Source organism: Triticum aestivum, chromosome 6A, assembly GCF_018294505.1.
Source record: "Triticum aestivum cultivar Chinese Spring chromosome 6A, IWGSC CS RefSeq v2.1, whole genome shotgun sequence".
NCBI lineage: Eukaryota > Viridiplantae > Streptophyta > Magnoliopsida > Poales > Poaceae > Triticum > Triticum aestivum.
In genome coordinates, this window is record NC_057809.1 from 511,800,220 (window position 1) to 511,872,308 (window position 72,089).

At 44.5% G+C, this 72,089-nt stretch overlaps 1 protein-coding gene across 1 annotated transcript; it reads right to left on the reverse strand.

Moving 5' to 3' along the window:
• Positions 1-24,709: 24,709 nt before the first annotated feature.
• LOC123130862 (fatty acid desaturase DES2-like) lies at positions 24,710-26,947 on the reverse strand. Its single transcript, XM_044550657.1, has 3 exons — positions 26,738-26,947; positions 26,316-26,413; positions 24,710-25,880 (listed from the first exon to the last, which is right to left on the reverse strand). Exons 1-3 carry the CDS (start codon positions 26,945-26,947, stop codon positions 24,710-24,712), a joined length of 1,479 nt encoding a protein of 492 aa, XP_044406592.1.
• Positions 26,948-72,089: the final 45,142 nt, after the last annotated feature.

Genomic DNA, 72,089 nt, shown 5'->3' on the forward strand with positions numbered 1-72,089 from the left:
TCTCACTTAGCGATAGAATTCTATAATTTTAAATTTCGGCGAAGCCCCTGGTATTTGGGAGGCTGAATTCGGGGCGCGATACATGCCTTTAAGCCGGACAGGACCGGCTCCTCGCTCTAAGCAGCATAAGTCTTTAGGGACTCGAAACCTTGCCGAACAGCGACCAGTCTCTCGCCTTATCATGAAAGTCAGTTCTAGCTTTCTCTATTGAGGTGCTTAGCCCAGCAGAATCGGGGCACAATCGCAGTAGTTCTCCTAGTGCTACCTTAGCCGATAGAGCGGAACGTAAGGTATCAAAACATAGGAGCCGGGCAAACCCAACATTTGACCAAAGACATGATTCGGAGCTGATGCATATAATGCTATAAGTTCGGGGTGCTGCACTTGTGAAAGTGTTCGGACTTCTTACACCATAATGTGGGGTACTTAAGCCCCTGGTGTATTGGCCGTACCAAAGTGTACGGTTGCAAGGCGTCATTAATGAACACATATATATATAACAAGAATGCAATAATAGTCGTAATGTTATGCATTGTTTATGCAAAAAGGGTGTGTTAAAGTAGAATGATACAGATAGTGCGATAAGCAAAAAGTAGGACTATGTCCCTTCCAAGGGCAAGCTGAGGAATAGTATTAAAGCAAATATTTCACTCGTTATCGTAATCCACCTGGGACTTCCGTGGTGTGACATAGCTTTCTGCCTCCTTGGTTGCTGCATCATGTGTTCGGCAATCATTCTGCCGGACAGGGTTTCCAGAGATTAAAGTCCTGAAAGAGAAAAATAACAAAGCGGGAAGCCCCTAGTGCGGTTTAAGCTGCATATTGGGGCATGCCGTAGTTGTGCCCCTCTCCCCGCCTGTGCCCATGGTATTTTTAATGCGTAATTACGTACGCGTGGCATGAATTTCGCCATTTGGCTTGGTCTGTTGGTGGTGTCCGCATTGCTACGCGAGCTCATATCGTGCCAGGCGGTCTAGTTGCCGATTACTCCGAGCGCGCTTGAAGGTGTCCGGGTCTTGAAACGCCGAACTGGTGGATTGCCTTGAGAGGCTGCTTTGCACTTCTGTTGCGAGGGCCGCAGTGTGCTCCTCCGTGCGGAGAGAGCGCTCTGTGTTTCCATTAACTATGATGACCCCCCGAGGTCCTGGCATCTTGAGCTTGAGGTATGCATAATGCGGTACCGCATTGAATCTTGCAAATGTGGTTCGCCCGAGCAGTGCATGATAGCCACTGCGGAACGGGACTATATCGAAAATTAATTCTTCGCTTCAGAAGTTATCCGTGGATCCGAAGACCACTTCTAGTGTAATTGAGCCTGTGCAATGGGCCTCTACACCTGGAATGACGCCTTTAAAGGTTGTTTTTGTGGGTTTGATCCTTAAGGGGTCTATACCCATTTTGCGCACTGTGTCCTGATAAAACAGGTTCAGGCTGCTGCCGCCATCCATAAGGACTCGAGTGAGGTGAAATCCGTCAATGATTGGGTCTAGGACCAGTGCGGTGAATCCGCCATGACGGATACTAGTGGGGTGGTCCCTGCAATCGAAGGTGATCGGACAGGAGGACCATGGGTTGAACTTTGGGGCGACTGTCTCCAACGCATATACGTCCCTGAGCGCACGCTTCCGCTCCCTCTTGGGGATGTGGGTTGCGTATATTATGTTCACCGTCCGCACTTGTGGGGGGAACCTCTTCTGTCCTTTGGTGTTCGGCTGCCGGGGCTCCTCTTCGTCATCGCTGTGTGACCCCTTATCTTTGTCTTCGGCAATTAACTTGCCGGCCTGCTTGAACACCCAACAATCCCTGTTGGTGTGGTTGGCTGGCTTGTCGGGGGTACCGTGTATTTGACACGAGCGTTCGAGTATACGGTCCAAACTGGACGGGCCCGGAGTGCTTCTTTTGAATGGCTTTTTCCGTCGACCAGGTTTAGAGCCTTTGAATCCGACATTGACTGTCGTATCCTTGGTATTATCGCTGTTAATGCGGCGCTTATGTTTGTTGCGACGTGACCTGCTATTTCCGTCCTTGGTATCCGAAGTACCATGGTTCTTCGATAAGTTATTACTGCGAGCCAGCCTGCTGTCTTCTCCCGCACAAAAGCGGGTCATGAGTGTCGTGAGGGCTGCCATAGATTTCGGCTTTTCCTGACCAAGGTGCCGGGCTAGCCACTCGTCGCGGATGTTGTGTTTGAAAGCTGCTAGGGCCTCTGCATCCAGACAGTCGACGATTTGATTTTTCTTTGTTAGGAACCGAGTCCAGAATTGCCTGGCCGATTCTTCTAGCTGCTGAATTATGTGGCTCAAGTCATCAGCATCTGGTGGCCGCACATAAGTGCCCTGAAAGTTGTCGAGGAATGCGGCCTCCAGATCTTCCCAACAGCTAATGGACTCTGCTGGCAAGCTGTTAAGCCAATGCCGCATTGGTCCTTTGAGCTTTAGTGGGAGGTATTTGATGGCGTGTAAGTCATCACCGCGGGCCATGTGGATGTGGAGGAGGAAATCCTCGATCCATACCGCAGGATCTGTTGTGCCATCGTATGATTCGATATTTACGGGTTTGAAACCCTCTGGGATTTGATGATCCATGGCTTCGTCTGTGAAGCATAAGGGGTGTGCGGTGCCTCTGTATTGGGCTATATCACGACACAGCTCGAATGGGTCTTGCCCGCTGTGTTCGGCCCGGCCGGATTTACTTTTACTGTATCCGGCGTGACGTTTATCGTCTTGCATAGTGGCGCGCCCTCATGATCCGTAGATCGATCTTGCATGTTTTGCTTTGTCCTCCAATACATCTCGCAGGTCTGGCGTATTTCCCCATGCCTTTTTATTTGAATGGCGTCAGGGTGCAGGCTGAGCTTTTGGCTGGAATGCCTCTTTGTCGCGGCCACGGGGTGGCCGATCAACCGCATCATACGCTTCTTCCTCCAGTCGGGGTAGCAACCTGCATTTTGGGTAACTTTTGGAGGGGCATTCGAGTTTAAATTCCTCGGCCGCCAGGACTTCGGTCCATCTGTCAGCTAGCAGATCTTGATCAGCTTGAAGCTGTTGCTGCTTTTTCTTAAGGCTATTTGCCGTGGCTATAAGCCGGTGCTTGAAGCGCTCTTGGTCGATGGGATCCTCTAGCACGACGAATTCATCATCGTCGAGGCTTGCCTCGTCTTTGGAGGGGGTCATGTAATTATCATCCTCTGCCTCTCCATCTGCCGCTCTCTCTGGAGGGCTGGCTCCTCCATCCTCCTGCTCTAAATCTTGCTGGAGGGGATTGTTGCCATCTTCGGCACTATCCGGAGTGTTATTGTCTCATGTGTCGGTATCAACACTTTTGCTTTGGCGGGACTTAGAGCGGTGCCGCTGACGTCGGCGCTTGGGTTGCTTCTTGGAGGGGTCATCCTCCGCTATCTCGTCGCCATTACCTTCTTTGGGTGTATCCACCATGTATATATCGTATGATGAGGTGGTTGTCCAATGCCCTATGGGCAGTGGTTCCTCTTCGTCTCCCGCATCGTCGTCCATACCGTCGATGTCTTTGGAGTCGAAGTCGAGCATGTCGGTTAAGTCGTCGATAGTGGCTACTAAGTGGGTGGTGGGTGGGCAACGAATTTCTTCGTCATCCGCATCCCAATCCTGCCGGACATAGTTCGGCCAGGACCCTCCTGACAAGGGAAGAGACCTTAATGAGTTCAGTATGTCGCCAAAGGGCGAGTGCTGAAAAATATCCACGGAGGTAAACTCCATGATCGGCACCCAATTGGATTCGCTAGGAACGGGCGCAGGCGGCTCAGAGTCCGTGGCCGGAGAAGGATCCGGCAGTCTGACAACACGGCTCTTGTGCAGGGTAAGGTCGATGTTCGGCTCGATCGCCGCTGAGGGTAAGGCCTCCGTGGCAGGGTCCATCCACCCGTCCATGGACGGCGCAACTGGCTCCGAATTGAGGGTCGGAGCGGCTGCCGGTGCGATCTCCTGAACACTTTCTGATGGTAGAGCTAAATCGTACTCATCGTGACCGCGTGACGCACGAGGTAGAGGCTCGAATCCGTCGAAGATCAAGTCTCCACGGATATCGGCCGTGTAGTTTCAGCTTCCAAACCTGACCTGGTGGCCAGGGGCGTAACTTTCAATTTGCTCCAGATGGCCAAGCGAGTTGGCCCGCAGTGCGAAGCCACCGAACACAAAGATCTGTCTGGGGAGAAAAGTCTCACCCTGGAGTGCATCGCTATCGATGATCGTAGGAGCCATCAAGCCTAACGGCGACGACACAGAGGAACTCTCAATGAAAGCACCAATGTCAGTGTCAAAACCGGCGGATCTCGGGTAGGGGGTCCCGAACTGTGCGTCTAAGGCGGATGGTAACAGGAGGCAAGGGACACGATGTTTTACCCAGGTTCGGGCCCTCTTGATGGAGGTAAAACCCTACGTCCTGCTTGATTAATATTGATGATATGGGTAGTACAAGAGTAGATCTACCACGAGATCAGAGAGGCTAAACCCTAGAAGCTAGCCTATGGTATGATTGTATGTTATTGTGTCCTACGGACTAAAACCCTCCGGTTTATATAGACACCGGAGGGGGCTAGGGTTACACAAGGTCAGTTACAAAGGAGGAGATATCCATATCCGTACTGCGTAGCTTGCCTTCCATGCCAAGTAGAGTCCCATCCGGACACGAGACGAAGTCTTCAATCTTGTATCTTCATAGTCCAACAGTCCGGCCAAAGGTTATAGTCCGGCTGTCCGGAGACCCCCTAATCCAGGACTCCCTCACTCATCATCTTGCTCAGCTGCTTGCGCTGCAGCACCCCAGCTGGGCTAACCTTTCTTGAACTCTATTGAAGTGTTGTCGGTTTTGTATATTATTTCTTTGGCATGTTTATTTGCACTGGTGGCGATCTTTGATGCCCAGTGTATGTAATCTGCTGTCTGCTTGTGCTTTATTATCATAGTGGCGAACATTGATGCCAAGTGGATGTAATATGCCATAATTTCTTTATTGTATAGTCTAGGTTTTTTCTTATTCACGATGCTGCAGTTATTTTACTATATATATATCATGTCTTCGCAGTAAACCGACCAAACGGTAAAATTACGGTGCATAATCGGGTCGTCATGCAATCACGATGTAGGTTGGGCCTGAAACGTGCCGAACAGCTCACGGGCTGGCAGCTGCCCGAAATGAACCCCGGACGATGATTGTACGAATCAAATCACGGGCTTTTAACAGGCCAAAATTGTCTCGGTCCTGGTTTGGCCCAATCAGATATCGGCTGCGAGCAGGCCGGATGCAAACCGGGCCGTAGTTAGGCCTAACTATATGACGGGCTTTTAACAGGCCGAAATTAATATAGGGCCGAAATGTTAAACGGGCCCTTAACAGGCCAAAACTAATATCAGGCCGAATTACTAAGTGGGCCTTTGGCAAGTGGGCCCAAAAGCATAGTGTCCAGTTGACGGTCCGAATCTGATATGGGCCATAATTGAGCCCAAAGCCTCTTAAAGGGCCGGACCTAATCTGGGCCGTAATTTGGTCCAGATCGTGGTAGGCTTTTAACGGGTCGTATCTCATATGGGTCACTACTAGGCCCGGAGCATGGTAGGCCATTAATGGACCGGATCAAATATGGGCCAACATTTGGCCCAAAACATGGCAACTAGTTAATGGGCCGGCCTACTAGGGTCCTCAAAATCTTGTGGGCCTATAGCTGGGCCGGCCCATTAATGTCGGCGAAATCTCGTGGGCCTTTATCCGGGCCGGCCCATTATTGTCCGCAAGAATCTTGTGGGCCTTTACCTGGGCCGGCCCATTATGGCACAAAAAATCTTGTGGGACTTTATCTGGGCCGACCCATTATGGCCCACAAAATCTTGTGGGCCTTTAGCTGGGCCAGCCCATTATGGTCCACAAAATCTCGTGGGCCTTTAGCTGGGCCGGCCCATTATGGTCCACAAAATCTTGTGGGCCTTCAGTTGGGCCGGCCCATTTAAACTTGATGGGCAGGTCCATGTGTCAACATATCATAAGCATGTCACGCCCATTGGATGAGTGACACCTGTGCCAATGCGGACCTGACACATGTCTCCTCCAGCCAATGATGATTTTACACGTGGAAAATCCCCATTGGTCGGGGCTGTTAACGGGTTATCGGATCCAAAACCCGACCCGGTATCTTAACGGCGTTCCGTTATGGCGGATGCCATGTGTCGGTCACCCTTGCCGAAAGCACTTCTGTGACGCACGATTTATTGTCATGGAAGTGGACACTTCCGTGATGATAATTTTGGTAATGTCATGGAACACTTCTACGACAGCACAGGTATGACTATCTTGATTTTGTCATAAAATCGTCATGGATGTACATGCATGAAAAACAACGCGACCTACTGTGACAAACACGTATCATCACGGAAGTGTATTTTCTTTGTAGTGAAAGGGGTCAAAAGAAGAGCCCCTACTTTTGTACACCGATAGGAGCCCCCGGGCCCGGGCCACACATAAGCGCGCCGTGTTGTTGGGCTAGGCCCAGAACGGTGTGCGGGTAGGTGGGGCGGATTTTACCGCAGTAACTTCTCATCCGCTGTGCTTCCCCATGACCTGCATTGAACGCGCGACGTGGAGGGTTGTGCGTGATGTGCGGGTCATGTCTGGGGCAGTTTCCGCACGCATTCATCACATCATGGTAAAGAGGCGGCCCGCGTGTTCCCCGTAAAAAGGAACGACCGCGGGCGCGCTGCTCATTTACCCCTTGTGTCTTCTCCAATCTCGGAACCACCGTCCCTTCCTTCTTCCTCCTCAAGCCCCTGCTCTCGCTCGTCGTCGTTGCGTTTTTGCTGCCCTTTCCCTTCCACCTTTCGCAGCCGCCATGGCACCCAAGACTAGCAAGGGTAAGGGAGCGGCCAAGGACGCCAGAGGGGTGGAGCCGCCGGAGAATGAGTTGGTGGCGCGGCGGATGCAGCTCACCAACTTTCCCTCGACGGTCGATGCAGCCCACCTCCGGGACAACTTCAAACCGCTGTGGGTGGTCAAGACGGGGAGAGAAACGACGGGGCATCCTTCCACGCGTGTCATCCTCGCCAAGTTGCGAAGTAGTAGATGAGTTCCAGCAGCACAACAGCGTGATGACGGTGATGGTGAACTTGTTCCCGCTGGGCTTCGTCGTGCACTGCAAAGAAACTAGACGGAGGAATAACTTTGGAGAGGGGCACCGCACATGGCTAAGAGATTGTCGTGGTCTTGTGTCACACCCCCTCCCTCATATATATAGTGGGGGAGGGGAGGCAGCCAGGAGGTGCCCCAAGGGTAGCCGGCCACCCCCCTTAGGCTCCTGCCCTCTAGTGCCCCCCTTCCTTGTGTGGCGCCAGGGAGAAGGTAGGAGGGATGGCACCCCCTTTCCTTTCTCCCATGAGGAGGGGAAGGCACTAGGGGCTAGCCCTCCCCCTTTCATTCTCTAGGACTGGCGGCTAGGGAGAGGGCGCGCCAGCCCCCTTGTGGGATGGTCTGTGCCTCCCCTTGGCCCAATAGGCCCATAGATCTCATGTGACCTTCCGGAACCCCTTCCGGTGATCCGATGAATACCCGGTTCACTCTGAAACCTTTCCGGTGTCCAAATATCATCGTCCTATATATCAATATTTACCTCCGGACCATTTCGAAGCTCCTCGTCATGTCTGTGATCTCATCTGGGACTTTGAACAACATTCGATCACCAAATCACATAACTCATATAACACTAGATCATCAATGAACGGTAAGCATGCGGACTGATACGTCTCCAACGTATCTATAATTTTTTATTGTTCCAAGTTGTTATATTATCATTCTTGGATGTTCTATAATTATTTTATAGTCGTTTTATATCATTTTTTGGTACTAACCTATTGACATAGTGCCAAGTGCCAGTTTTTGTTTTTTCCATGTTTTTTACACCGTAGGTAATCAATATCAAACGGAGTCCAAACATAGTGAAACTTTTTGTGGATTTTTTTGGACCAGAAGACAACCAATGGGCCGAAGAAGCACCTAGGGGCTGCTCCGAGGGGAGCACAACCCACCAAGGCACGCCTAGAGGCCCAGGCGCGCCCTGGTGGGTTGTGCCCACCTCGGGTGCCCTCCGGAACGCCTCTTTGTTCTATAAATGCCCCAATATTCCCAAAACCCTAGGGGAGTCGACAAAAATCAATTCCAGCAGCCGCAGAGTCCAGAAAACCACAATATCCAATCTAGAAACCATCACGGAGGGGTTCGCCACTTTATTTGGCGCCTCTCCGATGATGCGTGAGTAGTTCTTTGTAGACCTTCGGGTCCGTAGTTAGTAGCTAGATGGCTTCCTCTCTCTCGTTTGATTCTCAATACAATGGTCTCTTGGAGATCCATATGATGTAACTCTTTTGCAGTGTGTTTGTTGGGATCCGATGAACTTTGAGTTTATGATCAGATCTATCTCTTTTTATCCATGAAAGTTATTTGAGTTTCGTTGATCTCTTATATGCATGATTTCTTATAGCCTCATATTTCTTCTCCTATATTTGGGTTTTTTGGCCAACTTGATCTATTTATCTTGCAATGAGAAGAGGTGCTTTGTAGTGGGTTCGATCTAACGGTGCTTGATCCCAGTGACAGAAGGGGAACCGACACGTATGTATCGTTGCTACTAAGAATAAAATGATGGGCTCTATTTCCACATAAATATATCTTGTCTACATCATGTCATCATTCTTATTGCATTACTCCGTTTCTCCATGAACTTAATACACTAGATGCATGTTGGATAGCGGTCGATGTGTGGAGTAATAGTAGTAGATGCAGGCAGGAGTCGGTCTACAAATCTTGGACATGATGCCTATATAATGATCATTGCCTGGATATCGTCATGATTATTTGAAGTTCTATCAATTTCCCAACAGTAATTCGTTTACCAACCGTTTGCTATTTTTCTCGAGAGAAGCCACTAGTGAAACCTACGGCCCTCGGGTCACTTTCTCATACTATTTGCCTTTGCAATCTATTGTATTTGCCATTTATTTTAAGATCTATTAAACCAAAAATACAAAAAATACCTTGCTGGAATTTATTCTTATTTGGCGTTCGATCTATCAATCTAGTACAATTTATTCACGTCCGTTTGCCAATTTCTGGTGCCGTTACCCGAAAGGGATTGACAACCCCTTTCATACGTTGGGTTGCGAGTATTTGTTATTTGTGTGCAGGTGCCGTTTACGTAGTGTTTCTTGGTTCTCCTACTGGTTCGATAACCTTGGTTTCATCACTAAGGGAAATACCTACTGTCGATGTGCTGCATCATCCCTTCCTCTTTGAGAAATACCGACATTTCTTCAAGCCGCATCAAAAGGAATTTCTAGCGCCGTTGGTGGGGAGGATCAACATCTACCTGGTTCCTTATCACAAATCTCATCTCCTCCCAATTTACATTATTTGCCATTTGCCTCTCGTTTTCCTCTCACCCACTTCACAAAAATTTGTCGTTTTATTCGCCCTCTTTTTCGTTCGTCGTTTTCTTGCTGGATCTGTTTTTGAATGCAATCTTGTTTCGTAGTCATCATGGCTCAAGAGAACACCAGGTTGTGTGATTTCTCAAATACCAACAACAATGATTTATTTGGCACTCCGATTGCTCCCGCCACTAGTGCGGAATCTTCTGATATTAATACTGCTTTCCTGAATCTTGTTATGAAAGACCAATTTTCCGGCACTCATAATGAGGATGCCGCGTCCCATCTTAATACCTTCGTGGAATTATGCGATATGCAAAATAAAAAAAGATGTGGACAATGATATTGTGAAGATGAAATTATTTCCGTTTTCTTTGTGTGGTTCTGCAAAAAATTGGTTTTCTTCTTTGCCTCGCAATAGTATCGATTCTTGGAATAAGTGCAAAGATGCTTTTATCACTAAGTATTTTCCGTTAGCAAAAATTATTTCCCTTAGAACCCAGATCATAAATTTCAAGCAACTTGAACATGAGCATGTTGCACAATCTTGGGAAAGGATGAAAATGATTCTAAGGAATTGCCCAACTCATTGGTTTAATTTTTGGATGATCATACAAAAAATTTATGCGGAGTTGAAATTTGTTTCTCGTAATCTTTTAGATTCCGTCGCGGGTGATACTTTTATGGAAATTACTTTGGGTGAATCCACCAAATTTCTTGATAATATTATGGCAAATTATTCACAATGGCATAGCAAAAGAGCTCCTACTAGTAAAAAAGTTAATTCGGTTGAAGAAATTTCTTCGTTCAGTGAAAAAGTTGATGCTCTTATGAAATTGGTTGCTAGTAAAAGTAATCCTATTGATTTCAATGATATGCCTTTGTCTACTTTGATTGAGCAAAATAGTGATGACGTAGATGTGATTTTTATCTAGCGAAATAATTTCAATAACAATGCTTATAGAGGTAATTTTAATCCTAAGCCTTTTCCTAGTAATTCTTGTAATAATTATGGTAATTACTATGGAAATCCTTCTTATAATAATAATAGTAACACCTCTGATCTTTAGCATAATATTAAAGAATTTATCAACACGTAAAAAGTTTTCAACACTACCATAGAAGAAAAGTTGAATATGATTGATGATTTGTCTAGAAGTGTTGATAGAACTTCTCATGATGTAGGAAATCTCAAGATGAAATTTTTTGTGCCTAATGTTGAGGAATCAATTAAATCCCTTTACGTTTCTATGGATGAAAGTAACAAAAGAACCAATATGCTTAGAGCTAGAAGAGAATTTTTTAGAAAAAGCATTTTCTAGTGATTACTTTTGCAAAAGCGATGAAGATCTTAAAATTATTGGTGTTTTTTCTACTGATTCCTTGTTTAGTAAAGTTAAGATTGATGAAAAAGGGACTGAAGAAGAGCCAACTTTAGCTAGAAGGCGTCCCAATATTTCGGAGGGTGAAAATCTTGTTATGAAAATTGATAAAAGTGGGCTTGAAGAGGTCAAAACTTTAACTAGTGATGTACCCACTCTTTTGGATTACAAAGACTTTAATTATGATAGTTGCTCTTTGATTGATTGTATTTCTTTGTTGCAATCCATGATAAATTCACCCCATGCTTATGAACAAAATAAAGCTTTTACTAAACATATTGTTGATGCTATGATGAAAGCTTTAGAAGAAAAGTTGGAATTAGAAGTTCCAATTCCTAGAAAATTGCATGATGAATGGGAACCTACTATGAAAGTCAAGATTAAAAATTATGAGTGTTTTTCTTTGTGTGTCTTGGGTGCTAGTGTTTCCACAATTCCGAAATCTTTATGTGATGTGCTTGGTCTTACCGATATTGAAGAATGTTCTTTAAATTTGCACTTGGCGGATTCTAGTATTAAAAAGTCTATGGGAAGAATTAATGATGTTCTTATTCTTGCAAATAGGAATTATCTGCACATAGATTTTATTGTTCTTGATATTGATTGCAATCCGTCTTCCCCAATTATTCTTGGTAGACCGTTTTTGCGCACTATCGGTGTCGTGATTGATATGAAAGAAGGAAATATTAAGTTTTAATTTCCACTAAGGAAGGGTATGGAACACTTCCCTAGAACAATAATTAGGCCACCATATGAATCAATCATGAGGGCATCTTATGGATCTCGAACCAAAGATAACAAAACTTAGATCCTTGCTTTATGCCTAGCTAGGGGCGTAAAACAATAGCGCTTGTTGGGAGGCAACCCAATGAATAAAAGTTATTTTCGCTTTTTGATTTCTTTTCTTGAGTGTTAGAATAATTATGCTACTGTTATGATTGTGTTTTTATGTTTTAGTTAGTGTTTGTGCCAAGTAAAGCCTTTAGGATCTTCTTGGGTGATAGTTGTTTGATCTTGCTGAAAAACAGAAACTTCTGCGCTCATGAAAAAAATTCTCATTTCTAACCAGAGAGAAATAAAATACCAATTCTTTTTGCATAAGATATATATATATACAAATTGCATAGTTCTTCCTAATTTTTCAGAGTTTCTTAAGTTAGATAAGTATTCGAAATATCCAGATTGCTACAGACTATTCTGTTTTTGACAGATTATGTTTTCTTTGTGTTGTGTGCTTGCTTTGATGATTCTATGGTTTTCTTTGATGAGTTTTTTCCATAGAAAAGTTGGAATACAATATATATAATGCAAGAATAAAATATGAATTGGTTTTCTACAACACTTATAGTAGTGATTTGTTTTCTTATACTAAGGGATCTCACGAAGGTTTTGTTGAGTTTTGTGTGGTTGAAGTTTTCAATTTTTGGGTTATCTTATGATGGATGAAGGAATAAGGAGTAAGAAGAGCCTAAGATTGGGGATGCCCCGGAATCCCAAGCTATTATCCAAAGAGAAGCAAGCAACTAAGCTTGGGGATGCCCCGAGTGGCATCCACTCTTTCTTCTAACGACCATCGGTATTTTACTCAAAGCTATATTTTTATTCGTCGCATACTATGTGTTTTGCTTGGAGTGTCTTGTATGATATGAGTCTGTGCTTGTTTTGTTTTGTGTTTTTAGTCTTGATTCCTTGCTGGAAACACCTATTTGAGAGAGCCAAAATTATGCCATGACTTGTTAAAATGGCTCTTTATGCTTCACTTAAATTTTTATGAGCTATGGATTTGCTCTAGTGCTTCACTTATATCTTTTTGAGCACGGTGTGCTTTAGTATTTTTTTAAGAAATGCTCTCTTGCTTCACTTAGATTTATTTGAGAGTTAGTAAAATTTTCAAGAAATTCTCTCTTGCTTCACTTAAATTAAATTGAGAGAAAGAAATTTTATGCTCATGATCTTCACTTATATTTGTTTGAGCTTATCAAAAGCAACACACAAAAATTAGTTCCAAAGTGATAGATATCCAAGATGGATATAATAAAAACTTTCATGAAGATCATTGGACAAAAATAAACTTGATTCTTAGTAATAGTTTTGAGATATGATGATGTGATATGTGAGTCATGTTGATGAGTAATTATGCTTTAGTAAGAATATTGGTGTTAAGGTTTTTGATTCCCTATGTGAGCATGAAAGTCAATAGTCATGCAATGAAATTACATCCTACTTGTGGTGCATTATTCGGTGTTAATTACGCTCAATGCTTGCTTATGATATTATTCATTTCTTGGTTGGTCGCTTCTCAATCTTTTGCTAGCCTTCATTTTTCATTAAGTATGGTCACTACTTGTGCATCCAAAATCCTGTAAACCAGTTTTGCCACATGAATCCACTATACTACCTATATGCGGTATTCTTTTGCCGTTCTAAGCAAATTTGTATGTGCCATCTCTAATATTCAAAATAAATTTCTCTTTTGTGTGCTCGTACCGCTCGCGAGGCGGTGAGGGGTGGCTAATATTTTCCATGCTAGATGTGCTATTCTCATGATGAGTGTTTATTCACTTGTCATTGCACGAGAGTAAGTCAAAGGTATTAGGGATGCCTGGTCCCGAAATGAAAAATGAATTTACTTTATGTTGTCAAATAATAAATTCCTTAGAAAGTGTTGGTATGGAAGGCACCTGTGGATACGGTTAGCCATGGAAAGTGAAAGTATGGTGGAAAAAGGAATAAACTTTAATATATGTTTGGGAACCGCCTATGATATATCTAGCATGGAAATTGTTGGGAACTCTAAGTCATTTTCGTTGGTGGGAGAAGTATGCCTCTCAAAATGTTTTTATCTCTAAATTTTCGCTTTGAGCTCTGGCACCTCTACAAATCCCTAATTCCCTCCGCGAAGGGCCTTTCTTTTAATTTATGCAATTTTTATTTTGAATTTGAGTCTCCATCTTCTCTTATAAAGCACCAACTAGGGGGCACTATGATCGTACTTGAGCATTGGTTGTAGCTAATATGCGAGTGTGTTTCATGAATGGATCAATGATTGAGCATGATGGGCTAGGGATAACTTATTTTAGCGGTGATATTTCGAAAGACTTGGTTGCTTGTTGATATGCTTGAGTATCTAAATTATCATGTCAAAACTAGACTATTTCTTTGAACAATATAAAAGTCCAAATGTCCATGCTGTAAAGAAAAGAATATGATATGACATGTTAGGCAACATTCCACATCAAAAATTTTGTTTTTATCATTTACCTACTCGAGGATGAGAAGGAATTAAGCTTTGGGATGCTTATACGTCTCCAACATATCTATAATTTTTTATTGTTCCATGATGTTATATTATCATTCTGGGATGTTTTATAATCATTTAATAGTGATTCTATATCATTTTTTGGTACTAACCTATTGACATAGTGCCAAGTGCCAGTTGCTGTTTTTTGCATGTTTTTTACATCACAGGTAATCAATATCAAATGGGGTCCAAACACAACAAAACTTTTTGTGGATGTTTTTGGACCAGAAGACAACCAATGGGTCGAAGAAGCACCTGGGGGCTGCTCCGAGGGGAGCACAACCCACCAGGGTGCGTTTGGAGGCACAAGCGCACCCTGGTGGGTTGTGCCCACCTCAGGTGCCCCCCGAACCGCCTCTTTGCTCTACAAATACCCCAATATTCCAGAAACCCTAGGGGAGTCGATGAAAATCAATTCCAGCTGCCGCAGAGTCCAGAACCACCAGATCCAATCTAGACACCATCACAGAGAGGTTCACCACTTCCATTGGGGCCTCTCCGATGATGTGTGAGTAGTTCTTTGTAGACCTTCGGGTCCGTAGTTAGTATCTAGATGGCTTCCTCTATCTCGTTTGATTCTCAATACAATGGTCTCTTGCAGATCCATATGATGTAACTCTTTTGTCGTGTGTTTGTTGGGATCCGATGAACTTTGAGTTTATGATCAGATCTATCTCTTTTTATCCATGAAAGTTATTTGAGTTTCTTTGATCTCTTATATGCATGATTGCTTATAGCCTCGTATTTCTTCTCCGATATATGGGTTTTGTTTAGCCAACTTGATCTATTTATCTTGCAATAGGAAGAGGTGCTTTGTAGTGGGTTCGATCTAACGGTGCTTGATCCCAGTGACAGAAGGGGAACCGACACGTATGTATCGCTGCTACTAAGAATAAAATGATGGGCTATATTTCCACATAAATAGATCTTGTCTACATCATGTCATCGTTCTTATTGCATTACTCCGTTTCTCCATGAACTTAATACACTAGATGCATGTTGGATAGCGGTCGATGTGTGGAGCAATAGTAGTAGATGCAGGCAGGACTCGGTCTACAAATCTTGGACGTGATGCCTATATTATGATCATTGCCTGGATATCGTCATGATTATTTGAAGTTCTATCAATTTCCCGACAGTAATTCGTTTACCAACCGTTTTCTATTTTTCTCGAGAGAAGCCACTAGTGAAATCTACGGCCCTCAGGTCACTTTCTCATATTATTTGCCTTTGCAATCTATTGTATTTGCCATTTATTTTAAGATCTATTAAACCAAAAATACAAAAATACCTTGCTGGAATTTATTCTTATTTGGCGTTCGATCTATCAATCTACTACAATTTATTCACGTCCGTTTGCCAATTTCTGGTGCCGTTACCCGAAAGGGATTGACAACCCCTTTAATACGTTGGGTTGCGAGTATTTGTTATTTGTGTGGAGGTGCCGTTTACGTAGTGTTTCTTGGTTCTCCTACTGGTTCGATAACCTTGGTTTCATCACCGAGGGAAATACCTACCGTCGTTGTGCTGCATCATCCCTTCCTCTTTGGGGAAATACAGACGCAGCTTCAAGCTGCATCACGGACCCTATGGGTTCGAGAACTATGTAGACATGATGGAGACGCCTCTCCGGTCAATAACCAATAGAGGAACCTGGATGCCCATATTGGTTCCTACATATTCTACGGAGATCTTTATCGGTCGAACCTTATGACATCATACGTAATTCCCTTTGTCTATAGGTATTTACTTGCCCAAGATTCGATCGTCGGTATCTTCATACCTAGTTCAATCTCGTTACCGGCAAGTTTCTTTACTCGTTCCGTAATACATCATCTCATAACTAGCTCCTTAGTCACTTTGCTTGCAAGCTTCTTGTGATGTGTATTACCGAGAGGGCCAAGAGATACCTCTCCGATACACTGAGTGACAAATCCTAATCTCGATCGATGCCAACTCAACAAACACCTTCGGTGATACCTGTAGAGCATCTTTATGATCACCCAGTTACGTTGTGACATTTGATAGCACACAAGGTATTCTCTGGTATCCAGGAGTTGCATGATCTCATAGTCGAAGGAATATATATTTGACATCAAGAAAGCAATAGCAATAAACTGAACTATCATATGCTAAGCTAACGGATGGGTCTTGTCCATCACATCATTCTCCTAATGATGTGATCCTGTTATCAAGCGACGCGGTATTTGTTTATGTATCCACACATGTATTTAAGTTTCCGATGAATACAATTCTAGCATCAATAATAAACCTTTATCATGAATAAGGAAATATAATAATAACAAACTTATTTATTGCCTCTAGGGCATATATTTCCATCAGTGAATGCGAGCAGCTGGCGAAGGGCGGGATGCGCGCGCCAGAGGAGGAGGTTTTTTGGTGGGCCAGGGCGGTCAGAAGTGGGCTTGGGGTCGGTCCGGACTCCAGTAAAGCTCCCCCACTTTTGTGTCCTATTTACATGAGAAATCACGTCGATACTACATCACGGACCGATAGAAACCCGCGTTGGATGGCTTTCATGGACCGGGCGGATGTGGAAGGTTTGCAGGTCCGCCCTGCAAATGCCCCAAGAGCATCTATAGTCGGGCGCCTCAAACCCGCCTCATACGCCCAGGCGGGCCGCCCGGTCACTGGCCGGTCACATTTCTTTGACATAGAAGGGCGCCTCAAACGGCCTCAAATGCCCGGGCTGACCGACACTCCTCATATCTAGCAGAAATATGGGGCAGATATGGGGGCGCCCGGACGCGCCCGGGCACGCCCGCCACGTCGGACTGACGATGGGGTCCCAGCCGGAAACACCCTCAAACCTGGCGGTTTGAAGCTCCTCTCCTCCGCCGGACCGGTGGCACCGCTCCGGCGGGCCGGGTAGTGCCTTGCCCGCTATTTAAGTCGTCCGGCAGCACCGAAACCCTACCATCCATCAACATTTTCCTCCTCCTGTCCGCCGTTGCCGCCACTTTCCACTCCACCCGTCCGCCTAGTAGCCATGCCCCCACGCCGTCGGGTGAGGAGCAAGCCATTTCTAACACCAAAGTGACGGCTCGAGCTCGTTGAGTAGATCCGGGCTAGGCGCGAAGCCCGGATCGCCACGGGGCTACCTTCGAGATGCAGTGGATCTGGAGGGGGAGTTGGAGGAGGAGGAGGACTCTGAGGAAGGGGGATGAGCTGGAGGAGGAGGATGTGGGGGACGCTGGCGGTGAGGATCTGCAGGCGAAACAGCAAGCCATCCTCGATTCCCTCCGGTCGGAGTCGGCTGTGGAGGAAAGATGCCGTCGTCGGCAGGAGATGGAGGCGCAGCAGACCGCAGAGGAGGCGGAGATGCTCGCCTACATGGATGGGGTCAAGCAGGAGGAGGATGAGCCGGAGCCCTCCTATCCGCCCGTCCAGCCGGCGCCCGGCACCATCATCGTGGACATCTCCGACGATGAAGAGTAGCTAGGGTAGTACGTAGATGTAGTATGTAAGATTTCTTTCGCATGCTCTGTATGGATCTAGAGGATAAAATATGAGAGACGCGGATACAAAGTGACTAATTTAAGGCGTGATCGGTCAAATCCGGCTGTAGATGCTCTAAGAGCATCTCCAGCCGCACCCCCAACAGGCACCCCAGAACGTGTTTTTTTCGCCGACGCCAAAAAAACCCAGTCGCGCCTCAGGACGCCAATTTCCGCCGGTTTGTGTTGCGCCCCAGGACGCCGATTTCCGCCGGTTTGGCCCATTTTTGGCCCGGTGATCCCAGGCCGAACCCAGTGCATTGGGGGCGCTTGGGGGCTCTGGCGGAAGGGAAAACGGCGCATGGGCCACCGCTGTCAGGCAAAAAACATTTTTTCCACTTCCAGATTCGCCCCTCGTGTGCACTACCCCCTTTCGCCGGCGTGCTGATCCCGGCGCTGCCCACCGCCACTACAAAGGCCATTTCTTGGCCGAGAAAGAGAGGGTCCGCTGCGGGAGCGTCCATCCCGCTTCTGGGCAAGATTTTCTAGCGCTTCGGCCACACAAGTGGTGGTACGGGCGGCTGTGCGCCTACCACGCCCGCCAGGTGTTTGGTGATTTGTCTGCTCGGCGATGCACTCCGATGACGAGGAGGCGTTTGCGGCGCTGTTGGAGGAGAAAGCCGATGCCGACGCTCAGGACGAAGAGCACCTCATGGTCGTTGCTTTGGCCGGCCTGTTCGCAGGCAATGCAAAGCCCCGGCGAGGTGGCGAGGTGTCGGGCCGGCTGAAGGCAAGGCAGAGGCATCGACTGGAAGGCTATTGCTTGCTCTACACCGACTACTTCGCCGACGCTCCACTGCACGGCGACAAAGTATTTCGGCATCGTTATCGGATGAGCCGAAGCTCTTCCTCAGGATTGTGAATTCCATCCGTGAGTTTGACAGCTACTTCAAGTGCAAGAAGGATTGCACCGGCACACTTGGATTCACCTCACACCAGAAATGCACGACAACTATGAGGATGCTTGCATACGGAGCTCCCGGTGATTCACTGGAAGACTATGGACGCATGGCTGAGACCACGACCATTGAGTGTATGTGCAAGTTCTGCATGGCAATGGTGGCAGTGTTTGGACCTCAATACTTGCGATCACCCAATGCAGAAGACACTGCTCGGATCCTAGCACAGAATGCAGCAAGAGGATTTCCTGGGATGCTTGGAAGCATCGACTTCATGCATTGGAAATGGAAAAACTATCCATTTGCTTGGCAGGGGATGTACAAAGGCGTCAAAGGTCATTGCAGTGTGGTACATGAGGCAGTGACCACACAGGACCTTTGGATTTGGCACTCCTTCTTTGGTATGCCAGGAACTCACAATGACATCAACGTACTTCATGCTCGAATGTCTTTGCCAAGCTTGTTGAAGGTCATGCTCCTCCGGTGAACTTCGAGGTCAATGGGCGCCACTACAACAAGGGATACTACCTAGCAGATGGCATCTATCTGAGATGGTCCACATTTGTGAAGACTATCTCAAACCTTGTGCCAGGAGGCAAGAACTCTTACTTTGCCAAGTGTCAGGAGGCTTGCAGGAAGGATGTCGAGCGGGCATTTGGTGTGCTCCAATCTCGATTTGCTGTTGTCCGGTACCCCGCTCAGACCTGGTCGAAAGATCAAATGTGGGTAGTCATGACTTGTTGTGTCATCTTGCACAACATGATCATCGAGAGCGAGCAGGAAGAGCCAATGTTTGACACTGAACCATATTACAAGCAGGGTCCTCTTCCCAAGTTGATCACCAGCTGCCGGCAACCTGGACTGCCTTCCTCAACAAGCATCAGGAGATCTGAAACCCACAGATGCATCAACAACTGCAGCACGATCTGATGGAGCAACTATGGAGGCTCAAGAACAACGCCTAGCTCGACGTGTGATGAAATATGAGTTTTTATTTGTTGAACTATTTGATTTGTATTGATTTGTTGAACTATTTGATTTGTATTGATTTATTGAACTATTTGATTTGTATTGATTTCTGTGATAAACTATGTGATAAAAATTAGCTTCTATCGAATTTGTGCCGAAGCATGCCGAATATGGGCCAAAAATGAGCCAATTTAGCGCCAAAAGTGGGCCAATTTAGAGCGAAAATGGGCCAAAATCGATGACCGGGCAACCTTGGGAGGGAGAAGGGGTAGATGAGAACCCTAGCCCCTCACACCGATTTTTCCACCGGCGCGTCCTAGACGAAGCTATTTTAAGCCTCTGAGGACCGAACGAGTAAAGATGCTCTGAGGCCTCCATCTCCTCCTCCTCTATGCGTCACCGTGACGGCCACAACATCTCAACATCTGTAGAGGACGTTGTCATGTAGCGCAGTCGTCATCAGCCGCTAGCCACCACCGACGACGACGCTAGTGATTACTACTCCCTTCGTCACAAAATATAAAAACGTTTTTTACATTATACTAGTGTCGAAAACATTTTTATATTTTGAGACAAAAAGAGTATTTTGGAAGGCCTCAGTCCTCTCCTCTGCTCCCTTATCCGCCGCCGGCGACGACCGACGAAAACAACGTCTAAACAATTGAGCATCCCTTCCAGTTTCCGTGGAGTGGACGCTTTCAAGTACGGCCGCTGTCAGCTGCTAGCCGCCGGTGACGACGACGCTAGTGTTCCTTTCATCCTGATCCGTGTGATAACGACGAGACGTGGTCCTCGTTCTAGGCCATCATAGTCGTCTGCTTACGGAAAGGTATATCTATAAACATCAGTGCAGACTGACGTTGTTTTACTTATTTATTCATCACTCCCTCTGACTAATCAACACTATCACAAGAATTGGTACACGCATGCCCTCTCAGCAAAATGCAATGCGTGCTCAATTAGGGCATCTCTCACCTACAAATTTACTCCTGCATCCGTTCACATATATTTCGAACTAAGTTTTAACTAACCGGACGAAATTCATGCAAACACGACGGATTTTCATATAAACCATACAAAATTTATTACATTTTAAACATTTTTTATTAAAAAGGGTGACCGGACCTGAAGCTATCCTATGGCGGCGCCCGTCGTTCACTTCCTTTGTATTCGGCATTGGCGACCACGTCCTCCATCTACCGTGTTCATGACTGGCGGCGGGGTTCAAGACCCGTGAAGTGGAGGTGTAGTCTCCGGCGAGAAAAAGTAGAACATGGGAGATAGATCGGCCCACTAGGGACACAATGCCCTACCGCCTCACATGCCCTAGTCATCCTCGAAGGAGTCCGCGACCTATCCGTCGATGCCAGTAGATGTGAGGTTGATGATGGACGTGGACGGTCCATCACTGTCCACCTACCACATGCGCCCCAAAAGTTGGACGACGGCGTGTAAGACGCGTAGCTGGCAGCGTTTTCATCCTCGACCGCCTACGCTGCCAGCGCTTGTGCGGCTGCGTCCGCGTCCAACTGCGCCATCACTGAGTTGTGAGCGACGCGTTGAGCACGCGCGGCCTCGTAGAGCGTCTGCTACTCCACAATGAAGTTCGGGTTCGTCGCAGAGATGGTGATCACGACCTCCTCGCTTGCGCGCTCACCGTAGTTTTGACCCTTCACCAACCGGTGTTGTCGAAGAGCAGCAGGTTGTACCTTAGCTCCTTCTAAGCCTGTCGGAATGCCGACATAGGAGCCGCGCAGGCTGCTCCTCATCCGCCATGGCAGCATCGCAGTGCGCCTGCACCTGCTCCATGGTCAAGCCGGCATGCACCGGCGCAGTGTCATCATCGGACCCTGTCTCCATTGTGGGGTCGTCGTCGGAGACCTCGGGGGAGCTGGCCGGCATGCCGGCCTCAATCCGCCTGTCACGGCGGCACTGTCAGGTGACCACAAGGGCGGCAACCCCGTGCTTCATCTCCGTCGACAGGCTCTCCCACGGATCGTTCCCTCTCACGTTCATGGTGGATGTGGTGCAATGGAGGAGGATGTGGAGCGGATGTGTTGTGGTGTGGAGTTTAGCCGGGTGTGGCCGCGGTTAAATAGCGGATTCCGGTGAGGCCAAGCGTCTGGGTGCGTCAATGCGCAGCAGCTGGCGTCGGACGGGAACGCACATGGACGAAGGAGGAGGGTTTTTGATGGGCCAGGGTAGACATGAGCACGCGTGGCAGCGGTCCGGACGCCCGCAACCCCCCCCCCCCCCCACTTTGTATGGATTGCGGGAAAAAGCACGTCCGGACTGGCCTACAGACTGATACATGATCGGATTGGTTGGCAAAACACGTCTGGTCCGGACGTATGCGGACGGTTTGAGGGTCGCGTTGGAGATACCATTACTCGGTAACAAATAAACTCCTATAATAGACCTTTTCTGCGAAATGGCCAAAAGCACCTCTGGCTATATAAGGACTCAAAAAAAATTACTCCCTTTGTTTCATAATTTTTGTCGTGGTTTTAGTTTTAAAATTTGAACTAAAACCACGACAAGAGTTATATAGCGTCTCACAAAGAAACACATATACTCACTCACCAGAAAATGTCTATATACTGACTCACAGAAAATGTATATATACTCACCAGGAAAGAAAATACCCATTGTGAAAAAAGAAGGTATATACCCTTTTAGTTTCTAAGTACTCCTACTCTCCTAGTATATACCTCATCTCAAAGTAGTACAAATACAGCACAATTCGCTTTTTGTGGGCTAAGGCGCCTGACAGACAAAAATATAGTATAACATTGTACCCTCGTTGGTTGCAAGTAATCCCACTAAAAAGCATTAGTATATGTTCAAAGTTTCAGACCCAGTGGTACCTAAAAAAAAGCTACTTATACTTCTCTCGACGGAACATATACTGTATGGAAGGCGGAAAACGTGAACTGAGCAGTACAAAACGTGGATAACATTCAAGCGTTTCTGATTTCTAGGGAGTAGGTATGCACTCGTAGCAATTAGTTAGATTATTTATTAATTTGCATCATAGTTTTCACTCTATTGAATACTAGATGATACTTGGCATGTTGTTGTGAAAATGTGTTGCAATATATTCAAAGTGTTGCATTTAACATGAAATTTTTGAGTAATAATATAAGAACTAAAACTGACATTCATATGATTTATTGTGTTTGATTATTGTATAATATAAATATCATAATAGAATAAAATGGCATGCATGTTTCCATGTTGAGGTGTTCTTTATAGATAGTTGTACATGTTGAGGTGGGTTTTTTATAAGCAGTTGTACGTTGAGGTGGATCTTTTTCCATTCATGTTGAGATAAATATATTACTGGAGCTAGCTATTTAAATACAGAAGATAGTCATCCCGTCCAGCACATTCACTAATGACGGGAGTACACACTCCTAGGAGTATAAAAGAGAAGTCTTACAACCGGGTGCGTTTACACTTACAACTCATATATTGTCATGTGATATTATACATACTACTCCTTCCGTAAAGAAATATAAGAGTGTTTAATATGTTCATATACCATATATAGGATACTTTATTAAAGTGAGCTATATCATATATCTAAGATACTCCAAGTGAGCTATATGAAGAAAAAAAAAAGAGAGCCCATAATTTTTACTATATTGATAAAATACATACACATTTGTACTTACAAAGAATATGTATATACAAGCACCCATTAAGACCTTGTTCTACAATAAAGAAAAAGTTACTCTACTATCAATTCCGAACTACAAAAACCCAGCAAACCGAACACCAAAATAGATCAAAAAAATGCACAAACCGGTGCCATCTTCTCGATCTCCCCCCCCCCTTCTCCTCCATGACCGAACATCACCTTTCCGAGCTCCAACCGAGTCGTCGCCGCCACCCTGGACCAGTCAGTGTCCACCCCGCGACCTTCCTTCAGCGAAACCGCAGTGGTGGACCGCCTACCCCCGGGTCACCACGCGGCGCTGGGACACCCCGACCCCGGCGCTGTGACGCTTGAGAGCAACCAAGTGAAAGTCATTTATATTAAGTGGGTTGATGCCAAAACAACAGTTCACATCACTATTAATGTCCTCGCTAGAAACATAATAATAAGAATACATTAAGAATGGATTAACCGTGTGATGAGAAGAATTATAGACATGATTGATTGTTATTGTAATTTGTATCAACGTTGAAAAAACTAAAAATAACCTTATTTATTCATTAATGACACATGAAATATATTCAACAGTTGCCAGATTATCATCATATTCCACTGGAACATTTTCTCACTAAATCACTAATCAAAACTTACCGTTAGTTTAATTTTGATTAGAGAGACTTGCAAAATCACACAATGGCTAGCAAGAACATCGGCTAATTTAATAACCAACATTTACATAAAGCAACAACATAATGTAATTCAATATATTTTTCGAACCATGCAGGGGAACTGTGTGTGATATTATCATCGAGCAAACATTAAACTTCACATTCACATGAAGATGTCATTAACAATAATCGTCCAAAAAATAATAAAACTATCCAAGTAAAAAAAAGTTGAACATCAAAATCACATGAGGATTCACAAAATAGAAATATTTGGTGAATTTTAACTGCCAAATAAACAAAAACATTCCCAAATATCATGTAATGACCATGATCATGATAATACATATCGCATAAAATGTTTTAATCAAAATTCTTATAGTATTTAGAGAATCAACCATAATTTTATCAAAGATATGTTATGCCATTATACTTATTATACAACACATTAAGGAACATAAAAATGTATCAACATAAATCTTTAGTTTTGCTAATGAGGCATATATTGGCCAACATAAAATGTATCGATCATGTGCATATGTTGTGCCACATGGTGCGGTGTGCAAAAGCGAAAGTCATGGAAAAGAACTGGTGTGCTATGAAAAATCCGACATAAACACGAAATGGTTTATTGGTTTACAACAACACGGCATGCATGGACGGGCAGATGACAGACGCACACACAACATACGGCCATGTCAATGGCCACGGACACCAAGGACGACCGCCGGCCAAACCATGTCCGGCGATTAAATCACAGAGAAAAAAGTAAAGATGGAACTGAGCAAAGCCACGGTAATAGTCTTCCTTCCGCCCAAATGCCCTGGATCTCTTCCTGAGTTCTTCCTGCAGCACGGTTGATGGATCCTGGCGGCTAGAACTTGTTGCTGTACCAGAAGATCCCCTTGCTGTCCTCGCGCACGATGTACAGGCACTCCTTGGCCTCGCGCCATGTGGCCTTGGCGAGAGGGGTGCGGTCGATCTGATAGTACTCGCCGAGGATGGGCTTGATCGCCTTGGTGGCCTCCATGGCGTGGTAGTGCGGTATATTGGAGAATAGGTGGTGCAAGATGTGCGTGTCCGTGATGTTGTGGAACACGCGGTTGAGGATGCCGTAGTCGCGGTCCATGGTGGCGAGCGCCCCGCGCAGCCAGTCCCACTCCGTCGAGTCGTAGTGCGGCAGCGCCGGGTGGGTGTGGTGCAGGTAGGTGACCAGGACCAGCCACGCGTTCACGATCATCAGCGGCGCGCCGTAGACCCGCATCATCCACCAGAACCCGAACGTCGACACGAAATCCAACATGGCGAACGACACGGCCAGCACGCCGACGTCTGAGATGAAAATCTGGGGGCGCTCCCGGTCGTTGTAGATCGGGCTGTAGGGGTCGAAATGGCAGGCGAAGCGCGGGTACGGGCGGCCCCAGGTGTTGAGCGACAGGTACATGTACCACCCAAGGGTGAGCTGCACCATGATGAGCACCACACGGACGACGGGGTTGTCGTGGATATAGGGGGTGTACCACGGCAGCGCCTCCTTCGGCCTTGGGACGAACACCTCGTCGCGCTCCAGCGATCCGGTGTTGGAGTGGTGGCGGCGGTGGCTGTGCTTCCGCGAGAAGTAGGGGACGAGGAGCCATGAGTGGAGCACCAGGCCGACGATATCGTCGAGCAGCGGGTAGTCGGAGAAGGCGTGGTGGCCGCACTCATGCGCGATCACCCAGACGCCGAACATGACGCAGCCCTGGGCCACCCAGTAGAGCGGCCAGGCGCCCAGCTGAAGCATGCTCGGGAGGGCTGGGATCCAGACCAGCGCGGCGTACAGGAGTGCCGCGACGATGACGAGGTCATGGACCAAGTAGGAGGACGACTTGACCAGGGAGCGCTGGAAGCAGTGAGGCGGGATTGCCATCTTGATCTGGCCCAGCGTAAACGGCGGCTTGTCCGTCGGTGAGCGCTGGAAGGCCGCGCCGACGCCCGTGCGGCCGAGCAGTTCCTGCTTCTCCCGCTCCTTCTCCGTCATCCTGCCTCCGGCACCCATGATGCTACTGACAACAACAACAAGAACAACCACGGGTGATCAGACAGTGTCTATGAGGCTGCGCTATATCTGTCTTGCCACAAAAATAAGGAGTGTCTGTTTGACAGTCAACAGGAATTCAATTGAGCTTCAGTCAAAGTTGCACCACAGACATTGTCAAAATAAAGAGTGTGTGTTGACGGGACCGGCTATAGCCCATGCGACTGAATTTTATTTTAGGTTCAGTCACTTTTTTTCTGTACCACCCCACGTATTCATCTCAAAGTATGCATATATAAACAAGACTTAAAGTGGCTAAGCTAGCTCACATCAGATACGCTTCACATTGTAGCCGATGCCTCATCTCCAATTGACACATGTACGCAAATTACGTGGGGATGTCTTACAACTACAATGGTCAATTTCACTTCCAGAAATATCTCGCCCCGGGTCCCACGCTCACCGCCTCTCGGTTTCTTTCTCTTCCCGCCGCACCTTCCTCTCCCCTATCCCGTTTCGATTTTCATTCAAAATTTTCCCAGCCCTGCACCTTCCTCTTCCCTATCCCGTTTCGATTTTCACCCAAAAAATTTCCAGCATTGTCGCACCTCCTCCCCTCCACTTCATCCTCACCGTGTCGCCTCTCCTCCTCTACCTTCGTCTACAGTGCAGCCCTCGAGAGTACCTCCTTCCCCAACCCTAGCTATCTTGATCTCCAGCGTGGCGTCAGCCATTGAGGCGGGCCATGCACCGCAAGCAAACCACAACACTGCTACACATGTGCCCTCACAAGTGACCCCTGACCATCAGCCAACGCCATCGAGGTCATCAACGCTCCACCTGACGTGCTGCCACACGATAGCGAGGAAGGCGACGAGCACACACGTGGTCTGGTAGGGTGGCCTCCGCATCCCACGGCGTGAGGACGTCGAGCTCAAGGATGATGCAGCCTGGGTGGACGTGCTCCTCGCCCTGTTGGTGGTTCTCTTCCCGCGGTCCAAGGCAGCAACACCTATTTCTGACCAGCAGCCGGCAGTGGACAAGCTCACAACCATGTTGTGATCTGGCTTCACGCTGCCCTTCTCCACCTTTCATGGTGCCACTATTGGCATCGGCTTCGGTTGGGCCCTTACTTCGCCTAGCTGCCACTAACTTCTATCATGAATGTTTACTCCGACAGCGTGAAACGTCTTCATTACGAACTAGTAGGTGTTCTTTGGGCACCATGGTATCAGGCTATTCTCACGCCGAAGTAGTTCCAAGAAGGTGGTATAGGCACATTTTTTATTCATTTTTTTACGTAATAGCAATTCGTTGTGTTAATTCAGACTAAGTGGATATTAGTAATTAACTATGATAGTTCATGCGCTAGCCACAAGAATTTACTGGAATCTGACTTGTGTCTTCTCATTTTATTTTTGTGATTTATTTGTAGCAGATATAAGGAGGAACATTCAGCTGAACTGAAGTGACGAGTCACAAATAACATCCTGACAACCTTTGGTTTCAGGTGGCGACCCTTCTTTTTTCAGCCATTCACTGCTATCATTTTGGTTTTTTTTTTATTTCTGTATTAAACTTGAATAATTTTTTTAACATTTCCTTGACTACTTATACCATATTGGATATATGGAGAGAAAGTTCATATGCTCATCATCTATTCAGATCGTTTGCCACATTTTACTTTGCCCGTCATTTTATTTAGTTCGGATTACCATGGGCACATCTTGCTTCATCCACTAATACAAATTTTCATCTTTTGTAGGATAGGGTACTATGCGTACAATGTGAACTTTAAAATGTGTACTAGAGCAAAAAAAAGGTTCGAAGGAAGCTTCATTTTGTACAACTTTTGGTTGTACCAGAGAATTTTCAAACTGTGACTATTTTGTTAGAAACAGTTTTGACTGGAACGTTTAAGATATATAGCTAAGCGTTTGTAACCATGGGTGAATTGTTTTTTGGTACCTTTCCGTATTTATCTATGTTATAAATTAGCTTGCACATTATCAACTGCCAGCTCGCTTACCCACAATCATTTTTTTATATAAAAAGAACAACGCAGCCACATACACTTGCTTCACGACGGGTACAGTGTGCCGCCGCGCCTTCTGCCTGCTAGTGCAAATTAAAAAGTTGCTAGGCCGTGCCGCAAGAGCCGTACATGCAAACAACACACACACATAAACATGCAGAACATGCACCACAGACATGACGTTCTCATCATTAACTTTTTGGTTATGGGATGGAGCAAAGGTAACACTAAAAGTAATACAAAACTAAAATAATATTTTTAAGGAGAAACGAATTAAGAGAATTGATATTACCTCAAAGAAGAAAGACAATGAAAAAAGGGGCAACTGCGTGCTAGCAGTGGCCTGCCTAGCGGGTGTGCCCAGAATTTTGGAAAATAAAATTTTTCCTATGTAAAAATTAGCTGATTTTCAAGGGCACGCCCTCTATTCTATTTTTATGTCCGCCACCACGTGTGAGTTGTCTAAAAATTGTCGGTGTTCGATCAGATAGCTCTCCACCATTCGATCTGGATCCAAAGGCCTAGCTGGCTTGTTCTTCCACCCTTTTTCTCCCCTTATATGAAAAATAAATTAAATAACCAAAAAAGAAAAAGAAAAAGAATATTATGCAACTATGTGTAACATAATAGAACATAGAAATTTATACTTTCTATAGCCTTCTATATACTAAAAGAAAAGTAAAGAAAATCAATAAAATGGAACTATCCGCATATACTTATATACGGAAATAAAAATAAAGAAAAAAAATGGAATCTTTCTAAGAAAGACTAACTTATTCGCATTGGTATTACCCTTCAAAGATAAAAATCTGAAAAATAAATTAAAACAAATAATGAATAATATTTGCACACAATATACACAGAAATTGCACTTTTTAATATGCTAAAATAATTATACAATAGTGGATTTATGACACAAAAAAGAAAATGAAGAAAATTAAACAAATAATTGCAAATTTAGCACACAATATACATAAAAGTTGCTTTTTCTATAATATGTAAGAATAAGTATAAAATAGTGGAATTTATTAAAAATAAAAGTTTCTAAGAAGGAATTAATTAGTGACATTAGTATTACCACAAAAATAAAAATAAATAAAACAAAGTAAAAAATACTAAAGTTCTCTAAGAAAGAATGAATTAGTGACATTGGTAGTACCCTTAAAAATAAAAGAAAAATAAATGAAAACAATGAAGTTTTCTATGGAAGAACGAATAAGTGGTATTAAATATATTATCGTTAAATAAGAAATGAAATGAAACAAAAGCTAAAACAAAATCAAAATAATGAAGTTTTGAGAAAAAATAAATTAGTGGTATTGGTATTACCCTTTAAGAAGAAAGAAACTAATGAACACATGATTTACACAAAAATTACACTATTTTATAATTTGCAAGAATAAGCATGTAATAGAGGAATTTTGTAAAAAAGAAATTTCCTAAAAGGAATAAGGAATGAATGAGTGGCATTGGTACTACCCTTAAAAGGGAAAGAAAATAAAAGATGAACTAAAACAAAATCAGTGAATTTATAAGAAAGATTTAATTAGTGCCTTCGACCCTTTAAGAAGAAAGATGATGAAAAATTAAACAAATAAGGACAAAATATGCACAAATGTAGTGTTATTTGCACACCGATTACAAATAATTTGCATGTACAAATTCATGTTAATAGTCTCTTAACATATTAATAGTAAATTGCGTCTTATATCGTGGTGTCATCTCTCTCAACATGCTTATGCATGCACACACCCGCACACCAACACACACAAAAAATGTCACAAACATGAAGAAAAACTAAAAAAGAAAAGAAAATAGACACAAGGAAGAGACGTAGAAAACGCATTCGGACCTATACGTTGACACAATAGAGAAATCCATAGAAAGCATCTTTAAATTCAAACTGAAACGAGCTTTTAGGACCGACCTCGATTAATCTGCTAGACTAACACGCCCACTAATACTCTAGGCCGTACTAATCTAACACGCCAACTAATATGCTAGACTAACACGTCATGGTTTCCTCCCACATCTGTCTGCAGATAGGGAGGCCAGTCCACGGATACAGATGCGAGGGCCCACCATCCAACTGCAGTCACATACATTTTGACTACAACTCGAACTAACCGGACGAAATTCGATCAAAACAGGCTGATTTCATATAAACGCGTCAAGATTTCATAGAAACATGACGGATTTCATTACATTTGCATCAAAGCGGTGCTAGTACGACTCTGCAGGTATAGTTATTACCTAATCTAAATGGTCGCCGGCGCCAGTTATCCGTGTCTGGCCATGAGCCTCGAGAACTGAATCTTCACCGTCTCCGGTTCCGTTTCGGCGCTCTCCAGCCCCATCTCTGAAGGCCCGAAAAGTGAAGTTGTCCGCCTCCACATCGCCACCAAGCAACTAATCGGCCAACGATGTTGAGCCCACCAAGCTTGGCGTCGACGGGAGGGGAGGAGCGGTGGCCTTCCTGGGACACAAGCAGCGGCCACCTACAGTGCACTACTCTTCCTCGCTGTTGGCGGCGCCCTCGGACGTGATGGCTTCGTGGTCGTCGCGGCAGGGCGCGGACTCGGCGATGTCCTCCTCCTCGTCGGTCTCATCGAACACCGTCTCGCCCGCGCTGTCACTCTCCTTGTAGGCGTCCGCCACCTCCTCCACCCGCTGACTGTACCGCCAGCGGGCGAGGCGGATCTCGCGGGCGAAGCGGTAGGACTCGAGCAGCGCCTCCTGCTCCGCGGGGTCCGTTGTCTGGCGCGATAGCCCTGCCGGCGGCGAGCTGCTCCTCCGCCTGCATGTGCTCCTGCAGGAGGTGGTTGTTGTAGGCGGCATCGGCCTGCGCCTCCCGGAAGTGCTCCTCCCGCACCATGTCCATGTAATGGGCACGACCTCTCTGATGGCCATGGTGCCCTGCACTGGTGAGGGTGCGTGGAGGAGGAGGAGGGTGGTGTTGGTTCGTCGTCGGCAGCGTCCTCCATTTGGACGTCGTCGTCCTACGGCTGCCAGCCAGCAGCAATGGCGGCCATCTCCTTCTTCTGGTCCGACGTCAGCCCGTCCCAGAGAGCTTTGGCGGGGGAGGATTCCATGGTGGGAGTGGTGCGGAGAGGAATCGGAGGTGAATGACTGTGGCTATGCGCGGGATAACAGTTTATATAGCAATGGTGGACAACAGAGGGACGGACGGGTGGCACTGGAGGAGATGCGTCAGCAACCGCGTGCCATCAATATGGGCGGCATGCGGACAAATGGGAGGTCGTCGTGTTGTTTGAACGCGCGGCACCCGCCTGCACCGGAAAGCGGCGCGGGCGACGCTCTCTCGATCGGTGCACCGCTTCAATGTTGGCGCTAGTGAGCGATCGCGTCTGCTCTGGCCGGGCTTCAATGTCACCCGCTCCAGCGGGAGGGGGAGGGGTTTTTGGTGGGCCATGGAAGTCAGAAGAGGGCGTGGGATCGGTCCCCCCCACCCACACACGTTTGCCTCTCGTTTGCGAAAGAAATCACATCCAGAGCATGCCACGGACCGATACAAGTCCGCGTTGGATGGCTTCCGCTGTCCGGAGAGCACAGTCGAGACGTATGCGGAAGGTTTGCGGGTCGGCGTTGAAGATGCCCTAAAGCGATGTTTGACACTCAACTGAAAATCAATTCAAGTTCGGTCAAATTTTAGACCCAATAGAAAACCCATAGTTGTTGGTCACTGATTTCTCCTGTGTCTATGTATGCATGTTAAATGAGGATGCAGTAACTCTGCCTCGCCAAAAAATAATAACGGGTTGGACTGGACCTGCTTTGATTCATGAAAAGCACATGACATTCATTAGGTTGTACTTGGATATTGATTGACAAGCTAAGTAAAAAGAACTAAAACTGCAATTCAAATCTTTTGAGTTGAAATTTGACCAAAAGTACAATTGCTCAAAAACTATAGGTCATACTCCCTCCGTTCTGTTATATAAGATGTATTTGTTTTTTGATAAAATTCCACAATATACTACTTCCTATAGCTATTCCCTTCCAATCCTCAAGCCCAAATTGTTCCTAATGATTAGGCCAGTTTCTAAAAACATCTAAATCATGACCATTTCAAATATGTCCTTTTGTATAAACTTTAAGTCCCTGTGTATGTACTGTTTATTGATTGTGTTTCTCTTTTTGTGGTGAGTAGAGAACATTCCTTTTCAGAAGATACGAGGACCACAAAGGAGTGCCCCGAGGATATTTAAGAACTTGTTGCACCTAGAAAGCAACCTACTTTGATCATGTCAAATCCCATAATCGCATTACATAGTTAGTATTATTTTCATATTTATCTAATAGTTGTGAGAGAATGACTTTTGATTTCTTGCTCTTGTGCTTATTCACGGCCTTTGTCTTCTTTGGCTTTGCATGCATCAATCTTTGGGTTTTCTTGATGCCCCCAATGCCGAATTCATTGTAACTTTGATGGTACTCCTGCCTAGAAGAATATCATCATTGTAGTACACTTGAACATTTTCTTTACTTGAAAGCTCGACCCCATCATTTCCATTTCTACCCTCTCATATTTAATGAATCATCTTAAGGCACCCAATGCAATAATATTTGCCATCAACACATATCGTAATAGATTGGCCATCCATTTGTGTTTCAACAAATTTCAATCGTCCTTTATCAATGACCGATTTTACTATTTGAGAAACACGTTGCAATCCTCGAAATTATGCTCAGGCGAACCATGCAACTTCTAATACATCCGTCATTGGATTGATGGCTCAGCATGGTGATCAAGAATTCTGATATAATTATTTTTTGGTGATAAATCAAAGATATATCACACGTGCTCAATCCAAAGGTATACTTCTTATTATCTAGACGGTCTTCTTGTGAGAACAACTTTGGAATTAAACAATAAAATGGTTAAAATTTTACATCACACCATTTGGTCTCTGATGTTTTCGAATAAGATATTACGCTAGCGTTGGATTTCCCAAAAGATTTCAAATTTATTTTATGTTTCTAACAAGTAAATAGTTAGAACATACATGTCTCATTTGAAACCAAATGTAAGTCAAGTATGAAATAAGCAAAGCTACTCATTTTGATATAAAATTTAAGTAAAACAATGGGGAAAGTTTTGGCTGCAATAAAATGTCATCACCGACCATTTTGAATGGTACAATGTATTGACTGATATGCATTGTAGCCATTTTATTGCTAATAAATAATTTTTTCTTCTTCATTGGTCTCTCCAGATTGTTTATGATAACTTTTCTAATAGATGTATCAACAGTAAAGTAGCGACAAAATCAAAAAATATGTAAAATAATTGCTAGACATACCTCTTCTAATACGTTCGGAGAGCATGATGGTTGCATGACTTGAACAGTACATTGCTCTACTTTTGGATGACTCCCCAATGTCTTGTTGTTTCTTTTTTTTTCTTGATCTCGTAGCTCATCACTTTGATGGTCTTTGTCAACCAAACTTTATTTGGTTACATAGTCTTTCTCTTGATGCTCATCAAGTTCTCTAGCACGTAAACTTGTAGGGCGGAAAATAGGTTCCCTTAACTTCAGAAAATCAAGCGTGGTTGTTTTGCTATGCTTGCCATGCACTTTCTCAATGATGCTTGCCTTGTGGATTTGATGGATTCGGAACATATATTATTTGGTTTGGCTTTGTCAACCAAAGTACTTTAACTCTTCGAACCATCCTTCTTTTCAACAATTTTACTAATTGACAGGACTTTTTCTTTAATAGATTCGGCACATGTACTATTTGATTTGTCTTTTTCAATTACTAGATTACCTTTATTTTCTGAATCACCATTCATTTCTTTGATAATTCACAATATGTCTCTTTCTTGTCTAAATTTAGCAAATTATAGCTTGGCGAGCTTTTAACTTCTTTAGCCCAATTTCATACCACTCTGAATCGGATTGCCCCCCAATGCTTCAAGACTCTTTCGCCAATGAAAACAGTTTTTGAAACTTTGCAATTGTTTATGGGGGTGTGCTTGATGCTATATATTGGGTGAAGGTATCATTTACAAAACTCTAGCTTTTACAGCATCAAAATTGTGAGGTTCCCCGCCTTATATTAGTTCCTCGCGAATAGCATTGCACATGCCCCAAGAGAATGTAAGCTTATTTGCAATGACGTAGTATAGATAGGTCTTCCCCCCAGTGCTTTTAGACTTTTAAGGCAATGGGATGTTGCCAAAATTATATAATGGTGTAGTACCAATATTTTATGCTACAGTGCTGTATGAAGGTACGTGTGCTCCAGTAGAATTTCCACTTATTCAGCTATGAGCGTAAAGGTGCAGAGGCGAATTATGAATATCTACATTTGTGCATGGTACCAAAAAAATAGTTTCATGAGGTGTAGCATATGTTTGTTGAGGATAATTGACAGAATTGCTAGTAGTAGCATGGTCAATTCCTCTATCCACCGACATGTTTGGATTCATTGCAAGTTAGTTGTTGACAAATAAAAGGGTGAAACACTCTCTTTCATACTGCTAGAAATGAACATTGTGTATTCCAAATTGATTAATCGAACTCATCATGTTGTTCATCGACATATGGATTTGTGAGGTTGAGATGCATAAGGGTTCGAGTACACATGTTGCATGTTGTTAAAATTATAAGACGTTGAAGCATGTAAATAATTTTGCATCGACTCTTGCACATAATAGATGCATGATTGATAAAACTAAGGCTAGTTGTTACATTATGCTCATCGAAGGATCTAGCAACACCAACATATGAATTATTTACATCTACATAAGAGAATTGGGTATTCATATTACCTTTATAGATTGCAACCTCTTGATGAGGATCTCTTTGTACCCATAATGATCACGATAGACCATTAGAAACGTCGTCCCCAGCAGAGTCGTCAACAAGTGTGTTCACGCACAAATATGTCACCACGTACCCCGATGCCAAGCATGACACACATGACACATCGCAGAAGGAGTCCTGTTAGAAGCGTGATGCGCAAGACACGTGGGTGGGGTCTTTTGATGACCTGAAACCCTACACCCCCGGGAGGGACCCCGTCAGGGCGCATGGTGGCTATGGGCTTCCCTAGTTTGACCTGACCGGCCCTAGGTGAAGGAAATATGCCCTAGAGGAAATAATAAAGTTGTTATTTATATTTCCTTATATTATGATAAATGTTTATTATTCATGCTAGAATTGTATTAACCGGAAACTTAGTACATGTGTGAATACATAGACAAACAAAGTGTCACTAGTTTGCCTCTACTTGACTAGCTCATTGAATCAATGATGGTTATGTTTCCTAACCATAGACATGAGTTGTCATTTGATTAACGGGATCACATCATTAGAGAATAATGTGATTGACTTGACCCATCTGTTAGCTTAGCACGATGATCGTTTAGTTTGTTGCTATTGCTTTCTCCATAACTTATACATGTTCCTATGACTATGAGATCATGCAACTTCCGAATACCGGAGGAACACATTGTGTGCTACCAAATGTCACAACGTAACTGGGTGATTATAAAGGTGCTCTACAGGTGTCTACGATGGTGTTTGTTGAGTTGGCATAGATCGAGATTAGGATTTGTCACTCCGATTGTCGGAGAGGTATCTCTGGGCCCTCTCGGTAATGTATATCACTATAAGCCTTGCAAGCAATGTAGCTAATGAGTTAGTTACGGGATGTAGCATTACGAAACGAGTAAAGAGACTTGCCGGTAACGAGATTGAACTAGGTATTGAGATACCGACGATCAAGTCTCGGGCAAGTAACATACCGATGACAAAGGGAACAACGTATATCATTATGCGGTTTGACCGATAAAGATCTTCATAGAATATGTAGGAACCAATATGACCATCCAGGTTCCGCTATTGGTTATTGACCGGAGACGTGTCTCTGTCATGTCTACATAGTTCTTGAACCCGTAGGGTCCGCACGCTTAACGTTCGGTGACGATCGTATTATGAGTTTATGTGTTTTGATGTACCGAAGTGTCATGGAATTGTCACGGCAGATGTCCTAGTGTGAGGACTTAGTCATGAGGCCAACGCATATTTGTAGTAGCTTGAGAGGGGTTGAGCGGGACGAGAGACGCAGGGCGGATCAACGCGCAAGACAAGGATTTAGACAGCTTCGGGCCCTGGAAACATCATCCGGTAACAACCCTACATGCTGTTTGTGGCTAGGTCTCATTATCATCATGAGGGAGTTGCCATAACTCCGGCTCTCCTGGTTGTGTCTAGAATTAATGATTATTCAACTTGTCCCTCTTGGGGTGCCCTGCCCCTCCTTATATATGTTGAAGGGGCGGGTTACATGTAGAGCCCAACTCGGACTTAAGACTTAACTATTCTATTTTCTCTCCATGGGCTTCTCTCCATGGGCTTTCTTTAGCGTTTCGGGCTTCTTAACTATTAACCCACAATCTAGCTTAACTGTCTGGCTTAACTGTCTGGCTTAACTGTCCGGCTTAACTGTCTGACTTAATTGTCTGCTTAACTATCTGGCTCATATGACTGTGTCTGCCGGGTTACATGACTGTGTCTGCAGGGTTACATGACTGTGTCTGCCGGGTTACATGACTGTGTCTGCCGGTTACACGACTGTGTCTGCCGGGTTACATGACTGTGTCTGCCGGGTTACATGACTGTGTCTGCTGGGTCGCCAATGAAAACATCAACTCCTAGTCGGGTCATATCTTCAGCCGGGTCATACCACGGGGTATATCGCCGACATTAGCCCCCAGTTTAATTTGGATTCATCCATGTTAAACTGATCCTGTAAAACAAACACAAGAACAATTTTGACAGACTATGCTCCGGGTTAAATATCTTTGTAAGCCGCCACTTGATTATCCTTAACTCCTTGTTATTTCCTTCTTCGAAAACCCGAGTCAATTTCATAATCAATTTGCTGACGTTGGTTTCTCACAGAGAGAGACTGTGAAGAATAATTCATTTGACTCAGCTCCCAAAAATATTGGTCTTTGAAATACTCATGTGACCTTCAAACGGCTTAAACATGAAAAACTTGTCGGGTTATAAATAGATGATGCCGATTTATAATTGTTGCAGACACCCGGTCAATCTGGTTTACTCAAAACTGAGAATTTGAAGATTTTTCTCCCTTATATCCATATATGTAGCCCCCATGTGCTGGGTTGTCATGCTTGAAGCAACCTGGGACTTGTAATTGCCTTATACTCATAAAAACTTCAACCGGTGTAGCCCCCAAGGGCCGGGTCATTATGCAATAATGAGCAGGGACTTTATAAATACTTCTTTGAAAAGAACATCATATGATGTAACCCCCATTATGGGGCTTGAACCCACGTCCACAAGGTTAAGAGCCTTGTGCTTTACCAACTGAGCAGTGCACCCTTCAATATAATGGAATAAAACTTGTGTACCTTGAATTGTTGACAGGAGCAATTGGTAACCTCCAAGGACCGACTCATTACAATGTGATGAATCAGGTCTTCAATAAGGTCAGTTAAAATGACTTTGCATTAGGCCCCAAGTGCCATGGTGCATGCTGGCAGTGACATGGGACTTGCATATTTGATGTAATCTCAATTGGAATAATGTAGCCCCCAAGTGCCGGGTTGTAAGCCTGCAGCGACTTGGGACTATTCCTTACATTGTAGAATAAATTGTATCCATTGATAAAATAATTCCATTGCGCTAAAGTGACTTTGAAAACCTCAATTGTAATATTGGTTATTGATAACCATAATAAAAATCCAGCCATGTTGGCTATTAAAGATTTGAATAATATAATCCGGTTTGGAAAACCGGTTCCTGTGATATTGAATCGTACTGCCGGTTTAGGATACCTGTGCAGTAAGGGTGATAACCCAATCCTTAGAAGTCAAAAACTTCCAAATGTTTGTGATTGTCATATATGGCGACTTATCATCCAAAGTCAAGCCGGGTTAATCGAAACCACATATATGCTTTAGATATGAGCAAAAAGTATCAAAACCCAAAAGATTGTTTGCAAAAACTTAAGCCAAATAAAAATTGAGGTTTCTGATTTGAATACGATCAATAAACCGTTCCAAAGGGGTTAAGCTAGGATTCGAATATGATCGTGTAGCCCCTAGTGGCTTTGGCGTTGCGCCCATCAAGAGGGTACCGACAACTATGTTCTCTTTGGTTCGAATACGACCTATATTTGAACAGGAAGCCCCCAAATGACCGTGAGAGGTTTCTAACGACCCTGATTTGAATACGATCCAAGTCGGACCCAAAAGGGATTAAGCTATGATTCGGATACGATCAACAAGCCCCCTAGTGAGTTTGGCTTTGCGCCGATCAAAAGGGTTACGACAGCTATGTTCTCTTTGGTTCGAATACGACCTATGTTTGAACAGGAAGCCCCCAAGTGACCATAATAAGGTAAACCGTAAGGCGGGATATCCTTGTTTGAACCGTACATCATGGCAGCAAGTTCTTTTTGGCAACCTTTAATTTTTCTAAGAACTCGAATCTTGCGAGAGATTAATTCTTTTTGAACCGGAACTTTAAACCCGATTTGAAAGCTTTCAAAACTTTGTGGGAGATAGATTGTCCTTGAGTCGAATGTTTGAAACGGATTTGAGAGCTTAAAAGCTTTGTAAGAGACAAATTTACCTTGAGCCGGATGTTTGAACCGGATTTGAGAGCTTCAAAGCTTTGCAGGAGAGAGATGTCCCTTGAACCGGATTTTAAACCGGAATCTTTATTTTGAACCAACACTTTTCTGACGGTCTTTAAATTTTCATCAATATGGCGGTGTCTTCCGGAACCGGGTTATCATTCCCTCCAATGACCCAAAGTTCCCGAGTTATGTCATTGTAGCCCCCGAGTCTTAAGACTACTCGAGGAGTTGGCTTGAGACTCTCCATATTTGACCGTGATATAAACCGGTATGAGTCATTCAATATCTCAGTGATATAACTTGTCCTGCACTGGAGAACTTGCAAGCCGGAGTAATTACTCTTTTAAAGAAAGCAATATATAATATAAAATATACTGGATGGATTTCACCTGATGCGTCAGGTCAGCAATTATCACCGCGGAGTTGATGATCACCATGGTGAAACTGAAATCAATCACGACCGAGTCGGCCGCGGGTGCTGACAGATCTGTCGGCCGCGGCGTTTTAAACCGGTGTGGACAGGAGAGTCGACCGCGGCGTTGTAAACCGGTGCGGTCACGAGAGACGGCCACGATGTTGTAAGCCGGTGTGGTCGCGAGAGACGGCCACGACGTTTGTAAGCCGGCGCGGGAGTCCGTCGAGTAAGGATGACCACCTGTGCCAAAAGATGTTGGCGTGCCTCCATCTCCGCGGTATAATATCACTTTTTGTCATAAATATTGCCTTGCATAAACAATATTGCAGACCAATGCAAAGATAAACTTGTTTTTTGACAAAAATAACATGTGCTAACAAATCAAACCTAGATGGATATCACCTGATTTGTTTGGACGACGGATGATCCGTTTATCGCGACAGAGGTGGCTCAGGCAGACCAGCGACTCAATATAGTTCCGGCGGCTCAGGCAGACCGGCGACTTAATATAATTCCAGCGGCTCAAAGCGGCAAGGGCGGCTCAACGCGGCTCCGACGGGTTGACGTAGATTAAGTTGGACGGGCGGCGACTTGCGCACACCTGTTCCATCAGTAAGCGGGCGCAGACGCCGGTGCGTGATGGTGCTGACGTACACTTCATAGGCACAACATGACACCACCTTTGCTGCACATAAAAATATACAGACCAAAGTAATTTTTCTTTGATGAAAACAATATGTTTAATAAAATAAATCTAGATGGATATCACTTGATATATTTTGTCAGATGAACACGGACGTTGGCATTTAGATAATGCTCGCCAGCGTCACACGACCGCTTAGACGTAGGTCTGATAAAGCAGTAGCACCCACATGGCCTCTTTTTTTTCTTTATCCTCACGCCATTGATTTGCAGGGCATATAACACTGTGCTCGTGAGGCACTGCTGCATATAGCTGCGAATTAAGTGATCAGCCATGAATTAACCAAACAACTGGTCCTAACCATTACGCATGGCAGTTGACCGGTGACTGCTGTATTTTTGTCTGTAAACACCAAGCTTGAAGCAGATCGATGGTGAATTAGTGCAGAGGAGCAACTCCATGGCAGAAGAATTTCCAATTGGACTGATCACACATACATCTTTCAGCTGTAACTTTGACTTGTTGCTCACTTGCTCTTGCTCAACGTTGTACTAATACAGATTCTGCGTGGTCACGGGCACAGAGTAAGGCGGGCTGAAACCGCTTGCACGCGGACGCCGGTTCAACGGCTGGGGCAACATGCATCCACAGAAACATCCCATGGCAGAAACGGGCCGTAACAGTGGCTTAGCGGCAGCTGACTTGAAAAAACACTGATGGAGACAGCTGCGTAAGTTGGCGGCGGCCTGATACGCCGGGAGGGCGGCTCAAGCGCAACAGGCTTGACGAGGCCACAAGCAAGCATGGCAGCAGGTTTGCGGCAGAAGTGAGCCAATCACGCAACTCGACGGTGGTCGGCGATTTGAAGGTGGACCGCAGCAGGAGCAGCTTTATGCAGCGACTCAACTCTGATACTTAAGACGGCAGGAGCAGCACAAGTAGCTTGACGCGCATGGAGCTTGAGGCGGCCACGGCGTAAACCGGTAAGGGAAACAGGGCGCGCATCGGCTAAAGACAAGCTTGGAGAATGGAGACGACGGCGTCTCGGCGACCAAGGTTGAGGTAGAATCCGGCTGGGGGCTCGAGGCGGCAACCGGTGGGTCAATAGCAACAGGGCGGACTGTGGCGATGACAGAGACGACTCCGGCGGTTGGTGACTTGACGGTGCGGCCGAGGCAAGCCGGAAGAGGCGGCTTATAGGCAGACCGCAGGCGGAGACCGGTGTAGGTGGAAGAGGTAAGGTCGCGGAGGTGGCGACTTCAAATCCAGGGCGAGATGGCGGCGCCGGCGGGTAAAAGAAGAGCCAGACCCGGCGACTTAAAAACAGCTCGGCGACGAAGACTCACACACGGCGGTAGGGACGACGGTTCAGGGGCGTCAGTAGGCGGCTTGCCGGTGCAGTCGAGGCCGCAGAAACAGCAAAATAGGGCACTCCACGGCGGGTTGATTTTAAGGTGGCCTCAGCGGAAGCAACCCACAGCGACTCGTCCTGGTGCAGGCGACGACCTCACAGTGAGTTTGTAACAGGAAGCGGCTTCGAATCTGGACCGATGACGACGAGGGCGGCCCTCTGACGGCTCGTCGATGGCGGCTCTTAGCCGGGGCGCGTCGATGGTGGCCCAGGCAGACATGTCGAAAGGAGGCGGAACGATGCCGAGGCGTGGTTAGGCGGACGACGACTTTGAAGCGTGGCGGCACCGGGCTGACTTGGAACAGCGAGACAGTAGAGACACGGCCGGCGACTCTTCAGGTTGGGTCGGCTCATAGGAAATGTTGGTGAGTCGACAAGGCTGCGGGGAGCAGTGTTTTTGAAGCAGGCAACACAGAGAGCCGGCCACGGAGACTGAAGCGGACAACATCTCACAGGGCTCGGCGGCTGGCGACTCAACGCGGTGGCCGATGGGCTGGCCAACAGGCGATGACCCGAGGACTCAGCAGACTGGCGAGACAGCCGGCCTCGAAGGAGGAGTCCAGGTTGTCGACTCGAAGCGCGGACAGCGCAGGAGTCCAGGTCGCTACCGTATTCTGTTTCCGGGTCATTGTTGGTTCCTAAAATCTAAAAAGTGCATATGCACTATTTGGTTGAATGAAGCGGCCGCGTATGCAGGTGGCTGTTAATTTTTTTTGTCATTTAGTGCATGTGGCGGTTAGCATTGAACGTGTTTACAATGATTACTCCATTCCGAACTGAACAGATCTACGCATATTTATTTTAGAGTTTTAAATTTTAAAAAGTTATATCTTTCAAACCGTGCGTCGGAATTCAGATCTGTTTTCACTGCTGGAACTCTTGCGACAAGATCTTTAAAACTAGATCTCACATGAGTATGTTTCGACGAAGTTTTTTTATGCCAACTTTGATACTATATGGTGCAACTTTAGTACTGTATTGTGCAATTTTAGTACTACATCGTGCAACTTTTTTTAAAACTAATTTTTGGATCTGCATGATTCAACTTTCTATGAGATTGCAGTCTAGGAATCATGACAACTTTGATGTTTAGTTGGCAGGACTATTGGCATACACATATGCTTATTTGGCGCGACAATGTAGTCTAGTTGCACACACATTGATATTTAGTTGGCAAGACTAGTTACACACACATGTACTCAGTTGGCGCGGCAATATAGTCTAGTTGCACACATATTGATGTTTAGTTGGCAGGATTATTGACACACATATGCTCATTTGGCGCGTCAATGTACTCTAGTTGCAGACACATTAATATTTAGTTGGCAGGACTATTGACACACACATATGCTCAGTTGGCGCGACATTGTAGTCCAGTTGCACACACATTGATATTTAGTTGGCAGAAAAACTAATTCGCCGAAATATCCCTATGCAGGATGTACTTTTGAAGAACACGTCGCGAGGGTTTCAACGATGAAAACAGATCTGAATTTGGACACGCGGTTTAGAAGATATGTTTTTTATAATTTTATTAAAAACAAAAAATTAATACACTAGAGACGAACATGAAACAGACATCCATCATATAAGAAAAGACCACATAAGATGATTAATTAGCAGTGTTCTTTTTAGCTTTTTTAAATTACAGTAATTTTGCTTTTTCTAATATATGGCAATAACTAAACGTCTGACCAGGGGCCGGCTGCTGGCGAGCGGCACCGAGCGTCCGGCCGCCGGCTAGACTGGTCCCTTGTTGGTTTTGACGTTTCCTCCTTTCTTTCTAAGACGAGACCACAACGGCAGTATCCTAATCCAACTCCCATCTCACGTCCTTGTTCTCATTTTGGTTAGTTTGACTTTCCATCTGACCATGTGGGAGCTTATGGTGGTATTTTCTTTGCAGGAATTTGCATTGCTTAATTTGATAGCTTCTCCTCGGCTTCTAATGGCAACATAGTAAAAATTGATCAGGCTTCATCAGATCACCCGGCAAAGATATATGACCCGGCCGCGGCGACGTGCACCATGCAACCCTAATTTCTTGATTTCAATCTTGTATGCGCTGGCTTCAAAGTAAATCATGTTCCAAATCACAGAATAACGAACTTGTCGGTTCTTCCTTATCCGATGAAATTTCGAGTTTCTCGAACCCTAGGTGAGATCCTTCCAAGAACTCATCACCACCGTGGGCGGACCCCACGGTGGGTGCCAACTGTCGTGGAATTGTCACGACAGATGTCCTAGTATGAGTACTTAGTCGTGAGGCCAACACATTTTTGTAGTAACTTGAGAGTGGTTGAGCGGGACGAGAGACGCAGGGCGGATCAACACGCAAGACAAGGATTTAGACAGCTTCGGGCCCGGGAAACATCATCCGGTAACAACCCTACATGCTGTTTGTGGCTAGGTCTCATTATCATCATGAGGGAGTCGCCGTAACTCCGGCTCTCCTGGTTGTGTCTAGACTTAATGATTATTCAACTTGTCCCTCTTGGGGTGCCCTGCCCCTCCTTATATATGTTGAAGGGGTGGATTACATGTAGAGTCCAACTCGGACTTAAGACTTAACTATTCTGTTTTCTCTCCATGGGCTTTCTTTAACGTTTCGGGCTTCTTAACTGTTAACCCACAATCTGGCTTACCATCTGCCTTAACTGTCCGGCTTAACTATCTGGCTTTAACTGTCCGGCTTAACTGTCTGCTTAACTATCTGGCTCATATGACTGTGTCTGCCGGGTTACATGACTGTGTCTGCCGGGTTACGTGACTGTGTCTGCCGGGTTACGTGACTGTGTCTGCCGGGTTACATGACTGTGTCTGCTGGGTCACCAATGAAAACATCAACTCCTAGCCGGGTCATATCTTCAGCCGGGTCATACCGCGGGGTATATCCCCGACACGAAGGTAGTTCGGAGTCCCGGATATGATCACGGACATGATGAGGAGTCTCGAAATGGTCGAGACATAAAGATCGATATATTGGACGACTATATTTGGACATCGGAATGGTTCCGGGTGAGATCGGGCATTTACCGATGTACCGGGAGGTTACCGGAACCCCCCGGGAGGTATGGGCCTTATTGGGCCATAGTGGGAGAGAGGAGAAGGGAGCAAAGGAGGGGGCCGGGCCCCCCTTTCCTTCCTCCTTCCTTCCCCTTCCTTCTCTCCTAATCCAACTAGGGAAGGGGGGAATCCTACTCCCGGTTGGAGCAGGACTCCCCTTGGGGCGCACCTAGGAGGTCAGCCGCCTCCCCCTCCTCCACTCCTTTATATACGGGGGAGGGGGGCACCCCATAGACACACAAGTTGATCATTGATATCTTAGCCATGTGTGGTGCCCCCCTCCACCATAATCCACCTTGGTCATATCGTAGCGGTGCTTAGGCAAAGCCCTGTTCCGGTAGCATCATCATCACCGTCATCACGTCGTCGTGCTGACGAAGCTCTCCCTTGACACTTTGCTGGACCGTGAGTTCGTGGGACGTCAACGAGCCGAACGTGTGCAGATCGCGGAGGTGCCGTACCTTCAGTGCTAGGATCGGTCGATCGTGAAGACGTACGACTACATCAACCGCGTTGTCATAACGCTTCCGCTTACGGTCTACGAGGGTACGTGGACAACACTCTCCCCTCTCGTTGCTATGCATCACCATGATAGATCTTGCGTGTGCGTAGGAATTTTTTTTAAATTACTACGTTCCCCAACAGTGGCATCCGAGCTAGGTCTATGCGTAGATGTTATATGCATGAGTTGAACACAAAGGAGTTGTGGGCGTGGGTATATACATATTGCCTGCCGTCACTAGTTGATTCTTGATTCAACGGTATTGTTGGATGAAGCGACTTAGAACGACATTACATGTAAGCTTATGCGAGATTGGTTCTACCGACGTGCTTCGCACACAGGTGGCTGGTGGGTGTCAGTTTCTCCAACTTTAGTTAAATCATATTCAATGAACAGGGCTCTTTCTGAAGATCAAAAAGCAATCACTATACCGCGTTGTGGTTTTTGATGTGTAGGTAAGAATGGTTCTTGCTCAGCCCGTAGCAGCCACGTAAAACTTGCAACAACAAAGTAGAGGACGTCTAACTTGTTTTTGCAGGGCATGTTGTGATGTGATATGGTCAAGACATGATGCTAAATTTTATTGTATGAGATGATCATGTTTTGTAACAGAGTTATCGTGTAGCGATCCAACCTCAAACGGTCAAATATCTCTGCATAAGTGTCATCCCTGGATCAGTAATGCTGACACACACAGTACTTGAAGGATTTATAACAGGGTGCAATCACACACTTATTACATCGGATATCTCAAAGAGAGTACTCATTACAATAATATGGCTAAAGGCCATCTAATGAAGATAACAACGGAAGGCTTCGAAGGCAAAAGTGAATCCATCAACTCCAACAGCATAGTTGAGTGCACGACAACCACCTAACGCACCTTACTCTTCATCTGAGAAGTCTGCAACATAATACGTAGCAGCCCGAAATGGGTCAGCACATGGAATATGCTGGCAAAATAACAATGTAAAGCAATGAACAAGAATAACTCCTATCACTACATGCATATATGGCTGGTGGATGCTCTATGGTTATCATGTTTGCGTAAAGCCAATTTTTCCCTACTGCAAAGGAATAAATTTTATTTAACTACCAAGTTGGTTAATAAAGTATTGAGAAGGTTCCTCCAACTCAATCCCAATTAAAAACTAATTAACATCCCAACAGAATTAATTAAGGGTGATGAGATCAAATCAATAATTCAAGAACCAGATACTCAAGATGTCCATAATTGGGGACACGGCTAACCATGATTAGTTTGTACACTCTGCAGAGGTTTGCGCACTTTTCTCCACAAGACTCAATCTCCTCCGTTGTATTTCTCGCACTGCATGGTGTTTGAGAAACGGACGACCGAGACACAGTCTTTCCGAAGAGGTCCCCTTAACCGATAGATAGGCCGGTACACCTACAATCCCCTACATCTGCTAGCCCATCATGGAAAGGTTTCCCGCAAATTACTCAACTATGCCAGAGCCCATAATGGCTTGTGGCTGCACACGGACGTTTCTAGCATGAATAATCTTATGATCCCTCTGAGCCTGGGTGGTGAACCATAGGATGATCACACGAGTACTCCAGGATATCCCAGGACAGCGCTGGATTGCTCCAGGTGCCCAGACAACCACTGGGTACTCCAGGGTGCCTCAACCAATCCACCCAGATGTGTATTAAAGTAGCCACCTTAATTTAACCATTATTTAACAACTCTCACATCTGTCATGGATACACTCAACCAAACCACGTCTACGAGCATAGCATAGTAGTATAAGCATAACGTAGAAGTCACTCCCAAGGTTTGCATAAAGGACAATATGTTCTACCTCATCAACTACTTCCCAATACCCACATGTTAAGCAGATCCTACTCATGCAATGTTTGAGGGTTGAAACTAATGCATAAAAACTGTGTAAAAAAGGTATGATCAAAGTGTTACTTGCCTTGCTGATGATCTGAAAACCCTAGTGACTCGTAGTAGCACGTTTCGCACTCCGGAAACTCTATCGCAAATAAACAATAACACACATAAGCACTCAAGCAATAGACGCAAGGGTAAAACTCAAGAGAAAATATCCAAATCGAAAGTTCAAGAGAAGAGCTTCGATTTGCAAAAAGAATCAATCGAATCGGAGCGACGAAACTCAAACTGCGGTCAAAAGAAGTTCAAATTGAAATCTGCTTGCAACCAAATTTTAAATTGTAAAAATCATGTTCAAGTTGTTTAACTGGAAAGAGGGGTTCGAGACAAAGATTTGGCACTGGTTTCACCATATTTGGACGAACGGTTAAAAAGTTGCGAGCGTTTGAAGATCAGGGGCTAATCTGTAATAAAATAATCACGGATAGATCCCTAGCCGAAAATAAAATAAAAAGAAAAGACTAACGAATGAACGTTCTCTGACAAAGACGAACGGACGAACGCGTTCACGAACAGAGGCGTTCGGGTGAATGTTTGGTTAATAGATCCGACCGGAAAACCGAGAAAAACCGAGAAACCCTAACCTTAAAATAAAAACCGATCCAGAACATAAACCGGGAAAAACATAAAGAAACCAGCGGCGCGGGGCGGCTCCGGTGGGGCGGCAGTGTGCGGCGGCGGCTTGCGGCGACGGCGACGGCTGCGGTGGCGGGGTGGTGAGAGGCGGCGGGGTCGGCGGCTATTTAAGGGGGCGGGGCGGTGGCTTGCTTGGGAAGGGGCCGGCCCGGGGCGGAGTCCGACTCGGACTCCCCCTCGGCATCCGTGCCGAGCATGACGGTGCACTGGAGGAAGGCGCCGACGCTAGTGGGCTTTGGCCCGGCTCGGATGGGCCTTTGGCCCAGACGGGCGGAATATTTTTTTTTCTTTTTTTAAATAAAAATTCCACCGAATAAAAATCCTATAAAAAATCTAAAAATGGCAAAAACAATTTTCACCGTCTAAATAAAATATTTGGAACAAAGTGAACATTTTTCTGGCCTAAAAATGAAATTTTCAAAAATGCATATTTTTCTATTTCAAATAAAATAGCAAATAAAATCCAAATAAATTATTTATTTGATTTTTAATTTTTTTCCTCCAATATTCCTCTCCTTTTGAAGAAGTCATATTATCTTCTCTCTTTTGTTTTTTTAATATTAGAATATTTGGAGAGAAAATATTAAAATCAAAGTGATCCCTTTTTTTCAAATTTGAGAAAAAGTCAAATATGAAAATAAGTGGAATCCCCAACTATCTCCTTGGGTCCTTGAGTTGCTTAAGATTTCTAGGATCACAACCAAAATGCAAATAAAATATGATATGCATATGATGACCTATGTATAACATCCAAATTAAAAATTGGGATGTTACAAACCTACCCCCCTTAAGATGAATCTCGCCCTCGAGATTCGGGTTGGCTAGAAAATAGGTGTGTGTGGTTTTTCCGTAGATCTTCTTTTCGTTCCTAGGTGGCTTCATCCTCGGTATGGTGGCTCCACTGAACTTTGCAAAACTTGATAACCTTTCTGCGTGTAACTCGGCTGGCAAACTCAAGAATCTTGACGGGCTTCTCCTCGTAGGTCAAATCACCCTCCAATTGAATTGCTTCCAGGGGCATTGTATCTCTTAGTGTAATATCGGCCATCTCTGCATGGAACTTCTTCAACTGGGAAATGTGGAACACATCATGAACTCCTGACAATCCTTTAGGTAACTCCAACTTGTAGGCAACTTCTCCCATACGTTCTATAACTCGATATGGTCCTACAAATCTTGGGGCTAACTTTCCCTTAACTCCAAATCATTTAACTCCTCGTAGTGGTGACACACGAAGATATGCCCTGTCTCCAGTTTCGTAGACTACCTCCTTACATTTAGTATCGGCATAACTCTTCTTCCTGGACTGAGCTACCTTCAGTCTATCTCGAATCAACTTAACCTTCTATTCGGACTCTTTGATTAAATCTGGTCCAAACAACTGACTATATCCAACTTCATCCCACATTAACGGTGTCCTGCACCTCCTTCCATACAAAGCTTCAAAAGGTGCCATCTTCAAACTAGCCTGATAACTGTTGTTGTATGAGAACTATGCATTAGGCAAATTGTCATCCCAACTAGATCCATAATCTAGCGCACAGGCTCTCAACATGTCCTCCAGAATCTAATTTACTCTCTCTGTCTGTCCATCTGTCTGTGGATGAAAGGCTGTAATGAACTCTAGCCTAGTACCCAAAGTATGGTGCAATTGATTCCAAAACTTCGAGGTAAACTGTGTCCCTCTATCTGATATGATGGTCCTCGGAACTCCATGCAGACATACGATCCTGGTCATATATATCTTAGCCAACTTTGCGCTTGTATAGGTGGTTTTCACTGGGATAAAGTGAGCTACCTTGGTCAAGCGATCAACTACTAATCAGATTGAATCATATCCCGATCGGGTCCTGGGTAATCTGGTGATAAAATCCATGCCAAGCTTGTCCCACTTCCATTCGGGAATCGGCATAGGCTGTAATAATCCTGCTGGCTTCTGATGTTCTGCCATCACTCTCCGACATACATCGCATACTGCTACATACTCGGCAATATCCTTCTTCATACTTGTCCACCAGAAACGCTCCTTCAAATCCAAATACATCTTGGTGTTTCCAGGGTGAATCTAGTATGGCGAGTCGTGAGCTTCCTGAAGTATTAACTTCCCGATCTCCGCATTATTGGGCACATAAACGCGATCCTCAAACCATAAAGTCTCGTGCTCATCCTCATGAAAACCTTTGGCTTTTCCTTTGCTCATCTTCTCCTTTATCTCAACATTTTCCTTATATTCCTTTTGAGCTTCTCGAATCTTTCCCAATAATGTAGACTGAACCTCCGTTGTTGCCACAAAACCTCTTGGAACTATCTCCAAACAAAGTTCCTTGAGATCGTCAACTAACTCCTGCGGTAATCCTCCGCTTACGAGGGTATTGGCATAACTATTTTGGCTCAAGGCGTCTGCTACGACATTGGCCTTACCTGGATGATAGTGCAACTTCATGTCATAATCCTTTATAAGATCCAACCATCTCCTTTTCCTGAGATTCAGCTCCTTCTGCGTGAAAATATGCTTTGAACTCTTGTGATCCGTGTACACATCACATATGTTTCCAATTAGAAAATGTCTCCAAGTCTTGAGCGCATGCACTACGGCTGCTAACTCCAAATCATGCGTAGCATAATTCAACTCATGAGGTCGAAGCTGACGTGAGGCATATGAAACCACTCTTCCATCTTGCATCAGTACACCCTCCAAGTCCTAAACGAGAAGCGTCACAATACACATGGAAATACTTGCGTATATCCGGAAGAATCAGCACTGGGGCTGTAACTAAAAATTTCTTCAACTCCTGAAAACTGGCCTCACAATCTTCGGTCCATTTGAACTTGGTGTCCTTCTTCAACAACACTATCATGGGTTTCACAATCTTGGAAAAATTCTCAATGAACCTCCTGTAATATCCTGCGAGTCCCAGAAAACTGTGGATCTCTCCAACTAAGGTGGGTGCCAACCACTCAGTCATAGACTGAACCTTGGTGGGGTCTACTGCTATACCTTCTCCTGATATAACATGTCCAAGAAATCCAACTTCCTTCAACCAAAACTCACACTTGCTAAACTTGGCATACAACTGATGTTCCCTAAGCTTCTCGATAACTAAGCGCAAGTGTTCCTTGTGTTCATCCTCATTCTTCGAGTATACCAATATATCGTCAATGAACACCACAATGAACTTATCCAAAAACTCCATGAACACCCTGTTCATCATACTCGAAATAGGCAGGGGTGTTAGTAAATCCAAATGACATAACCGTGTACTCATATAGCTCGTACCTTGTGGTAAAAGCTGTCTTAGGTATATCCTGCTCTCGGATCTTCAGCTGGTGGTATCCTAATCGCAGATCGATCTTGGAGAATACTTTAGCTCCTTGTAGCTGGGCAAAAAAATCATTGATCATCGGTAGTGGGTACTTGTTCTTGATTGTCACTTCGTTCAATGCCCGATAATCAACAACCATTCTCAAAGATCCATCCTTCTTCTCAACCAAGAGCACTGGGGCTCCCCATGGTGACGAACTTCGTCGAATGTAACCTTTCTCCAGTAACTCCTTAATCTGCTTCTTAATTTCCTCTAGGTCATTTGCGGGCATCCGATACGGCCTCTTCGATATTGGTCCGGTGCCGGGCAATAGTTCTATCAAAAACTTAATGTCTCGGTCTGGGGGCATGCCTAGTAATTCCTCTGGAAATACATCCGGGTAATCCTTCACAATAGGCACTTCTTCCTGAACAACTCCAGAGAGGAATTTACTTGGGTCCTCCTTGGCGCATGCCTAGACACATACTTGATCCTTTTTCCCTCCGGGGTGGTGAGTAAAATTGACTTACTAGCACAATCGATGTTTCCTCCATACTTCGATAGCCAACCCATACCTAATATTATATCCAATCCTTGGGGCTCCAAAATGATTATGTCTGAGGGGAAAACATGTCTACCTATGGTCAATGGCATCTGAAAACATCCACTGCTTGCCATATACTCAGCTCCTGACGAGCTTACTAACATAGGTGTCTTTAGAACTTTGGTGGGCAACTTATACTTATCCACAAACCCCCTCGAAATGTACGAATGTGATGCACCAGTATCAAAAAGAACGATTGCAGTAAATGACTCAATCAAAAACTTACCTATAACAGCATCAGGCTGCTCTTCAACCTCCTCCATGTTAACGTGGTTCACTTGTCCCTTGTTGAAAGGGTTGGGCTTCTTCCCAGAGCTTCCATTATCGTTTCCATTCTTTGCTTCGGGGCATTCGGAGGCGTAGTGTCCACTCTTCCCACACTTGAAACAAGTAATGTGACTTAAATCCTTCCTAGCGGGTGTTTTTGGGTTGGAACGGTTCTGATGTAGGGTGGAACCCTAGATGGCCGATCTTTCACGAAAGGAGCGGATCCCACGAAGAACACGATGGGAAACACGAGGGGAAAATCACAAGGGGAACAGAAGAGAACACTCAAACCAACAAGTATGATCACACATGCGCTAGATCCAAGTACACATAGAGAGATACACGATCCAAAGTCAACAAAGGACGATACAAGAGGTAACCGGTTCTTCTCTGTAAGGAGGTCTTGATGGTCTTCTCCGTGAGGAGGTCTTGAATCCAACGTGGATCTTCTTCGTAGAGGGGCCGCGGTCTCTCGTGGAGTAGATCCGATGTGGATGAGCGAGGCTCTATCTCTAATATGAGCTATCACAACGCTAACCCTAAAACGTAGGTAGGAGAAGAGTATATATGATTTAGGTGGGCGAAGGGGTACACGGGCCTCGGGCCCTTACACTGTGCGTAGACAGGGAAGGCCGGATGTCCGGGCGTTCGCGGAAGGCTGAATATCCGGGATGGAGGGGCCGAATGTCTGGGCTGGCGGCGGTCCTCTTCTATTCTCTGTCGGAGCTTGTCCGGATATCTGGGTGGGAGGCCGGATTTCTGGGCCGGGGCCGGATGTCCGGGCTGGGGCCGGATGTCCAGGGCCTGCAGATGCTCGGTGGCTGGAATGCTGCTGTAGTTGAAGTCTTCAGCGGCCGGATGTCCGGGCTCGGGGCCGGATGTCCGGGCCCTGGAGCTGTCTTCTTCTCCTTCCGGCGTTCCTCTTCATCCGTGGACTTGGTGGCTTGTCCGTCTTCACATGCATCTTCGGGAGGGTCCTCTTGGTACCTAATCATGCACAACATCTCAGACTTAGGTAGTAGCCATGTCTCAAGGGGATCATATGCAATGTCACTAAGGAGAGAAGTCACCTCGGTCTTGAGAGCTCTAGCTCTAGCTCTAGTCATAGGTCCTCTTGGCACTTCGTGAGACGATGGTAGGTCCATGGGGATGACCGTAGGATGCTCCGCATCATCTCCCCTCCCTTGGGGAAGATCCGACCTCGGATCGAAATCCTCATCACCATGGTAGGGCGATAGATCCTTGACGTTGAAGATGTCGCTCACGGAGTACTTGTCACGTGGGAGGTCGATCTTGTAGGCGTTGTTGTTGTAGCGTTCAAGCACCTTGAAGGGTCCATCCGCTCGTGGTCAAAGTTTGGACTTGCGTTCGTGGGGGAAGCGGTCCTTGCAAAGGTGTAGCCACATAAGATCTCCAATGTTGAATACCATGGGGTGCTTGTTGATGTTGCGCTTGGTCGCAAGTCGTTGTACTTGGCGCTCGATGGTGTGCCTTGTATCTTCATGCACCTTCTTGAGATGGTTCACACGTGCACTTGCGTCCATATTGATGCGCTCTTGTAGTTGTAGAGGTAGAATGTCTAATTGGGACAAAGGGTTGAATTCGTAGACGACCTCGGAGGGGGACTTAACAGTTGTTGATTGTCTTGCGCGGTTGTAGGCGAACTCGGCGATCGGTAGACACTCTTCCCACTCCTTGATGTTCTTCTCGATTAGCACTCGAAGTAGAGCGGAGAGTGTGCGGTTGGTCACCTCCGTTTGTCCGTCAGTTTGAGGATGGTAAGCCATGGAGAAGAGTAGCTTGATTCCGAGCATGGCGCATAGGGTCTTCCAAAAGTAACTCAAGAACTTGACGCCGCGGTCCGAGACGATCGTATTTGGCACTCCATGTAGTCGTAAGATTTCGCTACAAAATATATTGGCAACATGTGAAGCATCGTCTATCTTGTTGGAAGGAATGAAATGTGCCATCTTAGAGAAACGGTCCACAACAACAAATACTGAATCCTTTCCATTTCGAGTTCTAGGCAATCCAAGTACAAAATCCATGCTAATGTCTTCACATGGTTGGTATGGAATTGGGAGAGGCATGTAAAGGCCATGGGATTGAGCTTTAGACTTAGCTTTGTGACATGTAGAGCATCGGTTGGTGAAGCGGTTGACGTCGCGAAACATCTTAGGCCAATAATAGTTCTTGGAGAGCATAGCAAAAGTCTTGTCGCGTCCAAAATGTCCCATTAGTCCTCCTCCATGAGATTCCTGCAAAATCAACAAACGAAGAGAAGACTCGGGGATACAAAGCTTGTTAGCTCTCATAAGATATCCATCTTTGATGTAATAGCGTTCCCAAGAGGTATGAGTGAAACATTTGGCATAAGGAGTAGCAAAAGTAGGATCGTGCTCATACAAGTATTTTATGTGCTCAAAGCCAATGACATCCAATTCAAGTTGAGTAACAAGCAAGCATATGTGGGAAAGGTCATCCGCCACAATATTTTCCTTACCTTTAATGTACTTGATGACATAAGGAAAAGACTCTATAAATTCACTCCATTTGGCGTGACGCTTGTTCAACTTGGTTTGACCCTTAAGGTACTTGAGCGTTTCATGATCGCTATGAATGATGAATTCATGAGGGCGAAGTTAGTGTTCCCATTCGTGCAAAACTTGCACTAAAGCATATAGCTCTTTGTCATAGATGGGGTAATTGAATTGCGCTCCGGAAAGTTACTCACTAAAGTAAGCTATGGGGCGCTTCGCTTGCGTTAGCACACCTCCTATGCCATTACCACTAGCATCACAATGAATCTCAAAGGGCTTGTCAAATTTGGGTAAAGCAAGCACGGGAGCATGAGTAAGCAAATTCTTAATCTCATTGAAAGCGGTATCTTGGGATGGTCCCCAAACAAAAGGCACATTTTTCTTGCTCAAAGCATACAAAGGCGAAGAAATGATGATAAAATCTTTGACAAAGCGACGATAGAAATCCGCAAGGCCAGGAAAACTTCGCACTTGTAGCAAGTAGGTTGGTTGGGGCAAGTCTTAATAGCATTGATCTTGGATTCATCTATTGGGGAACGTAGTAATTTCAAAAAAATTCCTACGCACACGCAAGATCATGGTGATGCAAAGCAACGAGAGGGGAGAGTGTTTTCTACGTACCCTCTCTCTCCCCTCAGGCCCACTAAGGCCAAATACTTCCCCGGGGGGTTCCGGTAACCCTTCCGGCACTCCAGTTTTCTCCGAAATCACCGGAAACACTTCCAGTGTCCGAATATAGCCGTCCAATATACCGATCTTTATGTCTCGACCATTTCGAGACTCCTCGTCATGTCTGTGATCATATCCGGGACTCCGAACAACCTTCGGTACATCAAAATATATAAACTCATAATGAAACTTTCATCGTAACCTTAAGCGTGCGGACCCTACGGGTTCGAGAACAATGTAGACATGACCGAGACACGTCTCCGGTCAATAACCAATAGCGGAACCTGGATGCTCATATTGGCTCCTACATATTCTACAAAGATCTTTTATCGGTCATAACAACATACATTGTTCCCTTTGTCATCGGTATGTTACATGCCCGAGATTTGATCATCGGTATCTCAATACCTAGTTCAATCTCGTTACCGGCAAGTCTCTTTACTCGTTCCGTAATACATCATCCCACAGCTAACTTATTAGTTGCAATGCTTGCAAGGCTTATGTGATGTGCATTATCGAGAGGGCCCAGAGATACCTCTCCGACAATCGGAGTGACAAATCCTAATCTCGAAATACGCCAACCCAACAAGTACCTTCGGAGACACCTGTAGAGCACCTTTATAATCACCCAGTTACGTTGTGACGTTTGGTAGCACACAAAGTGTTCCTCCGGTAAAAGGGAGTTGCATAATCTCATAGTCATAGGAACATGTATAAGTCATGAAGAAAGGAATAGCAACAAACTAAACGATCAAGTGCTAAGCTAACGAAATGGGTCAAGTCAATCACATCATTCTCCTAATGATGTGATCCCGTTAATCAAATGACAACTCATGTCTATGGTTAGGAAACTTAACCATCTTCGATCAACGAGCTAGTCAAGTAGAGGCATACTAGTGACACTATGTTTGTCTATGTATTCACACATGTATTATGTTTCCGGTTAATACAATTCTAGCATGAATAATAAACATTTAACATGATATAAGGAAAGAAATAATAACTTTATTATTGCCTCAAGGGCATATTTCCTTCAGTCTCCCACTTGCACTAGAGTCAATAATCTAGATTACACAGTAATGATTCTAACACCCATGGAGCCTTGGTGCTGATCATGTTTTGCTCATGGAAGAGGCTTAGTCAGCGGGTCTGCAACATTCAGATCCCTATGTATCTTGCAAATTTCTATGTCTCGCACTTGGACTAAATGCCGAATGGAATTGAAGCGTCTCTTGATGTGCTTGGTTCTCTTGTGAAATCTGGATTCCTTTGCCAAGGCAATTGCACCAGTATTGTCACCCGATGCACTAGGTATGACACCTAGATCGGATATGAACTCCTTCATCCAGACTCCTTCATTTGCTGCTTCCGAAGCAGCTATGTACGCTGCTTCACATGTAGATCCCGCCACGACGCTTTGTTTTGAACTGCACCAACTGACAGCTCCTCCATTTAGTAAAAATACGTATCCGGTTTGCGATTTAGAATCGTCCGGGTCAGTGCCAAAGCTTGCATCAACGTAACCATTTATGATGAGCTCTTTGTCACCTCCATATACGAGAAACATATCCTTAGTCCTTTTCAGGTATTTCAGGATGTTCTTGACCGCTGTCCAGTGATCCACTCCTGGATTACTTTGGTACCTCCCTGCTAGACTTATAGCAAGGCACACATCAGGTCTGGTACACAACATTGCATACATGATAGAGCCTATGGCTGAAGCATAGGGAACACCTTTCATTTTCTCTCTATCTTCTGCGGTGGTCGGACATTGAGTCTTACTCAACTTCACACCTTGTAACACAGGCAAGAACCCTTTCTTTGCTTGATCCATTTTGAACTTCTTCAAAACCTTGTCAAGGTATGTGCTTTGTGAAAATCCAATTAAGCGTATTGATCTACCTCTATAGATCTTAATGCCCAATATGTAAGAGCTTCACCGAGGTCTTTCATTGAAAAACTCTTATTCAAGTATCCCTTTATGCTATCCAGAAATTCTATATTATTTCCAATCAATAATATGTCATCCACATATAATATCAGAAATGCTACAGAGCTCCCACTCACTTTCTTGTAAATACAGGCTTCTCCAAAAGTCTGTACAGAACCAAATGCTTTGATCACACTATCAAAGTGTTTATTCCAACTCCGAGAGGCTTGCACCAGTCCATAAATGGATCGCTGGAGCTTGCACACTTTGTTAGCTCCCTTTGGATCGACAAAACCTTCTGGTTGCATCATATACAACTCTTCTTCCAGAAATCCATTCAGGAATGCAGTTTTGACATCCATTTGCCAAATTTCATAATCATAAAATGCGGCAATTGCTAACATGATTCGGACAGACTTAAGCATCGCTACGGATGAGAAGGTCTCATCGTAGTCAATCCCTTGAACTTGTTGAAAACCTTTTGCAACAAGTCGAGCTTTATAGACAGTAACATTACCGTCAGCGTCAGTCTTCTTCTTGAAGATCCATTTATTCTCAATTGCTTGCCGATCAACGAGCAAGTCAACCAAAGTCCACACTTTGTTCTTATACATGGATCCCATCTCAGATTTCATGGCTTCTAGCCATTTTGCGGAATCTGGGCTCACCATCGCTTCTTCATAGTTCGTAGGTTCATCATGATCTAGTAGCATGACTTCCAGAACAGGATTACTATACCACTCCGGTGCAGATCTTACTCTGGTTGATCTACGAGGTTCGGTAGTAACTTGATCTGAAGTTTCATGATCATTATCATTAGCTTCCTCACTAATTGGTGTAGGTGTCACAGAAACCGGTTTCTATGATGTACTACTTTCCAATAAGGGAGCAGGTATAGTTACCTCATCAAGTTCTACTTTTCTCCCACTCACTTCTTTCGAGAGAAACTCCTTCTCTAGAAAAACTCCAAATTTAGCAACCAAAGTCTTGCCTTCGGATCTGTGATAGAAGGTGTACCCAACAGTCTCCTTTGGGTATCCTATGAAGACACATTTCTCCGATTTGGGTTCGAGCTTATCAGGTTGAAGCTTTTTCACATAAGCATCGCAGCCCCAAACTTTCAGAAACGACAACTTTGGTTTCTTGCCAAACCACAGTTCATAAGGCGTCATCTCAACGGATTTCGATGGTGTCCTATTTAACATGAATGCAGCCGTCTCTAAAGCATAACCCCAAAACGATAACGGTAAATCAGTAAGAGACATCATAGATCACACCATATCTAATAAAGTATGATTATGATGTTCGGACACACCATTACGCTGTGGTGTTCCGGGTGGCGTGAGTTGCGAAACTATTCCGCATTGTTTCAAATGTAGACCAAACTCGTAACTCAAATATTCTCCTCCACGATCAGATCGTAGAAACTTTATTTTCTTGTTACGATGATTTTCAACTTCACTCTGAAATTCTTTAAACTTTTCAAATGTTTCAGACTTATGTTTCGTTAAGTAGATATACCCATATCTGCTTAAATCATCTGTGAAGGTGAGAAAATAACGATATCCACCACGAGCCTCAACATTCATTGGACCACATACATCTGTATGTATGATTTCCAACAAATCTGTTGCTCTCTCCATAGTACCGGAGGACGGCGTTTTAGTCATCTTACCCATGAGGCACGGTTCGCAAGTACCAAGTGATTCATAATCAAGTGGTTCCAAAAGTCCATCAGTATGGAGTTTCTTCATGCGCTTTACACCGATATGACCTAAACGGCAGTGCCACAAATAAGTTGCACTATCATTATCAACTCTGCATCTTTTGATTTCAACATTATGAATATGTGTATCACTACTATCGAGATTCATCAAAAATAGACCACTCTTCTAGGGTGCATGACCATAAAAGATATTACTCATATAAATAGACAACCATTATTCTCTGATTTAAATGAATAACCGTCTCGCATCAAACAAGATCCAGATATAATGTTCATGCTCAACGCTGGCACCAAATAACAATTATTTAGGTCTAATACTAATCCTGAAGGTAGATGTAGAGGTAGCGTGCCGACCGCGATCACATCGACTTTGAAACCATTTCCGACGTGCATCGTCACCTCGTTCTTAGCCAATCTTCGCTTGATCCATAGCCCCTGTTTCGATTTGCAAATGTTAGCAACAGAACCAGTATCAAATACCCAGGTGCTACTGCGAGCATTAGTAAGGTACACATCAATAACATGGATATCACATATACCTTTGTTCACTTTGCCATCCTTCTTATCCGTCAAATACTTGGGGCAGTTCCGCTTGTAGTGACCAGTCTGCTTGCAGTAGAAGCACTCAGTCTCAGGTTTAGGTCCAGACTTGGGTTTCTTCTCCTGAGCAGCAACTTGTTTGCTGTTCTTCTTGAAGTTCCCTTTCTTCTTCCCTTTGCCCTTTTTCTTGAAACTGGTGGTCTTATTGACCATCAACATTTGATGCTCCTTCTTGATTTCTACCTCCGCGGCTTTTAGCATTGCGAAGAGCTCAGGAATAGTCTTATTCATCCCTTGCATATTATAGTTCATCATGCAGCTTTTGTAGCTTGGTGGCAGTGATTGAAGAACTCTGTCAATGACACTATCAACAAGAAGATTAACCCCCAATTGAGTCAAGTGATTATGATACCCAGACATTTTGAGTATATGTTCACTGACAGAACTATTCTCCTCCATCTTGCAGCTATAGAACTTATTGGAGACTTCATATCTCTCAATTCGGGCATTTGCTTGAAATATTAACTTCAACTCCTGGAACATCTCATGTGCTCCATGATGTTCAAAACGTCGTTGAAGACCCGGTTCTAAGCCGTAAAGCATGGCACACTGAACTATCGAGTAGTCATCAGCTTTGCTCTGCCAGACGTTCATAACATATGGTGTTGCTCCTACAACAGGCTTGGCACTTAGCGGTGCTTCCAGGACGTAATTCTTCTTTGCAGCAATGAGGATAATCCTCAAGTTACGGACCCAGTCCGTGTAATTGCTACCATCATCTTTCAACTTTGCTTTCTCAAGGAACGCATTAAAATTCAACGGAACAACAACACGAGCCATCTATCTACAATCAAACATAGACAAGCAAGATACTATCAGGTACTAAGTTCATGATAAATTTAAGTTCAATTAATCATATTACTTAAGAACTCCCACTTAGATAGACATCCCTCTAATCCTCTAAGTGATCACGTGATCTAAATCAACTAAACCATGTCCGATCATCACGTGAGATGGAGTAATTTCAATGGTGAACATCACTATGTTGATCATATCTACTATATGATTCATGCTCGACCTTTTAGTCTCCGTGTTCCGAGGCCATATCTGTTATATGCTAGGCTCGTCAAGTTAAACCTGAGTATTCCGCGTGTGCAACTGCTTTGCACCCGTTGTATTTGAACGTAGAGCCTATTACACCCGATCATCACGTGGTGTCTCAGCACGAAGAACTTTCGCAACGGTGCATACTCAGGGAGAACACTTATACTTTGATAATTTTGTGAGGGATCATCTTATAATGCTACCGTCAATCAAAGCAAGATAAGATGCATAAAAGATAAACATCACATGCAATCAATATAAGTGATATGATATGGCCATCATCATCTTGTGCTTGTGATCTCCATCTTCGAAGCACCGTCATGATCACCATCGTCACCGGCGCAACACCTTGATCACCATCGTAGCATCGTTGTCGTCTCGCCAATCTTATGCTTCCACAACTATCGCTACCGCTTAGTGATAAAGTAAAGCATTACAGCGCAATTGCATTGCATACAATAAAGCAACAACCATATGGCTCCTGCCAGTTGCCGATAACTTGGTTACAAAACATGATCATCTCATACAATAAATTTTAGCATCACGTCTTGACCATATCACATCACAACATGCCCTGCAAAAACAAGTTAGACGTCCTCTACTTTGTTGTTGCAAGTTTTACATGGCTGCTACGGGCTTAGCAAGAACCATTCTTACCTACGCATCAAAACCACAATGATAGTTTTTCAAGTTGGTGATGTTTTAACCTTCGCAAGGACCGGGCGTAGCCACACTCGGTTCAACTAAAGTTGGAGAAACTGACACCCGCCAGCCACCTGTGTGTAAAGCACATCGGTAGAACCAGTCTTGTGTAAGCGTACGCGTAATGTCGGTCCGGGCCGCTTCATCCAACAATACCGCCAAACCAAAGTATGACATGCTGGTAAGCAGTATGACTTATATCGCCCACAACTCACTTGTGTTCTACTCGTGCATAACATCAACGCATAAAACCTAGGCTCGGATGCCACTGTTGGGGAACGTAGTAATTTCAAAAAAATTCCTACGCACACACAAGATCAAGGTGATGAATAGCAACGAGAGGGGAGAGTGTTGTCTACGTACCCTCGTAGACCAAAAGCAGAAGCGTTAGCATAACGCGGTTGATGTAGTCGTACATCTTCACGGCCCGACCGATCAAGCACCGAAACTATGGCACCTCCGAGTTCTAGCACACGTTCAGCTCGATGATGATCCCCGGACTCCGATCCAGCAAAGTGCCGGGGAAGAGTTCCGTCAGCACGACGGCGTGGTGACGATCTTGATGTTCTACCATCGTAGGGCTTCGCCTAAGCACCGCTACAATATTATCGAGGATTATGGTGGAGGGGGCACCGCACACGGCTAAGAGAACGATCATGAAGATCAACTTGTGTGTCTAGAGGTGCCCCCCTGCCCCTGTATATAAAGGAGCAAGGGGGAGAGGCCGGCCGGCCCTTGGGGCGCGCCAAGGAGGGGGGAGTCCTCCTCCTAGTAGGAGTAGGACTCCCCTTTCCTAGTCCAACTAGGAAGAGAGAAGGGGGAAGGAAAGAGAGGGAGAGGGAGAGGGAAAGAGGGGCCGCGCCCCCTCCCCTAGTCCAATTCGGACTCCCCATGGGAGGGGGCACGTCACCTCCTGGGCTTCTGCCCTCTCTCTCCCCTCAGGCCCACTAAGGCCCAATACTTCCCCGGGGGGTTCCAGTAACCCTTTCGGCACTCCAGTTTTCTCCGAAATCACCCGAAACACTTCCGGTGTCCAAATATAGCCGTCTAATATATCGATCTTTATGTCTCGACCATTTCGAGACTCCTCGTCATGGCCGTGATCATATCTGGGACTCCGAACAACCTTCGGTACATCAAAATATATAAACTCATAATGGAACCGTCATCGTAACCTTAAGCGTGTGAACCCTACGAGTTCGAGAACAATGTAGACATGACCGAGACACGTCTCTGGTCAATAACCAATTGCGGAACCTAGATGCTCATATTGGCTCCTACATATTCTACGAAGATCTTTTATCGGTCAGAACGCATAACAACATACGTTGTTCCCTTTGTCATCGGTATGTTACTTGCCCGAGATTTGATCGTCGGTATCTCAATACCTAGTTCAATCTCGTTACCGGCAAGTCTCTTTACTCGTTCCGTAATACATCATCCCGCAACTAACTTATTAGTTGCAATGCTTGCAAGACTTATGTGATGTGCATTACCGAGAGGGCCCAGAGATACCTCTCCGACAATCGGAGTGACAAATTCTAATCTCGAAATACGCCAACCCAACAAGTACCTTCGGAGACACCTATAGAGCACCATTATAATCACCCAGTTACGTTGACGTTTGGTAGCACACAAAGTGTTCCTCCGGTAAACGGGAGTTGCATAATCTCATAGGCATAGGAACATGTATAAGTCATGAAGAAAGCAATAGCAACAAACTAAACGATCAAGTGCTAAGCTAACGAAATGGGTCAAGTCAATCACATCATTCTCCTAATGATGTGATCCCGTTAATCAAATGACAACTCATGTCTATGGTTAGGAAACTTAACCATCTTCGATCAACGAGCTAGTCAAGTAGAGTCATACTAGTGACACTATGTTTGTCTATGTATTCACACATGTATTATGTTTCTGGTTAATACAATTCTAGCATGAATAATAAACATTTATCATGATATAAGGAAATAAATAATAACTTCATTATTGCCTCTAGGGCATATTTCCTTCATCATCTACATGAACACCCTTAGAAGATACAACAAATCCCAAGAAAACGAGCTTATCAACGCCAAAAAGGCACTTTTCCATGTTAGCAAAGAGATGCTCGTTTCGAAGAGTTTGCAAAATGGTTCGAACATGGGTGACATGATCTTGAAGAGATTTGCTATAAACAAGGATATCATCGAAGTAGACCACAACAAACACACCAATGTAAGGGCGAAAGACATGATTCATAAGACGCATAAAATTACCCAGTGCTTCCGATAGACGCATAGGCATAACTAACCACTCATACAACCCAAACTTGGTTTTGAAAGCGGTTTTCCATTCATCACCCTCGTGTATGCGGATTTGATAGTAACCACTTTTAAGATCAATTTTGGAGAATATAGTGGCACCACTAAGTTCATAAAGCATATCATCAAGGCATGGAATGGGAGACCTATAGTGAACGGTGATAGCATTGATAGGTCTACAATCGGAGCACATGCAAAAGCTACCGTCTTGTTTTGGCACAAGAATGACCGGAATGGCACAAGGACTCAAACTTTCATGCACATGTCCATGGTCTATGAGATGCCTTACTTGCCTTTGTATTTCTTTGGTTTCTTCGGGGCTGACACGGTATGGAGCTTTGTTTGGAAGAGGTGCTCCAGGGATGAGGTCGATGCGGAGCTCGATGCCTCGTAGTGGAGGTAGTCCTGGAGGTAGCTCATTGGGGAAAACATCTTGAAATTCCTGCAAAAGAGAAGACAACACTAAAGGTAGAGCGCGAGAGGTGTTAGCTTGTGTTGCATTGTCCTTGCACAAAAGGACATAGGGTAGGACACTAGATGGGTTCTCACACACTCCTCTTATCTCACTTTTGGTGGAAAAATAGAACTAAGTTCTTCTTGTCGCTCATCATGGATGCACTCGATTTGGGCTTGTGGCGTTCACTCTCTGTTTGGTGGCTCGCTCTCTCACTATTCTCTCCATGATGGGTGGCTTTCTTGTCGGCGATCACTTGGCTTGGAGACATGGGGTGAAGTACGTACTCCTTTCCTTTCATCTTGAAGATGTAGTGGTTCGTTCGGCCGTTGTGGATGACACCTCTATCAAATTGCCATGGGCGTCCAAGAAGAAGGTGGCAAACGGTCATTGGAACGACGTCGCTGTCGGTGTTCTGGGAAACAGGGTCCCCAGACTTGCCTGCCCGCGGCCCATGGTGTGGCTTTGCTAGCAGGCCTGTACGGCCCATCTTCATCAATAAGGCATTGAAGACCCTCGCGAGGGGCCAAGCCTCGCGAGGCGGACAATGCAAGACCTCCTCAGGAGCGGCATCGCCAAGCTGGCTCGTGAGGGGCAGAGAGTTCAAGGCCAGGAAAACCTCGCGAGGTTCTCGTGACGTGAGCCGTGATGATTGAGACCAGGCGGGCGCCAGCGTGCGCAGCGTCCTTGTTTCCACTTTGGTGCTAAGGGAGCAGGCGCATGCGCGGAGTATCGAGGCGTCAAGCAGAGGTTTCCATATCAGTGCAATGAGACCAAGACCAGCAGGACGACAAGATGGAGGTCACCATGGAGCCCAAGGCGACGTCACCACCAGAGCCTTTTGCGGGCGAAGACCACTTTTGTCACCACCAGAGCCTTTTGTTGTCCCCTTGCGAATTGGCCGTTGTTGGCTCCCTTCCCGCTCAATATTTGGGGAGAGGACCAGGGTCTCTATAAATAGGACTAGCCACCACCCTAGCTAGAGAGAGGATCGAATCCTCACGCGCACAAGTTCGCCAAGCACAAGAACTGTGACGCCCCGAGACCGACGCTTCAGTTGCCCTTCCTTTTATTTTAGTTGTTGATGTGTGTTTTTTATGTTTGTTGCATTATCATATTTATTTTTTCATATTTCATTCCTATATGTCTATGCCATGATCATGTCGTATGCCTTTGTCATATTTTGCATTGCATCATGATCTTCTTGCTTGTTGTTGCATGTGCATTTTATTTGTGTATGTCTTGGTGTGATCTCTTTCTATTCATCTCCATTGCTGTTGGCATCTTCACACTTCAAGTTAGTCCATCTCCAAGCAAAACCCCATCTCCTTCTCCCTTTCTTCTAAATTCTAGCCATTTACTTGAGTGGCATTTTTCCTACCTCAAATAATGTTCACTTTTTCCCTGTAAATCCAACACGTTTCATTTAACTCTTTTGTCAAGTTTCAGCTCTTTTGAAGATGATTTGGTTCGGTTCAAAAATGACTCAAGTTTGAAGTTAATTCAAACTTGGTTTATTTTTCTACCTCTAAAAATGGCCAAAGCAATTTATTCAAATAGTGCATATCTTGAGGAGCTCATTTTAATTCTCATCCCTGCTTCTACCTTCTCCATGCTCTCTGTTCTTTTCTGTATCTATTTCCTGTCTGAAGGAATTCAGAAAAAGGGCAGCAGTAGCTCAGCGCAGCAGAGAGCAGGCCTAGCCGCGCGCAGCCCAGCAGACACGCAACCTTCTAAGGCCCAACCGGCACCCTCCCCACTGGGCCGGCCTCCAGGCCCACCTAACCTATAACCCTAGCCCTACCAAACCCACTCCTCTCGAACTCTCCCTTGTCCCGACCCCTCTCTTCCTCGTTCCGCCGCCAGAGACAGAAAGAGCGTGAAGCTCGAGCGCCGAACCTCCCCGCTGCTAGCACTTTCACCTCCCCACCATGGCACCCCCACAGGAGCTCCCGGCCGCCGGATCGGGCCGCCTCTACCCAGTTCCTCTCGCCTCCTCCGCGCGCCGCCCTCCCCTGCTCCGCTGCCAGCCTCGTCCCTCTCCCCTTCGTCCTCCTGCGCCGCCACATGCAGAGGAACAGGGCCTCGCGCCGCGCGCCTCGCCCACCCCTTCTCTCGGACATCCTCGATGCCGACCTCTCCTTCCTCCCGCGCCACCACTGAAGTGGCCATCTCCACCTGCGGCCTCCGCCCGCAAGACCATGGCCAGGCCACCCCGACCAGTCTCCTGCCGACGCCCTCCGCCCACCAGGAAGCCACATGGCCGCCCGTCCATGGACATGAGCTACACCGCCCTGGTCACCTGCGACCTTGGATCGCCTCTGCTTTGACCTCGTTGACTGCTTGTGCTCCGCTCCTGCTGCCGCCCTGCGCCGTTCATTCTCGTCTTTGCCCGATCCGGTGAGGCCCTGCGTCCCCGGACTCGTCCCCACCTCCAGGTCGCTGGGATGCCCCACCACAGACCACCAACAACATCGCAACTCCGAGGCCTCCATGCTCGCTGCCAAATTCCGCCTTGGCATAATGCTATGTCTTGAGCTTGCGTTGGTTTTCCCCGAAGAGGAAGGGATGATGCAGCAGAGTAGCGTAAGTATTTCCCTCAGTTTTTGAGAACCAAGGCATCAATCCAGTAGGAGCCCACGCTCAAGTCCCTCGTACCTGCACAAAGCGATAGCTACTCGCAACCAACGCGATTAGGGGTTGTCAAGCCCTTCATGGTCACTTACGAGAGTGAGATCTGATAGATAGAATATTTTTTGGTATTTTTGATATAAATATGCAAAGTAAAAAGTAAAGGCAAAGTAAATAGCAAAATAATATAAAAGTGATGGAGATTGATATGATGAGAATAGACCCGGGGGCCATAGCTTTCACTAGTGGCTTCTCTCAAGAGCATAAGTGTTCTACGGTGGGTGAACAAATTACTGTTGAGCAATTGATAGAATTGTGCATAATTATGAGAATATCTAGGCATGATCATGTATATAGGCATCACGTCCGTGACAAGTAGATCGAAACGATTCTGCATCTACTACTATTACTCCACTCATCGACCGCTATCCAGCATGCATCTAGAGTATTAAGTTAAAAACAGAGTAACGCCTTAAGCAAGATGACATGATGTAGAGAGATAAATTCATGCAATATGAAATAAACCCCATCTTGTTATCCTCGATGGCAACGATACAATACTTGCCTTGTTGCCCCTTCTGTCACTGGGTAAGGACACCGCAAGATCGAACCCAAAGCTAAGCACTTCTCCCATGGCAAGAACTACCAATCTAGTTGGCCAAACCAAACAGATAATTCGAAGAGACTTGCAAAGATAACCAATCATGCATAAAAGAATTCAGAGAAGATTCAAATATTATTCATAGATAGACTTGATCGTAAACCCACAATTCACCGGTCTCAACAAACACATCGCAAAAACAAGATTACATCGAATAGATCTCCACGAGAGAGGGGGAGAACTTTGTATTGAGATTCAAAGAGAGAGAAGAAGCCATCTAGATACTAACTATGGACCCGAAGGTCTGAGGTAAACTACTCACACTTCATCGGAGGGGCTAGGATGATGTAGAAGCCCTCCGTGATGACGGCCCTCTTCCGACGGAGCTCCGGAATAGGCCCCAAGATGGGATCTCATGGATACATAAAGTTGCGGCGGTGGAATTAGGGTTTTGGCTCCTGTTCTGATTGTTTGGGGGTACGTGTGTATATATAGGAGGAATGAGTACGTCGGTGGAGCACCGAGGGGCCCACGAGGCAGGGGGCGCGCCCTAGGGGGGGCGCCCCCACCCTTGTGACCACCTCTTTGATCCCTGGCAGTAGGGTCCAAGTCTCCTGGATCACGTTCGGCGAGAAAATCACGTTTCCGAAGATTTTATTCCGTTTGATATTCTGTTTATCCGAAACACTGAAATAGGCAAAAAAAACAGCAATTCTGGGTTGGGCCTCCGGTTAATAGGTTAGTCCCAAAAATAATATAAAAGTGGAAAATAAAGCCCAATATAGTCCAAAACAATAGATAATATAGCATGGAGCAATCAAAAATTATAGATACGTTGGAGACGTATCAGGCATCCCCAAGCTTAATTCCTGCTTGTCCTCGAGTAGGTAAATGATAAAAAGAGAATTTTTGATGTGGAGTGCTACTTGGCATAATTTCAATGTAAATATTCTTAATTGTGGTATGAATATTCAGATTAGAAAGATTCAAGACAAAAGTTTATATTGACATAGAAAATAATAATACTTCAAGCATACTAAGAAAGCAATTATGTCTTCTCAAAATAACATGGCTAAAGAAAGTTATCCCTACAAAATCATATAGTCTGGCTATGCTCCATCTTCCCCACACAAAGTATTTAAATCATGCACAACCCTGATGACAAGCCAAGCAATTGTTTCATACTCTAACTTTTTCAAAACTTTTTCAATCTTCACGCAATACATGAGCGTGAGCCATGGATATAGCACTATAGGTGGAATAGAATGGTGGTTGTGGAGAAGACAAAAAAAGGAGAAGATAGTCTCACATCAACTAGGCGTATCAATGGGCTATGGAGATGCCCATCAATAGATATCAATGTGAGTGAGTAGGGATTGCCATGCAACGGATGCACTAGAGCTATAAATGTATGATAGCTCAACAAAAGAAACTAGTAGGTGTGCATCCAACTTGCTTGCTCGCGAAGACCTAGGGCAATTTGAGGAAGCCCATCATTGGAATATACAAGCCAAGCTCTATAACATAAAACTCCCACTAGTATATGAAAGTGACAACATATGAGACTCTCTATATGAAGAACATGGTGCTACTTTAAAGCACAATATATGAGACTTGCTATATCATGGTGCTACTTTGAAGCACAAGTGTGGAAAAAAAGGATAGTAGCATTGCCCCCTTTTTTTTTGGGCCTTCTTTTTTCTTTGGCCTTGCTTTTTTTGGGACAATGCTCTATTGAATGATGATCATCACACTTCTATTTGTTTACAACTCAATGATTACAACTCGATACTAAAACAAAGTATGACTCTATATGAATGCCTCCAGTGGTGTACCGGGATATGCAATGAATCACGAGTGACAAGTATGAAAGAATTATGAACGCTGGCCTTGCCACAAATACTATGTCAACTACATGATCATGCTGAGCAATATGACAATAATGGATATGTCATGATGAACTAGATGGTGGAAAGTTGCATGGCAATATATCTCAGAATGGCTATGGAAATGCCATAATAGGTAGGTATGGTGGCTGTTTTGAGGAAGGTATATGGTAGGTGTATGATACCGGCGAAAATTGCGCGATATTAGAGAGGCTAGCAAGGGTGGAAGGGTGGGAGTGCGTATAATCCATGGACTCAACATTAGTCATAAAGAATTCATATACTTATTGCAAAAATTTAGAAGTTATCAAAGCAAAGTATTACACGCATGCTCCTAGGGGGATAGATTGGTAGGAAAAGACCATCGCTCGCCCCCGACCGCCACTCATAAGGAAGACAATCAATAAATAAATCATGCTCCGACTTCATCACATAACGGTTCACCATACGTGCATGCTACGGGAATCACAAACTTCAACACAACTATTCTTTAAATTCACAACTACTCAACTAGCATGACTTTAATATTATCACCTCCATATCTCAAAACAATTATCATGCTTCAATCTTTTCTTAGTATTCAACACACTCAAAAGAAAGTTTCACAAATCTTGAATACCAAGCATATTATTATTAGGAAAATTACCATGCTATTAAGAGACTCTCAAATTAATTTAAGTGAAGCATGAGAGATCAATAGTTTCTTTAAAACATATCCACCACCGTGCTCTAAAAGATCTAAGTGAAGCACATAGAGCAAAATTATCTAGCTCAAAAGATATAAGTGAAGCACATAGAGAAAAATTATCTAGCTCGAAAGATATAAGCGAAGCACATAGAGCAAAATTATCTAGCTCAAAAGATATAAGTGAAGCACATAGAGCAAAATTATCTAGCTCAAAAGATATAAGTGAAGCACATAGAGTATTCTATCAAATTTTAATTCATGTATGGCTCTCTCAAAAGGTGTGTACAGCAAGGATGATTGTGGCATACTAACAAACAAAGACACAAATAATACAAGACGCTCCAAGCAAAACACATATCGTGTTGGTGAATAAAAATATAGCTCCAAGTAAATTACCGATGAAAGTGGACGAAAAGAGGGGATGCCTTCCGGGGGCATCCCCAAGCTTTGACTTTTTGGTGTCCTTGGATTTTCTTGGGGGTGCGATGGGCATCCCCAAGCTTAGGCTCTTGCCACTCCTTGTTCCATGATCCATCAAAAGAATTCACCCAAAACTTGAAAACTTCACAACACAAAACTCAAAATAGAAAACTCGTGAGCTCCGTTAGCGAAAGAAAACAAAAGACCACTTCAAGGTACTGTAATGAAATCATTATTTATTTATATTGGTGTTAAACCTACTGTATTCCAACTTCTCTATGGATTATAAACTATTTTACTAGCCATAGATTCATCAAATTAAGCAAACAACACACGAAAAACAGAATCTGTCAAAAACAGAACAGTCTGTAGTAATCTGTAGCTAGCGCAAGATCTGGAACTCCAAAAATTCTAAAATAAATTTCTCGACGTGAGGAATTTATATATAATCCTCTGCAAAAATAATTAACTAAATATAACTCTTCAAATAAAAATGATAGCAGTTCTCGTGAGCGCTAAAGTTTCTGTTTTTTTACAGCAAGTTCAACCAGACTTTCCCCAAGTCTTCCCAACGGTTCTACTTGGCACAAACACTAATTAAACACAAAAAACACAACCAAAACACAGGCTAAATAATTTATTTATTACTAAACAGGAGCAAAAAGCAAGGAATAAAAATAAAATTGGGTTGCCTCCCAACAAGCGCTATCGTTTAACGCCCCTAGCTAGGCATAACAAGCAAGAATAGATCTAGGTATTGCCATCTTTGGTAGGCAATCCATAAGTAGCTCTCATGATAGTTTCATATGGTAATTTTATTTTCTTTCTTGGAAAGTGTTCCATACCCTTTTTTAATGGAAATTGAAATCTAATATTCCCTTCCTTCATATCAATAATCGCACCAATCGTTCTAAGGAAAAGTCTACCAAGAATAATAGGGCAAGAAGGATTGCAATTTATATCAAGAACAATGAAATCTACGCGCACATAATTCCTATTTGCAACAATAAGAACATCATTAATTCTTACCATAGGTTTCTTAATAGTGGAATCCGCAAGATGAAAATTTAGAGAGCAATCATCAAAATTACGGAAATATAGTAAATCACACAAAGTCTTGGGAATAGTAGAGACACTAGCACCCAAATCACACAAAGCATAAAACTCATGATCTTTAATTTTAATTTTAATAGTTGGTTCCCACTCATCATAGAGTTTTCTAGGGATAGAAACTTTCAACTCAAGTTTTTCTTCATAAGATTGCGTCAAGGCATCAACAATATGTTTGGTGAAGGCTTTATTTTGACTATAAGCATGTGGAGAATTTATCACGGATTGCAAAAAGGAAATACAATCAATCAAAGAGCAATTTTCATAATTAAATTCCTTGAAATCCAATATAGTGGGTTTAGCAACATCTAGATTTTTATTTCTTTCAATCCCACTTTCATCAATTTCATCATTAAGATCTAAACAGTCTGAATTATTAGAACGCCTTCTAGGAAAAAGAAGATCAAATTCAGTTTCATCAAGATTAATATTGCAAAATAAAGATTTAATTGGAGACACATCAATAATTTTTAGATCTTCATCTTGATTTTCATAGGAATTGGAAGAACACGCTTTAATAAAGGCATCTTTGGAAGCACGCATCCTAGCGGTTCTTTCCTTACACTCATCAATTGAAATTCTCATGGCTTTTAGAGACTCATTAATATCATGCTTAGGTGGAATAGATCTAAGTTTCAAAGCATCAACATCAAGAGCAATTTTATCAACGTTCCTAGCCAAATCATCAATATTAAGCAATTTTTCTTCAATCATAGCATTAAAATTCTTTTGCGAAGAAATAAATTCTTTAATATTAGATTCAAAATCAAAGGGAATCTTATTATAATTTCCATAAGAGTTGCTGTAGGAATTCCCATAATTATTAGAAGGATTACTAGGATATGGCCTAGGATTAAAATTCCCTCTATAAGCGTTGTTACCAAAATTATTCCTACCAACAAAATTCACATCCATAGATTCATTGTTATTCTCAATCAAAGTAGACACAGGCATATCATTAGGATCAGAAGAAACACTCTTAGTAGCAAATAATTTCATAAGTTCATCCATCTTTCCACTCAACACATTAATTCCTTCTATCGCATGCACTTTTTTTATTAGAAGTTCTTTCAGTATTCCATTGAGAATAATTAAACATAATATTATCTAGGAGTTTAGTAGCATCTCCTAAAGTGATTTCCATAAAAGTGCCTCCCGCGGCCGAATCTAAAAGATTTCTAGAAGCAAAATTCAATACAGCATAATTTTTTTGTATAATCATCCATAGATTCAAACCATGAGTAGGGCAATTACGTATCATTAATTTCATTCTCTCCCAAGCTTGTGCAACATGTTCATGATCAAGTTGTTTAAAGTTCATTATATCGTTTCTAAGAGAGATGATCTTAGCGGGAGGAAAATACTTAGAGATAAAAGCATCTTTGCATTTGTTCCATGAATCAATACTATTCTTAGGCAAAGACGAAAACCAAGCTTTAGCACGATCTCTAAGTGAAAAAGGAAATAGCTTCAATTTAACGACATCA

What these genes read in the sequence shown, in the direction of transcription:
- LOC123130862 (XM_044550657.1), bottom strand. Translation starts at nt 26,947, where the DNA reads ATGAAAGGTGGAGAAGGGCAGCGTGAAGCCAGATCACAACATGGTTGT. An exon ending in AGGCCACCCTACCAGACCAC is followed by an intron (nt 26,414 to 26,737) that starts GTGTGTGCTCGT and finishes GAAACGGGATAG; the next exon opens with GGAAGAGGAAGGTGCAGGGC. An exon ending in GAGAAAGAAACCGAGAGGCG is followed by an intron (nt 25,881 to 26,315) that starts GTGAGCGTGGGA and finishes TGTTGTTGTCAG; the next exon opens with TAGCATCATGGGTGCCGGAG.